This window comes from Chiloscyllium plagiosum, unplaced genomic scaffold (assembly GCF_037043375.1).
Source record: "Chiloscyllium plagiosum isolate Xiang-an unplaced genomic scaffold, Cpla_swu_hap1 HiC_scaffold_39, whole genome shotgun sequence".
In the NCBI taxonomy this organism is placed as follows: domain Eukaryota; kingdom Metazoa; phylum Chordata; class Chondrichthyes; order Orectolobiformes; family Hemiscylliidae; genus Chiloscyllium; species Chiloscyllium plagiosum.
Genome location: NW_028270177.1, coordinates 99,062,891 through 99,134,979, shown reverse-complemented (window position 1 = coordinate 99,134,979; position 72,089 = coordinate 99,062,891). Strand labels below are relative to the sequence as shown.

The 72,089-nt window shown below is 42.9% G+C and overlaps 2 non-coding genes and 1 pseudogene across 2 annotated transcripts; 1 reads left to right on the top strand and 2 right to left on the bottom strand.

Moving 5' to 3' along the window:
• Positions 1–21,230: 21,230 nt before the first annotated feature.
• trnas-gcu (transfer RNA serine (anticodon GCU)) lies at positions 21,231–21,312 on the bottom strand. The gene has a single exon. It is a non-coding gene; the product is annotated as a tRNA-Ser (tRNA).
• A 34,455-nt stretch (positions 21,313–55,767) lies between these two features.
• Positions 55,768–55,839, top strand: trnah-gug (transfer RNA histidin (anticodon GUG)). Its single transcript has one exon. It is a non-coding gene; the product is annotated as a tRNA-His (tRNA).
• A 13,143-nt stretch (positions 55,840–68,982) lies between these two features.
• LOC122552338 (cyclic AMP-responsive element-binding protein 1 pseudogene) lies at positions 68,983–69,633 on the bottom strand (annotated as a pseudogene).
• Positions 69,634–72,089: the final 2,456 nt, after the last annotated feature.

The window sequence follows — 72,089 nt, the reverse complement described above, 5'->3', positions numbered from 1 at the left end:
AAACTTCGTTTCCCAAGATAGTGGAAGCCACATTGCGAGCAGTGATTGTAGTAGAGTGGATTGCGTGAAGTGCAGTTCATGTGTTGATTCAACTGGAAGGTCTGTTTGGACCATTGGAATCAAAGCAGGGAAGACGTCAATGGACAGGTGAGGAGAAAAAAGAAGCAAAAGGTGATATTATTAGAGAAATCATCAGGGACAAGAAAGCTAACAAAAAAGCACTTCACCGGAATGCTCATCGCATTCATAACATGGTTGAAGAGTTAATGGCACACATCAACATAAATGAAAATGTTGTAATAGCTATTAGAGAGACACGGTTACAGGAAGGCCACGACTGTGAGTTAAATATCCAGGTGTACGAGACTATTTGGAAGGTCAGACAGCAGTGTAAAAAGGTGGTGTCTCTTTGTTATTCAAGGCCGATATCAGGGCTGTGTGGAGAGACAATATAATGTTCTATGGAGAATGAGTTTGAATTAATTTGCGTGGAAAGCAGAAATTCTAAGAAGAACAAGTCACTGATAGGTGCAGTCTATAGGCCAGCAAATAATAACATCACACTGGTAAATGCAATAAACAAACAAATAAGCACTGCCTGTAAAAGTGGGTCAGCTTTTATCATTCGGGATTTTAATCTACATGTAGCTTGGTCAAACCAGCTCAGTCACAGTACCTTTGAGGAGGGGTTCGTTGAGAGTACCCGTGATAGTCTTCTTGAACAATATGCAATGGAACCGACGAGGGAGAAAGCAATCCTCGATCTGGTGCTGTGTAAAGGAACAGGAATAATTAATGATCTCATAGTTAGGGATCCTGTTGGAAAGAGTGATCACAGTATGGCAGAACTTAGAATTTAGATGGGGAGTGTGAAGAGAAGATCCAATACCAGGGTCCTGTGCATGTACAGGGGGCACAACAATAGAACGAGACTACTTTAGCACCTGGCTAAAGTAGACTGGAAGCAAAGGTTATATGGTGGGACAGATAACGAGCAATGGAGGACTTCCAAAAACGACGTTTTTGTACATGTGCTCATCAAAAGTATATTCAAGTGAAAAGGAAGGACTGTAAGAAAAGGGGTAATCTGCCCTGGTGTCTTAGGAAATAAGGGAGGCTATCAAAGTGAAAGAGAAGGCATACCAAGTGGCCAAGAACAGCATGAAACTGGAAGAGTGGGAAAACTTTAAAGATAAACATGAGGGGAAAAACAAACTAGCACAGAATACAAAGACGGATAACAAAAGTTTCTATAAAAGTATAAAACGAAAAAAACAGTGGCTTAATTAAACATTGCTCCATTCGAGGATTTAGTTATGCGATGTGATGTAATGACCGAGGCATTGAACAGGTATTTTGTGTCAGTCATCACAGTGGAGGATGCTAATAACATGCCAGAAAGTGGCAAAGAGAGAAATGCAGGTGAGGACCTGGAAACAAACATTATTATGGAAGAGGTAGTGTTCGGTAAGCTAATGGGACAGCAAGTGCTCCAGTGGCAATTTTCAAATACACTAGACTGCGTGGCAGTCTCTGCAGACTGGAAAACAGCTGGTGTGACACGACTGTTTAAAAAGGGAGGTGGATAAAAGATTGGGAATTATTGATTAGTTAGCTTAATTTCTGCAGTTGGGAAGATGTTTCAGTCTATTATCATGGAAGAAGTAGCGGGTCTTCTCGATAGAATTTGGACATATGCAATGTAGGTTCATGAAGGTTCAAGCAGAGATGTTATGTTGCAGCTGTAAAAAGTGCTGGTGAGGCTATTCTTGGTGTATTGCGTGCACTTTTGGTCCCCTTACTTGAGAACGGATATACTGGCACTGTGCGGAGTGGGTGGGTGGGGGGGGGGGGGGGAGGGGGGGGATGTTGGCGGTGGAGAGGAAGTTCACTAGGTTGATTCTGTAGGTGAGGGGGTTGGCCTATAAAGAGAGACTGCGTAGATTAGGATTATTTTCTTTGGAATTTAGAAGAATGAGCGGGGAATCTTACTTTGAACGGAATAGATTAGGTAGAATTGGAAAGGATGCTTCCACTTGTGGGTGAAATTCTGACAGTAGGGCAGAGCCTCAGGATTAGAGGGAGCAGATTTAGGACTGAGTTCAGAAGGACCTTCTTCACCCAGACGGATATTACTATTTGGAAAACCTTGCCCCAGCGAAGAACTTGATGCTGGTACAACAAAGGTTTTTATAGCTAAGAGCGATACTTCTTTTGAACAATAAATGAAATAAGAGATAGAGTGAGAGGGCGAGTAAGCGGATTGAGTCTTTAGAAAGATCAACAATGATGTCATTGAACGGCGTAGCAGGCTTGAAGGGCCGGTTAGCCTGTTCCTGCTCGTGTTTTTAGGTTCTATGCATTTATGTGTCACAAAAGCAGCGATGCAGGGGGAAGACTCCATGGGGCGAGTTGCGGGAGGTGTTGTGAGTGAAGGCAAAGTACAACAAGTTTCCGCTAGGGAATGGTCCCTGTGGATGGTGGACAGGGACGGGAGAAGGATATATGTGTGATGATGACATCTCGCGAGTTGTGGTGGAAAAGGTTTTTTTGAAATTGATGACCACTTGAAGCAACACTGCGAATACATTTGCCAACTTTTATTGGTGCGGCATTGAGAGCATTCTGTCTGGATGTATGACTACCAGATATGGCATCTGTACTATTCAAGATCGGAGACACAGCGAGTGGTGAACTCGGCCCGGACAATCACAAAGGCTAACCTATTATATGTTTACATTTTCTTTATACATCTATGCTACTTAACACTGCGATCTGCTTGGAGTGATCGCAAGACAAAGCTTTCCACTGTTCCTCAGAACACGTGACAATAAATTCAATTCAATTCAATTGTGAAATGTCGACGAGATGGATTTTTGGTGCAGCTTGTGGTGGAGCCAAGTAGGGAACAGGCAATACTAGATTTAGAGTTGTGCAATGAGGCAGACGTGAAAAGGGAGCTGAAGATGAAGGAACCTTTACGAGGCGGTGATGATAACATGATTAAATTTACCCTGCAAATTGAAAGGGAGAATATACAATCAGAGGTAACGGTTATAAAGTTGAATAAAGACCATTACAGAGGCATGAGGGAGGAGCTGGATGAAATTGGTGAGGAGAGGAGCCTAGCAAGAAAGCAGGAAAGTGGAAATGCAATGACAGGAGTGTCTGAGCGCAATTCAGCAGACACATTGGAGACACATCGTGTGGAAAATGAGGCATCGTGCAGGGAGAATGAGACAACCATGGCTGACTGAGGAAGTCATCAATAGCATAAAAGCAAAGGAGAAAATATATAATGTGGCGAAGGGGAGTGAGCAATCAGAGGATTGGAAAGCTCGCAAACACCTATAAAGGGCAACAACAAAACAAATGAGGAGGGAGACGATTAAATATAAGATAACTAAGAATATAAAAGAAGACTGCAGTCGTTTCTTTATTCATATAAACGCAAAAGAGAGGAAGAAGTCGACAATGGGTTGAGGAACTGAAAAAAATATTTTGTGCCTGTCTTCGCAGTGGAAGGCATGAGTTATACCCAAACATACAAGAGAACGGGGGAACAGAGGTGAGTCTCGTGCCATCACTGAGAAGGTGCAAGAAACACTGAATGGCCTGAAGGTGGATAAATCATCTGGATCAGGTGGAGTACCCGCCAGGTAGACAACTGAAGAAATAGTGGATACGTTAGTGGAGAACTTTCAGGAATCGCTAGAACCAGGAAGGGTGCTACAGGACTGAAAAATCACAAACGTGACACCCCATTTTAAAAAGAAACAACACAAAAGCTGGCAAATTACAGACCAATCAGCCGACACTTGGTTGTGCATAAGGTCCTGGAATCCATTGCGATGGAAGAAATTTCTGAATACTTGGAAGTGTATGTAAAAATAAGGCAAAGTCAGCATGGTTTCAACAAGGGGAGGCCATGCATGACAAATTTGTAAGAACTCCGCTTTGAGGAAGTAACGAGGAAGGTAGACCAAGGAGAGCCATTGGATGTTATGTGTCTGGACTTCATGAAGGCCTTTGATATTTGCCGCACAGGAGGCGACAGAATAAGATAAGAGCCCATGGTGTCGGAGGCAAGGTGCGCTCGCAGGACAGAAAGCACAGCAGACTCACTGCCCTGAATGACTTAATTTCTGCATTATTGTCTTATGGACGTATGCATCGAATGACCTCCATCTGCAAGTTCCCCTCCAAGGAACGTGCCAGCATGCCTTGAAGCATTGTCAGCGAAGATCTGATTTAATGCTGATCCAGACTTGATGGGCCAAATGGTCTCTTTCCGCCCTTCATCTTCTATTTTATCATTCTTCCGGAAATAAAAATGATTACTGCAATGACCAGACTTGTGGTCAGTCCTCTGACTCTTCTCTGAACAGGCAGTTGCTAAAGTTCCAGCATCATTTCCCTGCTCTTATTCCACCTGCTGTCAAGAACAGAAAGCATCTCTTACCCCGCGAGACCACATGATCCCTTGCCCAATCACCTTCAAATATTCGTGAATGCCTACTCCAATTTCTCTTTTATTACTGTTAACAGTCACATTTTTACCATTGTTCCTACCCAAATTCATTATCACCCACTTCACTGGATTGAATTCGTTTCAGCACATTTTCTTGCCAATTGTTTCCAATCTCCCTGCAGTCTATGGCTTTCTTCCTCATGGTTAACTACATGACTAATTGTTACATGATTTGCAAACTGCTAAATGATGACCACGACAAATAATTAAAAACCGTTGATCTATATGAGAAAACAATAGAACTCGTAGAAGTCATGGTTCATAAGCTTGCAGAGGACAGCAGAATTGGAGACTGTAAAGAAGATCTAAGAGTCCAGAATGCTCTTAATCTAATACGACTTTGGGTTGAAAAATGTCACATAAAGTTCAATCTGGATAAATGGAAGGTATTGCATTTTGCTACATCAAATAATAGTAGTGCTTATACAATTAATGATCGGGCGTTGCATCGTGTTGTGGAACACGGAGGCCAGGAATGCAAGTGCATAATTCATTTTAGTTTGCTTCATATATTGACAGAATGGTTAAAAAAAGTCATCTTGCCTTCGTTGCTCAGTCCTTTGAGCGTAGGAGTTGGTACGTTATGTAGAAGTTGAATAGGCCATTGGGTGATGCGTCTTCTGGAACACTGTGTCCAGTTCTTGTCGGCCAGTAATAGCAAGGAAATTATTCAGCTGGAGTAGGTTTAGAACAGGTATCCAGCGTATGGCTACTGGGGAAGTTTTGAGTTATAACGAAAGGCTGGATAGGCTGAGAATACTTTCACTCGAACACTGGAGTTTGAAAGGCCACCTGATAGTAATTTATAAATTATTGAGAGTTCGGATACAGTTAACTGTAACTGTCTTTTCTCCAAGGAGGGGTCTGCAAGACGAGAGGGCAAATGTTTAAGTTGAAAAGAGGGATTTAAAATAAGACATGAGAGTCTTGTTTTTAACAGAGGATGGTTTATGTGTGCAATTCACTTCATGAGGCAGTGATGAATGAAAGTACATTTACAATATTTACAGGATATTTGGATCGATAAATGAATTGGAAAGTTTTAGTGGGATTTAAAAAAGCTATTCTTTCATGCCTAGTCCATTATTTATTGCCAAGTGGAAAGTTCAGAATCAACCACGATATTATGGATCTGGAGTCACAAACCAGCCAGACCAGATAGGTATGGCAGTTTCCTTCCCTATCAGGCATTAGTGAATCAGATCTACAACAACTGATTCAACATCATCATTAGATTCTTCAAGTCTAGGTATTTATTGAACTAAAATTCCAGCATCTGCCATGGCAGGATTTGAACCCGAGTCTACAGAGTTATATCTGGACATTCATATAAACAATGCAATAATAATATCACAATAGCATTATTAACCCTCAACAGTTACAGGAGCCGTCAGATGCGACGAGTTTAGTTTGGCATTATGTTCAGCATGAGCTGGTTGGCGTGAAAGGCCTGTTTTCATGCTGTGTGAGTCTATGACTTTGACGCTATGGAACTGGCAGCTGGTTGGGATTAACAGCAGCGTTGACATTTTAATTGATCTCCTTCTGGGATATATAATCTTGCTGGTTACTCTGGAGGATTTTTTGCTCATTGAGCCCTTCCCACACACGGGACTAGTAAACAGTCTGTCCCCAGTTTCACTGAGTAAATGTGTTTCCACTTCAGCAGGTAATTTAATCCGCATTGCCTGGTTTCTCTGCGATATCGGTGTTCTTGTATCTACTCAGGGTGAACGATGGGTTCAAATCGTGTCCACGCAGATGCCAATCCCGTTGTCCATGTTGTGAATGTGTTTTTATTCTTCCTGATATACCCTGTGGGTGTCGCTGGTCAGGACAGCATTAGTTGTTCATCCTGATTCGCTGCTGTCTCGCTGCACGAGAGACATGGATTAGATCCCAGTCTCATCTCAGTTTGCACATTGTCTCTTTGCTTGTGTGAGTTTCCTCCCACGGACTGAAGGTGTGCAGGTTACTGGGATCAGCCATGGGGAAAGAAGGGGAATTGAATAGGTATGGAATGTGGGTCTGATAGGATGCGCTTGGAGGGATGGTGTCGACTGGAAGGGCCGAATGGCCTGCTTCCCGACACGGTCGCCATTCTCGGATTAAGGGTCAGCTATGTTGTTCCTGTCCTGGAGTTAGAAGTAAAGATCCACTGAATAATGGACATGCATGGATTGGAGTTCAGGAGATTTAAGTCATGTTCTCTGTTCCTGAGGTCAGGCTTTCATTCCAGGTTGTATTCGTCAAACTTTAACATTACCAGTTCCGTGTGTGAGTCCCCAAGGATGACTCGTTTATTATATAACCACAACACCACCTTCTCTAGGTTCCAGCATTTACTGGGAACAAGAAACTGATCCTGAGCTGATGCGAGCAATAGCAGTTGCTACTGCCAATGCCAAAAACTCTGATCCAAATTGGAAAATGAAATTTCGAACCTTGCCAGCCCAAAGGTAAAGGCTCAACACGCTTCAGTTGCGCCAATCGGCTGTCTCAGAAACATGTACTGCTTATGGCTATAATATAATAAATGTTGGCAAGTATTCCCTTCCGGCCTTCTTTTGACCAGGAGCAGTCTCCTCCTCGGAAATACACGCACCTCTCTCCTGTCATTCCATCCCAATTTCCAACTGGATCTTCGTGGCTGCTTCACACAGTTTCTCTGATTCCGGGTCTGGAACTGGAATTAAGTGTGATTGCCTGCAGCAGTTGCTACTGCCTTGTGTGGGCAAAGTGATGGAGTAGTCGATGTTAAACTATAATGCTGTTGAAGCATACATTTGAACAATACCCTGCACTATCCCATGAGTTTGGAGAGTTTCATTCATCCCATTCTCCAGTACTCTCATTCATGGAATCTCCACAGTCTCTGGGGACGCTAAAGTTAAAGATTCGGTTCATTCTGCGTTCCCACATGTCTGTCGCTAAGTCCTGATATTGTACATTCTCTTTGACATTTCCTCTGCTGCCATCCTGGCTGCAGTTTGCAAGCGTGCTCTGTGGAGTGCTGTAACCGTTTCGTAGCTCGTATTCTGCATTGTGATTGCAGCGACATCGGCTCGAATCCACATCATGGCAGTCAGTTCTCTCAAAATTTTACTTTTGGTGAAACGCGGTAAGAAATTAATCGTTTTACAAGATGATATTCTCAGAGGTGATGATTTGTTTTCCATCGAATTTTGTTCTCTGATATTTCAGCGTTTCATGTTTCAGGATTTAAACCGAAAAGTTCTCGAAGATGTCTCTCCCTCGCAATCTCCCTAGCTCTCTTTTCCGTCCCTCGTCCCATTTGACTGAGGCATTGCACAATCTAACATACACTTTCACGTTGATACCATCCAGTCTGTGCCGCTGCACTCACTGTTGCTGGGTGACCATGCCCCAATCTCTTCATTGTCACCTTCAAATCATTCGATCCGTTTGGATATCGTGGCTGTGAGATCAATTCTCTTTTAGCAGCTTTTGCTGACATGGACCAGAGATTATTGGAGTGTGAGGCTCAATAAAAGGGCAGTAGGGAATAATTGGGGAAAAGAGACTCTTTGGAAAAGATCCACCATGAGAGCTTTCTGCGATAGCCTAGTGGTATTATCGCTGGATTTTTAACAAGCAAAGCCAGGTAATATTCTGGAGGGACGGCTTCGATTCCCAGCACACCACGACGATGGTAGTATGTGAATGCAACAAATGCCTAGAATTAAGAATACGTTGTCTGAAAGACCCATCTGTTTCACTGACGTCCTTGAGGGAAGGAAACTACCGTCCTTATCTGGTCTGGCGTCCACGTGAATCCAAACCGGAAGGCAATAAATGCCGCAGAGCCACCCCTGATGCTGTTACAGAATGGAAAAATGTTCATTAGGCTCAGTGCTAGAATTGTCCAGGGATGTAATCGCACTGGGAACGTTGCAGGAGACATTCACTCCAATAGTATCTAGGCTGAAGAGTTTCAGTCATGAAGGTAGACAGGACAAATTGGATTCGTTTGTCACCGTGCAGAGGAGTTTGTGAGGGGTATGGATAAGGTAGACTGGAAGAAGTGTTTCCCATCGATGGAAAGAACGATCACAGTGGGCCAGAAATTTAATCAGAGAGACAGAAATGTTTAAGTTGATGTGTGGAAAAGTGGTATAGGCCGGCGGGTGTTCGAATTTGGAACACAGTGTCTGTAAGTTACAGAGAGGCAGTAACCCTTATAACCTGAAGGAATATTCAGAAGTGAATATGTTCTACCAATACCTGTAAGGCTATGGGCTTAACCATTCGGGTCGTTAAGCAATTGCTTTTGACAAATGCAACCATAACGGGCTGAAGTGTCTACTTTGAAACTGTTGCCCTCGTTAGTATAGCGGTTCGTGTCGCTGTATGTTATGCGGGAGTTAGGAGCTCAATTCCTCGCTGGGGCACTGTAAATGTTTTAAAACTGTCGCTCCGTTTCCAGCTGCGGGTTATTAATGCCCGTCCTTCCATTCTCCATGGGGCATGTCACAAGAAGGACACTGCTGTCTGAATCAGCGTGGGGAAGCACTGCAGCTCCCGGCGAGACAGAGTGTCAGTGAAAGTACAAACACGTGACTTCCGCAACCTGCACCTTGTTCTGTATTGGAATCTAAACCATTTAATAGAAAGAAGGAGGAAGCTGAGGAAGAAACAGGGTAAACCAATTCAGATGTGAGTGCAGAAACATTTTCGGCAGCATCATGAGGAAAACTGACAAATGGCTCTGAGAAAGAGTTTGTCTTTCAGAACTGTTAGTTCGCAGGGATGTTTTTGTTCCACTCAAGCCGTTAAGAAATTGAATAACAATTTAACTAAGACTTGAAATGTTAGAACACACCAGGCGATGAGTCACGTCTGGAAACTGTGTTTACAAGCCAGATGTTTGATAACTGATAATGATGCAGTAGGCTGAAGGGCCATTCTCCATGCTTTTAAAAACTCAATAACTGTCATTTTTCAACTGAACAAAATAGACAAAAACAAAGTCACCAAGAAAAGTTCCAAGCATTGCATATGGCTTCCTTGGTGCGAAGGTGCTGAAATTCAGCTGTCTCACTGCTATTTCCCAATGTTGATTTCCAGTCAGGGAAAAATATTTGTTGTTCCTTATGAAAGTCGTAAATTGAACATGAGTTCCTGACATTACAAAACAGCAAAGGTAGCAGTTCTGTCAGAGTCAGTGAGAATTTCATATCGGAGATGAAATCAAATGGGAAGAAATGTTGAAATCAGTTGCCTTTGCCTGCTCAGACTCAGTGCTACAAAATGATCCTTATTGAAACATTTCGGTATTTTTAAGGATTTAATAAGTTGGATGCAGAAACTTTGGTTCTGTGACCAGAGCGCCTCGTATCAAATGACTTGGAGATGCCGGTTTTGGACTGCGGTATGCAAATTTGAAAATCACACAAAACCAGGTTATAGGCCAACAGTACTAGCTTTCGGACCACTGCTCATTCATCAGGTGATTGTGGAGTACACAGCTGTAAGTCACAGAATTTATAGCACAAGTTTACAGTGTGATGTAACTGAAATTGTACATTGAAAAATACCTTGACTGTTCGCAAAGTCTCCGATCTGTTAGAATGACCATGTTAGCTTCACTTCTTTCATATATAAAGTGCAAAACTTTTTTATTTTAAAGTTTCATTCTCAGGAGAAATTTAACAACTGGTGTCTGCCACCCCCCCCCCCCCCCCCACCCCCGTACTACTGTTTAGACTGATTCTAATTTATAAAAATGAGTTGCCAGAGACTTACATGGATTCATGCAGTTTTAGAGCAAAGTACAATGTAATTCTGCAAGTACAAATTCACCCTACAAAAGTATGTGTGTGTGTGTGTGTGTGTGTGTGTGTGTGTGTGTGTGTGTGTGTGTGTACGTGTGTCTGTGTGTGTAGGAGGGACTCTGTAGATAGGGCAATGGGATCACCTGAAATGTGACATGAACCCAATGACCATGCGTACCGAATTTAGCTATCAGCCTCTGCGTGGGTACTTTTAGCTGCTGCCTATTCCGAAGCCCGCCCTGGAGGATTGACATCCGAAGGTCCGAGGTCGAATATCCTGGACCACTGAAGTGCTCTCCAACTGGGAAGGAGCACACCTGTCTGTTGATTGATGTGCAGTGCCCATTCCGTTGTTGTAGCCTCTGCTCGGCTTCACCAATGTACCATGCCTTAATGCATCCTTGCCTGCAGCGTATTGTTTTTTTTTAAATTAGACTCAGTCTAAACATTATGGGATGGACGCAGCACACAGGGATTAAAACCTTCAACATATTAACTGTGCTGACACTAATTGGTAAAGTTCACCTGAGAATGTCACTGTTAAAAGAAAGTTTTTCGATTTACATAAGAAAGAAATGGACCTAACATAGTCATTCTAACAGATGGAAGACTTAACAAGCAATCAAGGTATTTTTCCAATGTATAATTTCAGTGACATTACACTTTAACCTTTCGCTATAAATTCTGAATGTTACCACTGTGTACTCCACAGCCACCTGATGAAGGAGCAGCTCTCCAAACGCTATTGCTTCCATTAAACCTGTTGGACAATGACCTGGTGTTGTGCGATTTTTAACTTTGTATTAGAATGCGAATCTCACAATTAAAATAGAGGCGAAGAAGCATTTATTTTCTCAGACAGTTCTGTATCAGTGGGCTTTCTTGAAGCAGAAGGCTGTTGAGGAAGGGTCATTAGGTGTAATGAGGCTGAGGTCGGCAGAACTTCAAACAGCAAAGACATCAAGCGTTATGGCGAAAGGCAAGAAAGTGCAGTTCAAGGTTATCAGATCAGATATGAAACCATTCAATGGCGGAGCAGACTTGATGGTCCGAATGGTGTCTATCTGTTCATAAAATTGTTGGCCTTAATATGAAGCTGCAAAACCGACCTGAGTAAAATGTGCCAAATTTTAAAAAAGCGTGGTCCCCCTGAGCACTGAACCGAGGTGAAATGTACAAAGAACAATACACACAGGGAAGACAATATTGGGTAATTGATCCGTAGTGATCAGTATACCAAGGTAAACAGGAAAACCGATATTCAGTATCTACATTGAACCTGGCTCCACGAGGCATTTTGTTAATTCTCACAAACCACTATTCCCCTTCCGTTCTTGTTTTAAACTGATTGAACGTCAGGCAATTGCAGATGACATTGCTGATGTGGAACTCTAGCATATAGAACATAGAACATTACAGCGCAGTACAGGCCCTTCGGCCCTCGATATTGCTCCGCCCTGTCATACTAATCTAAAGCCCATCCCATCTACACCATTCCATGTACGTCCATATGCCTCTCCAATGACGACTTAAATGCACTTAATCTAGGCGAATCTACTACCGTTACAGGCAAAGCATTCCATGCCCTAACTAATCTCTGAATAAAGAAACTACCTCTGACATCTGTCTTATACCTATCTCCCCTCACTTTAAATTTGTGACCCCTCGTGTTTGTTGTCCCCATACTTGGAAAAAGACTCTCCCTATCCACCCTATCTAAACCTCTGATTATCTTGTATGTCTCTATTGTCATCTCTCAGTCTTCTCTCCAATGAGAACAGCCTCAGTCTTTCCTCGTAATACATTCCTTCCATACCAGGCAACATGCTAGAAAATACCCTCTGCACCCTTTCCAAAGCGTCAACATCCTTCTTATAATGCGGTGACCAGAACTGTACACAATACTTCAAATGTAGCCATTTGTACTGCTGCAGAATAACTTTCTGATTCCAGAACTCAATCCCTCTATTAATAAAGGTCAAAACACTGTTTTCCTTCTTAACAACCCTGTCAATCTGGGTGGCAACTTTCAGGGATCTGTGTACATGGACGCCGAGAACTCTCTGTTCAACTGCACTCCCAAGAATCTTACTATTAGCCCAGTACTTTGCATTCCGATTACTACATTCAAAGTGTATCGCCTCACACTTGTCCACATTAATCTCCATTTGCCAATTCTCAGCCCAGCTCTGCATCCTATCTATGTCTCTCTGAAATCTACTACATCCTTCATCACTATCCATAACTCCACCGATTGTAGTGTTGTCCGCAAATTTACTAACCCACCTTTCTAAGCCCTCATCCAGGTTATTTATAAAAATGATGAATAGCAGTAGACCCAACATCGACCCTTGCGGAATGCCGCTAGTAACTGGACACCAAGATGAACATGTTGCATCAACTACAACACTCTGTTTTCTTTCAGCGAGACAATTACTGATTCAAACTGCTATGTCTCCCACAATCCATTCCTACGCATTTGGTATAATAGCCTACTGTGGGGAACCTTATCGAACGCCTTGCTGAAATCCATATACAGCACATCAACCTGCCACTCTTATCCACCTGTTTGGTCACTTTGTCAAACAACTCATAAGATTCTTTAGGCACGACCCCCTTTACCAAACCGTGCTGACTGTCCCTTATCAGATTATTATTTTCTAGATGATTATAAATCCTATCTCTTATAACCTTTTCCAACGCTTTACCAACAACTGAATCGAGACGCACTGGTCTGTAATTACCAGGGTTGTCTCTGCTGTTGTTGTGGTTCTGTTCGCCGAGCTGGAAGTTTTTATTGCAAACGTTACGTCCCCTGTCTAGGTGACAGGGGATGAAACGTTTGCAACAAAAACTTCCAGCTCGGCGAACAGAACCACAACATCGAGCACCCGAGCTACAAATCTTCTCACAAACTTTGAGGGTTGTCTCTACTACCGTTCTTGACAAGGGAACCACATTTGCTATCCTCCAGTCCTCAGGCACTATTGCTGTAGACAATGGTGATTTCTAGATCAATGGCACAGGCTCGGCAATCTCTTCCTTTGCATCCCAGAGGATCCTAGGATAGATCCCATCCGGCCCAGAGGGCTTGTCTATTTTCACACTCTGCAGTATTTCTCATACCTCTTCCTTGTGAACCTTAATCTCTTCCAGTCTAGATGCAAGTATCTCAGCATCTTCCTCGCAAACATTTTCATTTTCTATAGTGAACACTGTCGAAAATTATTTATTTAGTGTTTCCCATGTCTCCTCTGACTCCACACACAACTTCCCAATATTATTCTTGATTGGCCCTAATTTAACTCTCGTCATTCTTTTATTCCTGACATACCTATGGAAAGCCTTAGGGTTAATCCTGATCCTATCCGCCAACAACTTCTAATGTCTCCTCCTGGCTCTAATGTCTCCTCCTGGCTCTTCAGAGCTCTCTTATTAGGTCATGCAGGGAAACGATTCTGTCTGCTGCACAGCACCATTCTGCTTCGAAATATCAGGCAATATTTCATAATGATTAATGCAAACGTTAACCTTTAACAAGTCATGACAGTGAAAGCATTGAATCCTCATCACTATACTACCAGGGAAGATTTCTGTTAACATCACCCTGGACACTATGAGATTCGCCATTCTGTGCTCCCATCCTTCTGTGCGTGATCCCCTCGGCCCTATTCCGGTCTTGTTGGTTGGTTTACAATACTGAGGCTATCCAATCATCTTTGCATTTCAGTTTCTAAAGGATGAGACCTTCTCTCTGAGCTGGCAATGTGCTTGCTCAGTGGTGATAACAAAGTCTTTATAATCTAGAAAAGTGCTTGAAATAGGCCATTCCTGTTTTTCATTCCAAAATCTTGAGGCAAACCGTTCGGCAGGACAGGAATTAGCGGGCGTGAGCAGTGATCAAGTTTGGCAGCAAGAACGAGGTGAGGCAGTACAAACTACAGAGTGATGGGGAAACAATGGGCAAGGAACACTGGGACGGTACGGCTGAATGCTTCCTTTCTTTGCTGTAAACAAACACTGGTGTTGAACATTGAAATGGGACAACATCAGACAAGTCTGTGAAATCTTACTTTCTGCTTGTTTTCTCCCGAGGCCTATGTCACACTTGGGGAAATGTGTCTGCGTGCTTCACTCTATGGGTAAAAATGGGGTTCAGTTCCCATCTCAAACTTTAATCCCATTTATTGTGTTTTACAAGATTAAAACGTCCCAGAGAAATTAGCATTCAGGTGAAACGTCAGAGCTTACAATGTTACAGACCAAGTGCTGGGAAATGAGATGAAAAGACCCATTTCTGTGCTGTAAACACTCGATGATTAAACCATTTTGAGGGGAAATATATCTGCAGTGACATAATTCCAAAAACTGTGTTATGAAAAAACGGTGCAACGGCTTCTGCCCTCATCCCTGGTGGTCTCGTGGTTAGTATTCAGCGCTTTAACTGAGTGGCCTGGGTTTCATTACCGTTCAGGAAATCAGGACTTCTTGTTCCTGATGCAGAGAGCGCAGATCTACCAGGAATCTGTTTCATGCCTTAGATCAGTCAATACCCCAGCTCATCAAAGAAGGGAAAAGTGCCTTCCCTCTCTCTGCACAGTCGGACAGTTAATCCTTCATTCTCATTTGATTCCACTTCCCAAAGAGTTTCAAAACATTGTCAAAACCGAGTCTCAGCTATTTATTTTCTGTGCTTTTCATACATAGGAGCTGTAGCGATTGAGTCCATTAGTTTCTGAAAACGAAACGTACCTATGTGCAGGAAATGCAGTCAGATCCTGATCCTCACCGAACGAGTTAGGGAACTGGAACTGGAGTTGGATGAACTGAGGATTATTCGAGAGGCTGAGAGGGTTATTGATAGAAGCTACAGGGACATAGTTACGCCGGAGAACAGAGGTAGCTAGGTAACAGTTAGAGGTGGGAAGGGGAAGAAGCAGGCAGTGCAGGGTTCCCCTGTGGTCGTTCCCCTAAAAAATAAATATACAGCTTTGGAAACTGTTGGGGGGGACAGTGTTGCAGGTGTAAGCTGCAGTGAAGGGGTCTGTGGCTCTGAGACTCAGAAGGGAAAGGGGGAGAGGAGGAGAGCGCTAGTTATAGGGGACTCTCTAGTTAGAGGGACGGACAGGCGGTTCTGTGGACATGGGCGAGACTCACGGATGGTTTGTTGCCTCCCGGGTGCTAGGGTCCGAGACGTCTCAGACCGTGTCTTCAGAATCCTTAAGGGGGAGGGTGTGCAGCCAGAAGTCGTGGTGCACATTGGCACCAACGACATAGGTAGGAAGAGGGGTGGGGAGGTCATTCAAGAGCTCAAGGAGTTAGGCTGGAAGCTAAAAGCTAGGACAGACAGAGTCGTCATCTCTGGGTTGTTGCCGGTGCCACGTGACAGTGAGGCAAAGAATAGGGAGAGAGTGCAGTTGAACACGTGGCTGCAAGGCTGGTGTAGGAGGGAGGGCTTCAGATATTTGGACAATTGGACTGCATTCTGGGGAAGGTGGGACCTGTACAAACAGGACGGGTTGCACCTGAACCAGAAGGGCACCAATATCCTGGGGGGTAGGTTTGCTAGCACTCTTCGGGGGGGTTTAAACTAATTTGGCAGAGGGATGGGATCCGGACTTGTAGTCCAGCAAGTAAGTTAGCTGTTTGTCAGGATGCCCAAGACTGTAGGGAGGCTGTGGAGAAGGTAGCACTGACAGGGACGACTTGCGGACACAGAGATGGGCTCAAATGCGTATACTTCAACGCAAGGAGTATCAGAAATAAGGTGGGTGAACTTAAGGCGTGGATCGGTACCTGGGACTACGATGTTGTGGCCATCACGGAAACGTGGATAGATGTGGGACAGGAATGGCTGTTGGAGGTTCCTGGTTACAGGTGTTTCAGTAAGATTAGGGAGGGTGGGAAAAAAGGAGGGGGGTGGCATTGCTAATTAGAAATGGTATAACGGCTGCAGAAAGGAAGTTTGAGGGGGATCTGCCTCTGGAGGTAGTATGGGCTGAAGTCAGAAATAGGAAAGGTGCAGTCACCTTGTTGGGTGTTTACTATAGGCCCCCCAATAGCAGCAGAGATGTGGAGAAACAGATTGGGAAACAGATTTTGGAAAGGTGCAGAAGCCACAGGGTCGTAGTCATGGGCGACTTCAACTTCCCAAATATTGATTGGAAGCTCTTTAGATCAAGTAGATTGGATGGGGCGGTGTTTGTGCAGTGTGTCCAGAAAGCTTTTCTAACGCAGTATGTAGATTGTCCAACCAGAGGGGAGGCCATATTGGATTTGGTACTCGGTAATGAACCGGGACAAGTGGTGGGCTTGTTAGTGGGTGAACATTTTGGTGATGGTGACCACAATTCTGTGACTTTCACCTTGGTTATGGAGAGAGATAGGTGCGCACAACAAGGTATATTTTATAATTGGGGAAGGGAAATTACGATGCTGTAAGGCAGGATTTGAGGAGCAAAAGTTGGGAGCATAGGCTGTCAGGGAAGGATGTGGTGGAAATGTGGAACTTTTTCAAAGAGCAGATACGACGTGTCCATGATATGTATGTACCTATCAGGCAGGAAAGAAATGGTCGTGTGAGGGAGCCTTGGTTGACGACAGAGGTTGAATGTCTGGTAAAGAGGAAGAAGGAGGCTTACATAAGGTTGAGGAAACAGGATTCAGACAGAGCAGTGGAGGGATACAGGATAGCCAGAAGGGACCTGAAGAAAGGGATTAGGAGAGCTAAGAGAGGGCATGAAAAATCGTTGGCGGATAGGATCAAGGATAACCCCAAGGCATTTTATGCGTATGTGAGAAACCTGAGAATGACGAGAACGAGGGTAGGTCCGATCAAGGACAGTAGTGGGAGACTGTGTATTGAGTCGGAAGAGATAGGAGAGGTTTTGAACAAGTACTTCTCTTCAGTATTTACGAACGAGAGGGACCGTATTGTAGAAGAGGAGAGTGTGAAATGGACTGGTAAGCTAGAAGAGATACCTGTTAGGAAGGAAGATGTGTTGGACATTTTGAACAACTTGAGGATAGACAAGTCCCCCGGGCCTGACGGGATATATCCTAGGATTATGTGGGAAGCAAGAGAGGAAATTGCAGTACCGTTGGCAATGATCTTCTCGTCTTCACTGGCAACGGGGGTGGTACCAGGGGACTGGAGAGTAGCGAATGTTGTGCCCCTGTTCAAAAAAGGGAATAGGGATAACCCCGGGAATTACAGGCCTGTTAGTCTTACTTCTGTGGTAGGCAAAGTAATGGAAAGGGTACTGAGGGATAGGATTTATGAGTATCTGGAAAGACACTGCTTGATTAGGGACAGCCAGCACGGATTTGTGAAGGGTAGGTCTTGCCTTACAAGTCTTATTGAATTCTTCGAGGAGGTGACCAAGCATGTGGATGAGGGAAGAGCAGTGGATGTAGTGTACATGGATTTTAGTAAGGCATTTGATAAGGTTCCCCATGGTAGGCTTATGCGGAAAGTCAGGAGGCATGGGATAGAGTGAAATTTGGCCAATTGGATAGAAAACTGGCTAACCGGTCGAAGGCAGAGAGTGGTGGTAGATGGTAAATATTCAGCCTGGAGCCCAGTTACAAGTGGAGTTCCGCAGGGATCAGTTCTGGGTCCTCTGCTGTTTGTAATTTTTATTAATGACTTAGATGAGGGAGTCGAAGGGTGGGTCAGTAAATGTGCAGATGATACGAAGATAGGTGGAGTTGTGGACAGTGAGGAGGGCTGTTGTCGGCTGCAGAGGGACTTAGATATGATGCAGAGCTGGGCTGAGGAGTGGCAGATGGAGTTCAACCCTGCCAAGTGTGAGGTTGTCCATTTTGGAAGAACAAATAAGAATGCGGAATACAGGGTTAATGGTAGGGTTCTTAGTCAGGTGGAGGAACAGAGGGATCTTGGGGTCTATGTACATAGATCTTTGAAGGTTGCCACTCAGGTGGATAGAGTTTGTGAGAAGGCCTATGGAGTATTATCGTTCATTAGCAGAGGGATTGAATTCAAGAGTCGTGAAGTGATGTTGCAGCTGTACAGGACTTTGGTTAGGCCACAGTTGGAGTACTGTGTGCAGTTCTGGTCGCCTCACTTTAGGAAAGATGTGGAAGCTTTGGAGAGGGTGCAGAGAAGATTTACCAGGATGTTGCCTGGAATGGAGAGAAGTCGTACGAGGATAGGTTGAGAGTTCTCGGCCTTTTCTCGTTGGAACGGCGAAGGATGAGGGGTGACTTGATAGAGGTTTATAAGATGATCAGAGGAATAGATAGAGTAGACAGTCAGAAACTTTTTCCCCGGGTACAACAGAGTGTTACAAGGGGACATAAATTTAAGGTGAAGGGTGGAAGGTATAGGGGAGATGTCAGGGGTGGGTTCTTTACCCAGAGAGTGGTGGGGGCATGGAATGCGCTGCCCGTGGGAGTGGTAGAGTCGGAATCATTGGCGACCTTTAAGCGGCATTTGGATAGGTACATGGATGGGTACTTAATCTAGGTTAGAAGTTCGGCACAACATCGTGGGCCGAAGGGCCTGTTCTGTGCTGTATTGTTCTATGTTCTATGTTCTATGTACCACTGGCCAGATGCACAGCTGAGATTTTACACGCTACAGAGCTGTGGTGTTAACTAGCACATGAGCAATAACAGTAACAGTCACAAGGTGAACAAAGAACAAAGATAATCACCTTCATTGATTCACTTCAAATTGTCCTCAAAAAACGACCATTCACAATCTGATCAATCAATGAGGTCACTGCTGATCAAGGAAATTGCAACTTACTTTGCTGCGTTTTCACCATAATTTGAGGAAAACTCCAGCCTAATCATAACATCGCATATTCCCGTTAATTTTCAGTTTTAGATTACGTTAATGATCTGTCCGTATTTGCTGGAAACTGAACAAAATGAAATGACTGAAAACGTCCTTCCGGTGATGTAAACCAGTGAAGAGTCGGCCAGAAAAGAAAAGACAAAGACATGAAACATCACTCCCATTTCTCTCTGTACCAATGCGTTTTGCTGAGTTGAATATTTGCAGGACTCGTCTTTAATATCTAAAGAATCAATTATTTCCCCGGGAAAGATTCTTCATAAATCAATTAACATCTGAGTCGTTGAATCATATTTTACTTCAGTTTAAAATAGTTGAATATACTTTCCCCCAGCCTAATGTCCCAATCCTCCCTCCTCTTCCATGTAAATATCAGCTGCTCCAAGTGCGGTTGGAGCTCCCAACCTGACGTTTCAATGCTCCTTGCTGCTCCATTCAATAGAAGCTGCTCTACTTGAAGTTGGAGCTCCCAGTTTGATGTCCCAATGCTCCCTGCTCCATGTCAATAGAAGCGGTCCAGTTGAGGTTGGATCTATCACTCTGATGTCCCAATGCTTTCTGCTGCTACATGTCATTAAAAGCTGCTCCTGGTGAGAGTGGAGCTCCCAGACGGATCTTGCAGAGCTCCCTGCTCCATGTCAACTGAAGCTGCTCCAAATGAGGTTAGATCTCGCAATCTGATGTTCCAATGCTCCCTGCTGCTTCATGTCATTAGAGGCTGTTCCAGGTGAGGCTGGATCTCAGTCTAATGTTCCAATACTCCCTGCTGCTCAATGTCAATAAAAGCTGCTCCAGGTATGGTTGGAACTCCCAGTCTGATGTCACAATGCTCCCTGGTTCATGTCAACAGACGCTGCTCCAGATGAAGTGGGAGCTCCCATTCCTGGCAGATAACACACCTCTATACTATCATAGAAATACTGCCCACTGAGCATTTCCACCATTGGAGCCATTGGTGGTATATCCACATCATGAGAACCTGATATTAATTTTCGGCACCACCGAATCATTATTTCCAAAAGTCATTCTTTCTTAAACCTTATTTCGCCTGTGCATATTACAGTCAATCCGAAGTTAGATAATGGTGCTAATTGATGTATTCTCAATAAAAATTATATCCTATTTTTCATGTTGAGTAATTGCAACTTAGCAAGGACAATGTTTGTAATGAAATCACACTTTTATTCCAGGTAAGGGAATGTGGTTTGCATTATTTAAAATAAACTTGTTCACTGTGTAAAATGATCAAATAGATCTTAATTTCAAAACAAAATTGGTTACGTTGTCATCCATCTGAAATGTGGTGCCTTATTCTTTCAACCACTCAGGTATTAGAACGAAACGTCTGTTAATGACATGCGTATAAAGACACTTTAAATCATTTTTCATGTTTATGCTGCATGAATCTGCGGTTATTGATCCACAGTTTAGGTTCAGTCCCTACAGTTAACATGCTGACTTCTCCAGTTTTTCAGAGTTCAATGTGATGCATCCAGTGTGTGTATAACGAGAGGGAGCTCGCTTCCCACATCTTGTATTTGGGCCTTATGTCCAGCAATCATCAATGGCGAGAGAAAGGGGCGAGGGCGAGACCAATGTGTAAGTTTTTCCGTGCCCATGCACAGCACCCACATCGGCAATTCTCTACTGTGCATTTACAGCCAGTTCTCGGGTGCCCCTACACCCACGCCCTGCTCCTTTTGAAATATCTCCATTATTTTGTGCTCTTCTCACCAAGATGAACCACTTCTACTCAACCTGCTCCAGATTTCATTTGACAAAATACTCATTAAGAATCCCACTGCATAAACATGCCCTTCACATCTCTTGTTATTTGGTTTTCCTGGATCTCTTTCATACGATAAAAGGTCACAGCAGCTTGACTTGTAAAAGAAAGTCGCGTTCCTTTTCAATATCCCAATGCAATCTGCATTTCAATGCAGTTTAGGCAACAGGACCAAATTATTCTTTGAGATTTTATAATAGCGTCGATGCAAACAAACTGACATTGCAGTTCCAATTTCAGTAAGACAGCTGTGATCATCCAAAAATAGCAGCATTGAAATGCCACTGATAACACCGACGAGAGTGGGACTCGAACCCACGCGTGCAGGATACAATGGATTAGCAATCCATCGCCTTAACCTCTCGGCCACCGCGTCACATACGCCTCAGTGCCTATAACCTTATGAATAAGTGAATTGCCTAAATTATGCAGAGCAGCAGACATTTCTCCCTTGTTTTGGTGATATCATAAATAGCACAGTACGGTTCCAAGACTATGGTCTGACCTCTGGGTTGTGGGGCAAGCACATTCACACTGTGACACTCTGCTCACAGTGGTCTGAACAAAAATGAAGAAATGACTATGTAACAAGGTCTGTTGAATTCTGTGAAGATTTGACGTCAATGGAATGAAGAACCCGAGACAGCAGGAGGTGTCGATTCAAGAAAGAGTTGGATAGAGCTCTTAAGGATAGTGGAGTCAAGGGTTATGTGGATAAGGCAGAAACAGGATACTGATTGAGGATGATCAGCCATGATCATAATGAATGGTGGTGCTGGTTCGAAAGGCAGAATTGCCTACTCCTGCACCTATTGTCTATTGTCTATTAAATTGCCCGTGAGGAATTGTTTGCCAGACTGGAGTAGAGTGCATAGTGCTCAGTGTCATTATTCGGAACACGTTTCTTCCACTCAGATATGTTTGACACGCACCTGTGTACAGAACAGACAATTCCAAAATCCTAAATAAGGCTAAACTGACAATTGAACTCAACAATGCAAAAACCTTGATTTGCATCAATTTCCTGGGCCGTGCGACACCAAGTCACTGTATGATCACAGCAACACCGTGAGCAAGTGTCAGAAGGAAAATGAGTGCAGTGCCAGAGCGCATGCTGGGACCAGCAGTGGACACACGGGGAAGTGCATTTCCCACAACAGGAAAACTTCCCACACAGCGGACTGCGGTGGAAGAATTCAGAGGGGGTTTACACTTTGAAACTTGATGCCAGAGACACAATGGAAATCTGTTATTGCGTCTGTTCAAGATGAAGATTTTAAGATTTCTACAGATGAAAAACAAAATAAAGTGTTCATCGTGAAGGCAAATGTCGAAATTGTTTATTTCAACAATCTACCCATCTTTGCAATGAGTAGCTCACCACTTTCCTCACTCGGGGTCAGAACCACTGGTGAAGATAATCGTACAATCCCCGTTACTAGCCATGGAATCAGAGAAATTCGGTTTCCCAAACGTTAAGGTAAAACCGGGAATGTGGAGATCAGCATTAATGTGTTGCTTCTGTGCTGTAGAAGACCAGTGCACGGTATCTCTGTTACAGAACAGTGGGCTGTGCTGTGCCGAAGTTTTAAGTTTGAGCCTCACATGGAGCAGCTTCAATTTGTCGTCGTCTTGAGAGGTACGGACAGAAGGTGATATTGAGCAAAGCCAAGTTTATGGGAAAATGCCCGTGTTTGTGGATTGAGAAACGACCTTTTCTGGATAATGACTCCTTGATCAACAAACATACTGCAAGTATTTAAAACGTGTCGAGACATGTGTGGAGAAAGTGCCGAAGGTGATTTTTCAGCAGATGGATAATGTTTCCCATGTGCACTGCGTTAAATTCCGGGAAAATAGATGTTGATCTGGTTTCATGTTACGCAGTTTGTTGCAAACTCACAAAGGTTATTGCAGTAATAAAAAACAAATTACATAGGACCGTTTGAATATTGTATTGAATTGAATTTTGGTCTGAGCATATTTTATCTTCAATGGCGTGCTGCAGAGAAGTACAGGGGGTTAACAATACAAAAGGACAGAGTCTTCTTAGTGGACTTCTTGGGTGGAGTTAAGAATGTACGAAATATACATAACATCATGTGAATGTGGTCAAAGCTTTAAAGTAGGTGTTGCATCTCCAAGTGACGGTTCAGTTCCTATTCATTAGGATATAACTTCTGTTTGCAGTTATTTTAGGACATCGGCTCCATTTAAAGAGTTTCACCTTGAATAATACGTCACACCTTAACAATCCATGGACATTTTATCTTCAATCTCATTCAGTTGTACGTGTTCATGAAATGTCTGTGTCTGAAGTCAACCAAATTCGAAATTGTTACGCAACCACACTGACTTTCTCTCAATGGTAAATTCCCTCCTTGTATGTTTGCTCATGTATCTTTTAAAACACTGTGAAATCAGCTTCTACGCTTTATTTCTGGAAAGTCATTCACGATTTAAATAACTCCATTGAGTGGAAGAAACTCTCATCCAAACTTTTCTTAATCATTCACTAATGGTTTTGAAGCTCTAACTAAAGTTATTGTTACACTCGAAAGAGGGAATTTCCCTGATTTAGTCATTCAAACCTCGCGTTATGTGAAAATCTCATTTGTTTACATAAAAACGTGCGTGTTTCTGCTCCAGCATTTCCAAATCTCGTGAATAAACTCCTTCATTCTTTCTATCATCCCGATTAAACCTTTTGTATCCTTTCTGATATTTTTATGTCTCAGTAAACAACGCCACTTGGCTTTCTAATATCTTGCTATCCAGGAAACAGCGTCTGTGCCCTTTCTAACTTCTTTACATGTTTTTGGTGGAGAATGAGGACAAGGATTACACACAATGCTCCCACTGAGGGTGACCTAAAGATTTTACAGTTACACTATGAACTCTGCTTTTTAAATATGAATTCTCTATATATAAACTCCAATAAGGTAAATCTTATCTATCCAGTTCATGAACATCGTCTCCATGGAGACGAAAACTATCTATCACTCCCTTTATTCTTCCACGGAATGTTCGGAAGGTTTGTAAGGCCAACATCTCTAATCCTTATAGAGGGTGTGCGAACCACTCAGTTTTATGATTGGATTCATCCAATACTACCCTCTGCTGGCCTCCCCACGCCACTGCATCAATGTCACAGTTTTTGGCTCTGAGAAGATAGCAAATCCTTTGCTGTGAATCTCTTAAATTACACGTTCGTTTGATTTTTTCAAATAATATCTTTAGAAACACAGAGCAGTTTTGTCTGATACTAAGCGATATTGTCCCTGCGTCATTATCAACAAAACCAGGCCTTTTTTGGGAATTTTCTATACTTTTCCACGTAATCTTTAAGCATTGCAAGTCACAGAATCAGAAATCAATTCATGTCATCTCCTGACAAAATAGTTCACTCGGAGGTGAGCATTTCCATTCGGACGACCCCAAGTATATTTGCAACTCTCCATCTACCAGCATTTTGTGTGTGTGTGTGTGTGTGTGGTGGGGCGCGGGGTGTAGCGGGCGGGAAGGTGTGTGTGTTGATGGTGCTCTCAGTTTGGATAGTGATGTGAGCTGCTACCTTATCTCCCATTCAAACTGAATCATCGAAGGTTATCACCCTCTGCCACCATCACTGAAGTAGGGTGTGGTGGCCAGATAAGAGAGAGATTATGTCATTTTAAGCACCACAGAGACTGTCAGACCTGCAACCACACGCAGAGAAAAATACAGACACACAAATATAGGGGGTGGGGGGAGGTGGATATCGACCACTCCACTACCCGGATTCGCACTTTCTATTCTATTCTGAGCTGTTTCTTCTGGAATAGGAGACGGGAAGGATTCAGTGAGGGTGGGAGTGGGTTATACTACTGTTCGTGCTGGTGAAGGTGGGGTGGGGGGGGGTTGGGTGGGTGAGATGGTGACTTGTCCAAAGGGAGTTGTTCAAGAGTGTTGTATCCATGCAGTGCTATTAGTGAAGGAGATATAGTAGAGGGGTAAAAGAGAGAAAGGGAAGGTGCTGCATGCATCAGTGAGAGTGGTGGGGCATAAGTTTTGTTCCGGGGTAGGTGTTATAACAGATAGACAGTGACTGTGAGGGAGCAGAGAAAATACGGTGATCTTATCCTGACAAAGTGTGGAGGACATTGATTCTTGTCCTGTATTGCTGGACATTTCTTCAGACCGCAGATACTGCTCTGAGCTCAGACCATGATTGGTGAGTCTGGTGGTGTGCGCCCCCCCCCCCCCCCCCCCACTTTTGGGGAGAGAATTTCCCTCTCTGTACTAGCCAATCCACCAGGATCTGCGGGCCCCAGTCGACAAACTGTGGTATAATTTCCACTTATCTGCCATGTTCAGGATAAACTATGGAGGGCAGCTCCAACTTGAGAAAGCACAACCATGTGTCCATTGGCCTTTTAAAGATGGCACCAATGCCAGGGGTCGTGGAGTATCGGGGGCATCTGGGCGATGGTGAGAACCTCCAGCCATGATGAATGGAGAATCGGGCTGGCATTGAATAAGAGGGACTCCATGGGGTGGGGTGGGTAGTTAATGAGGTGAGTTTGATAAGATAGCATCATTTAGCTCAGCCTCATGCAGACAATCCCTCTGTCCTTCTCAATGAAAATGTCAACGTCGGTTGGGATATATATTCGCAGAGAAATTGGTCAGTTGTGAAGTGAGAAGCCTTCAAAAATGTGATGTCAGGAGTAAAGAGACAGTATGTCCCTCTTAGGTTGAAGGGTAAGGCTGGTAAGTGTAAGGAATGCTGGAGGATTGGAGAAATTGAGGTTCTGGTCACGGATAAGAGGGAGGATATGTCAGTTATAGACAGCAGGAATTGAGGGGTTTTTTTTTCTTAATGCATTCACGGGATGAGGGCGTCCCTGGCTAGGCAAACATCCATTACCCATCCCTAATTGCCTAGAAAGCAGTTAACAGTCAACCACATTGCTCTGGGTCTGGAGTCACATGTAGGCCACACCAGGTAAGCATGGCAGTTTGCTTCCTTAAAGGGTATCAGTGAACCAGATGGATTTTTTCGACAACTGGAATGTTCAGCATTTGCCTCTTAATTCCTGATTTAAAGTGAATCAATAGAAGAGTCTGAAGGCAACAATAGTATACTTAAGGGGGGAATTGCGAGCGTAAAAAAGGGGACATGTGATAGCTTTGGCTTCTTCAAATACGTAAAGGACAAAACAGTAACTTTGGAAAGAATAAGACATCCTTCAACATCAGCAAGGCTGCCCATATGCAGAACCACAGGAAATGGGGGAGGTACTGAACGAATATTTTGTATCAGTATTTACTGTGGAGGAGGCTATGGAAGCTAAATCATTTGGGAAATAAGTAATGACATCTTGGAAAGTGTCTGTATCACAGAGGAGCTGCTGGAGGTCTCAAAACATGCAAAAGAAGGAAAATGTCCTGACTTTTATTAGATATACGCTAGATCGCTGTGAGAAGCTAGGAAAGTGATTGCTGGGCCTCGTGCTATCATCAATAGCCACAGGTAAAGTGCCGGAAGACTGGAGGTTGGCTAACGTGGTACCATAACTTAAGGAATTTAAGAAGGGTAATAAGGAAAAGCAGTGATTATGACGTCAGTGGTGGGTAATTGTTGGAGGGGATTATGAGGCATAGGATTTTCACGCACTTTGAAAGGTAACGACGGATTAGGGATAGTCAACATGGCTTTGTGCAAGCAATGTTGTGTCTCACTGACTTGACTGAGATTTTATTGAAGAAGTGACTAAAAAGATTAATTGAGGTAGAGAGGTGCACATTGGCGATATGGACATCAGTAAGGTTTTGAACAACATTGTGCATGGTCATCTGTTTAGCAAGGTTGGTTCATATGAAATACTTAGAAAACTAGCCATTTGGATACAAAATTGACTCAAAGGTCCAGACAGAGGGTGGTGGTAGAGGTTGCAATATCCTGGCAAAGGTTTGCAATGCTCCCCATGCTGTGCAGATAGTCCGGATTATGGAGTAATCCACTAGCACGGCCTGCACAGCTCTCCATCTTGGCCGTTACCTTACCCCAATTTAAGGTGTCCGGGTTGGTTCTGTGAAGCAGATTTAGAATTTGAGACAATAGACCAATTCAGCTGATCTAGCAATGTATTTATTCAATGTTTGCATCCTTGTGATTGGCCCACCGTTGTCTCACTTATCCAGTTAATACAATCCCTCCATCTCCTTATCCATATTTTCAGTGACCAGTTAATTAATTATTTGTTTCTTTTTCCTGCGTCTTTCCCTGGCATTGGATTTTGACTCCCTCGTGTATCGAGTGATGGCATGGTGAAGCTCAGAAACATTGAAATAGTGTGTGTCAGGCTGTTGTTCACTTCTCAATGTGTCCCACGTGGTGCTCCATGGACAAGGGTGTTCCAGGAGCTTTGATTCACGTGTTTGAATCTTGGTATGCGCCTTCCCATGGAATGCCTCTGTTTGCCCCTCTCAGTTGATGGTGCGGTCTGTAACGCAAGGAAGGTCCTTGAGTATAATTGTAAAGGACAAGGCATCTAACTTGTAGCTGAGGGGACTCTGACTGCCTCCTGTTAGTGGAGGTACTGGGGATTGTTTGCTAGAAGTTGTGCTGTAAGCTGCTTCAGACATTCAAGAAGACCGGAGCATTTGGTGTCCCAGCTCGGGACGTAGCATGGGACTGTATTAACAGCATCTGGTTCTGTAACATGAAAAACAAATGGAGCAGACGCTGCAGAGAGGGGAAGCTCTGAGAACCATGGAGAGAGTGTGCGTGGGGAAAGGGATCAGCCATATCTGTTTGTGTCTTAGCCTGGACAAGCACACTCTCTTACTCTCCCTGTTACATACATTGATGCACATTCTCCCTTTCTGCCCCGCACACACACTCATACTCACCCTCTCTCACATTTCACACACGTACTCCATTGTGTCACACACACAGTCATGCACACACAACCACTCTCTCTCCCTCCCGCACTCACACCCACACTTCACCTCACTGTCTCCGACATACAGACAATGTCTCTCTCTCCCCTTCACACAGACACGCCCTTCTCTCACACATATGCACACGCACACACACGAATGCACATATAAATCTGTGGGTTGAATTTACATTTTCCCATTTGTATTTGCAGATACATTTTATTTTGTTCCAAAACATGCAATTTGTAGACATTCAGTCAATGTGTTATTTTACAAATCGTACTTTGTAAATAAAACCAGTCTAACTCCAGGTGAAGACACAGACAGAGTCCAAACAAGGCGTCAAGCTTAGAATACATTGTCTGACCGCACGTGTTACTTCATTTACATCGATAATACCTGAAGGTATCTCCAGGCAGTGACTTGAAATAAATTCGGCATTTTTTATATTAACCAATCAAACTCGCACCTCCATTCTAACTGATTAAGTATTTAAGAGCCCTCTTAGGTGTGTGTACAATTCATGTGCATGAGTTGTACAACCCTTTGATCTTTTCCTTATATCTTCTGTGTTTAAGGTCTTCCTGTCGCTTATACCTGATGAAGGAGCATCACAATGAAATCTTGTGTTTACAAATAAACCCATTGGACTCTAATGGGTTTCATTTCACTTTTGACGTTGTCCAACCCAGTCCAAATCAAACGGCTCCATATCATGACTTTTACTGGTTAGCTAATCCTCTCCGCTAGCAAGTAAATTGTTCCTAATCCCAAGTGTTTTTGTCTTGCATAATAATCTTTTGCGACACGTTACGCACTGATGTCTGGAAGTCCAGATATAATACATCTATAGAACCCCCATTATCCACCTTGCTTGTTACGTTTTTTTTTCAAGAAAGTTAGTCAAATCATTCAAACATGATTTATCCTTCATAAAACTATGTTGACTGTGCTGGATTGTGGCTTGACTTTGGAAATCTCCTGTTATTAGTTCTGTCATAACGCATCCTAACAATTTGTCTTCAATCCCAATAATTTTCTCACCACTAATCATTCCCGAGTGAAGCTGGTTATTCGAAGTTCTTCCCTTTCTATAACCATTATGTTCCGTTTCACAATTCCTGTGTAACAGGCACAAGGCTGTGAAAGATCTGTTCCAATTGCTGTGGAAGAGGCATGTGTGGCTGATTGGACTCATTCTGTTCCTGCTTTACACACTCGCTGGGTGGAATGTCCTCCCGGTGTTCATACATTATAGTCTCAATGGACTTGCATGTCCTGCTTCTGTTCCTAACCAAGCCGTTCAAGATCTCAATGTTCTCCTCCTGTCGTTCAATTACAGTTTTGGGGACTTATGGAATCTCTCTGCTCAAAAATGCCACTTTTCAAGGGCTGAAATATGCAGGCAAGTTTTGTTATCCACACTGGGTAGCTCAGTGGTTAGAACTGCTGTCTCACTGCACCAGCGATCCTAGTTCAATTTCAGTCTCCAACTTCCTCCCACAGTCCCAAGATATGCAGGTTAGGTGGATTGGCCAAGCTAAATTACCCATAATATTCGGGGATGTGGAAGCTGGGCGCATCAGTCATGGAAAATGCCAGGTTATAAAGATTGGGTGGGGTGGGTGGTGGGGATTGGATGGGATGATCTTCGGAATATCAGTGTGTTGTCGATGGGTCAAATGGTCTGCTTCCATTCTGGAGAGATTCGATGATTAACACCTTTGTTGCAGAAGTCAGTTGAGGGAACAATCTTTCAGTTATGTACAATATCCTTTCCTCAGTGAGGCGATTACATCTGTACACACGACTCCAGATGTGATCTCACGAAGATCCTGCACAGCAGCAGTAGCACTTTACCAGCCTGCTATAAGGTTCCCACCCAGGTTAGAGCAGTCTCAGGTCTCTGGGGAATACACAGCATTGCTGAAAGATCATTGTCCTTCTCTACTACACCACTATAACGGGTGATCTGGAGAAAATCTTACAATGCCGCTTGAGAAGAACAGGTAAGAGGTGGTGAGATAATATCCATGTTGAGATACGCCTCGCCAAACATCTCGCATGAATCTACCATTAACCTCGCCAGAGCCCACGTCACTCAGATTCCACAGAATCTGTTGAGGCGATCTTAGAAACAGCAAGGAGAAGCAAACATTCATGAGAGTTACGTATCAAATTGAAAGCTGCAATACAAATGTTGGCTATGTTATAAAACAGGAAATTAGACATACATGTTTGTGGGTACTGCAGTAATAATGGGCAGCTTCAAGATACATCTACCAATGTTTACCCAAGTGAATGTTAATGTTGAGTGTGTATGAACCGGGTTGCTTTCGTAGCATGTTGAGCACAAATTTTGGAATTGGTGTTGTGTGATCAGAAGAGCAAATCGAATACTTTGCTCTTGAGGATCGTTGGGGAATAGTGATCTTAATATATTGAATTTTACATGACGTCTGAATGCAAGCAGTTCTTTTTCTTATATTACGGGTATATACCTGAGTCGTGCAAGCCATTAAGATACAAGAGTAAAGTTGGCTTTAGTGAATTTGGAAAGTACATTAAAATGACTAAATGAAAGACAGGCAATATCTGTTATTTACAGAAGCACTGTAAGGTCTGTAATATACATTTATCCCTCCAAGGCATAATTCGCAAAAGTCAAAGGTGACTCAACGATGGTGAACAAAAGAAGTTAAAAATTACATTAGATCGAAGAAAGTGCCTTAGAAAAGGGTCATATATTGTGCATTCATTGAACTTTTGGACACAACAAAAGAGGACTGATAAACTGATAAGTAAAGTATAAAGAGAACAGCAATACAAACTAACCAGAAACAAAAAGATTGACGAAACACCTCTATGAATATTTGAAAGGAAAATAAAAACAAGGTCAAATGTGGAACAGTGAATGTGTGGACAGGATAATTTATTGCGAGAACAGAAAAATGATAGGGAAACTAAACAGTTATTTAATATCTATCTTCATGGAGGAGGGTCCAGAATATCTTCCAGAAATACCAAGTGACCATGGGACTTGTGTAACTAAAGACTAAAATCAGTGACGAGGTAGCATTTGAAAACATAACTGTATTGATAAGTCTGACGCACCAAATGTACTTCATACCAGAATTTCAGAGAAAGCAGAAATAGAGATAATAATTGCATTGGGAATCATTCTATTTTTCCGTATTCAATTTGGAAAGTTATAAATGTATTCTAAGGATTTACAAAGTGAAGAAGAGGGAGAATGATGAACTACAGACCAGTTAACTTATTGTTCACAGTGGGGAATCTGTCGGAATTTATTATAAAAAAATGTGATATTGGACACTTGGAAAGTTATAGCATAGTCTAGAGAATGATGCTAGATTTCTGAAAGGGAAGGCAACATTTACCAAATTTTTGCTTGAAGATGTCTCTTGTCGATATAAAAAATGGACAACCAGTAGATGTGGTCTAGTTGGATATCAGGAGGATTGTTAAAGAATTCATATAGTAAGTTATCCCTCAAACAATAAAGAAAATTGTATTGGGACGAACACACGCAAATGGCGCAAGGTAAAAGTTAAGTTTCCCTTTGTTTGAAGGGAATCAGAATATAGACGATGAAAGAATCTGTGCTCTCTCTCCATGGATGATATCTATTTCACTGTGATCTCCAGCATGTGTTGGTTTCACTACAGATTCCAGCTTCTGAAGTAACTTGCACCGACTAGGAGTAAAAATGTTCTGCACCAGTGACACAGAATGTTGGTTAGTCTGTACCTGGAGTATTGAGTACAGCTTTGATTTGCTGATCCAAGTAAATCATACTGATCTCATATACTGAATGGACATTTTCCAGATTAATCCCTCGGATGGCAAATATTGTCCAATGAGGGAACTCCGCCTGTATGCTGTAGAGTTTCAGAGAATGAGAGGTGATCGAAATGAAACTTGCAAAATATCACTCAGAGGGGAGTGACGAACATCGGGACATTGAAAAGTGAGAGCAAGATTAGCGAGGATTTCAAAATATTCCACAAGAACATCAAGCAGAACAGAATAACCAGCGAACAATCAGAGCCCATTAGAAACCAAGAGGGCAATCTTTGTGCGAAGCTGGAAAACATTGATGGATTGTGACATGAGAGCTTCCCATCTGTTTTACTTGGGAGAATGAGGAGGCAGATACTTAGTTCAAGCAGATGGACTGGGAAGTTCTTAAACAGATTGAAATAAGATGCGAGCAGGGATTGATGGTTTTGGCTGGAATAAAATTGGACAAGTCCCCAGGTCTGGATGAGTTGTTTCACAGGCTGCTGTTGGAGACAAGGGAGGAAAGGCACTGACTCAAATGTTTAAGTAGGATCCTGTCACATGGGAGGTGCAAGAGGACTGGAGCCTTTACAGGAGTGCGGGTGGAGGTAGACCAGGGAACTGTACATCAGTGAGTATCAGATCAGTGTCAAGATAACTACTGGGGGAAATAGGAAGGAGAAAATTGATCTTCATTTAGAGAGGCAATGTTTGATCAGGATCACCAGCATGAAGATATCAGAGGGAAGTCGTACCGAAAGAATTTTATTCTCCTGCGCGCTTTTATAGGGAAAAAACCTACCCAGGTAAGCTTACGCTATACCTGCTTCCGGGTCCCGGCTGCCCCTAAGTAAATTTAAAACAAACTGTCTCACCTTAGCTGTAGCCTTTCGGGTTCCTTTAAACTCTGCTGCTGCTCGCACTCTTCCAGCACCACTAATCCAGAATCTGGTTTCCAGCATCTGCAGTCATTGTTTTTACCTCGAGTTCAATTACAGCCAACACATACCCAGGATTGGCCAAGTGTGCTGTAACTTTCTAATCTTTTTTTTCTGACATTTGTAGTTCAAGTCTGATGACGCTATTAACTTTTCAAATTGGACCGGAGTTTAATATTCTGGAGAAATGTCAAATAAATCACATTGATCACATTCTGCAGATCTTAGTCCATTACCCTGCATGTTCCAGCATTTCAGTTACATCCATGTCCTGCCGGTGGGACAGGACATACAGGGATGGTGACGATGGTGTCTAGGACATTGTAAGCTATGATTCTGTGTGTATGACTGTGTCAGCTTGTTTCTTGACTAGTCTGCATTCCAGCTCACGCAAAAAGATGCTAGCAGGGTGAGACACTACAGTTGGAGCTCCTCTGCTCGCCAGTTCCTTTCCTTTCTGCTTTTTTTAGAATTTCATTCTCTTGCACTCTCCCCTTTCCAGACTCTGACACAAGTGTCTCAACCTTGAATCATGACAATTTAAAAAAAAAAACATGTCTCTACAAGAAAACCAATGGAGGAAAATTTATTATTCTTGCATCAACTGCATTTTTAAACAAAAACAATTCTGTTCAATAAACACTGTCTCATTTTTTTCCTTCAATTCTATCAAGCGAGCTATTATATTTTGTCCCTCAGTTTACCGATCTTAATAAATATCCAATCAATTTCAGAGCAACATGCTGACAAAGTATTGAACCAATTTATCTGTTTAGGATTTAGCATTAGTTATCAAGTCATTACCATTGTAATAATTGAATAATAATTGGTCTGGGTAACAAGTATACTGAGGTTCACAATTTAATTTATTGACTGTTTGAAAAATGGTACAATATATCCTTTTTTCAGGATTCTAACAGTAATTGTTAAGGCATTTGCATGACAATAATTATAGTATGCTTTATTTTAGTCTTGCTAACAACTACAGGGAAGTTTTATTTGAATTTAATCCAATCTTCCCTAGTACCTATACAGTAATATAAAATCCATTTTATTTCCAATCAAAACACCTACAAAAGAATACATTATTTCTGATGCAACACACACTGTTAAAAATATGACTTTTGCTCATTTGAATGATCTGTGTAATCCCAGCCTTATAAATTTAGAAAAACCTAATTACTTTTCCCTGCAACAGTTTCTGTTCATTTTTGCAGATAGCATAGTCAAATAGCAAGATGAAATTTCTCATTATTCTTAAGTATGCTAATAGAATTTTGAAAATCTAAACGTTGCTAATATATAATAATTGTTCATTTCAATCCATAGAATATAGAACAGTACAGCACAGTACAGGCCCTTTGGCCACAATGTTTCTCCGACCTTTTATCCTACTCTAAGATCAAACTAACCAACATGCCCTTCATTTACTATCATCCATGTGCCTATCCAAGAGTCGCTTAGATGTCCCTGATGTATCTGAATCTACTACCACCACTGGCAGTGCATTCCACACACTCACCACTATCTATAAAGAAACTATCTCTGACATCTCCCCACAACTTCCCCCATTCATCTTAAAATTATGCACTTTGTGGGGAAAAGTCTTTCATTATTCACTCTATCTATGCCCCTCATCATCTTACACAAAGCTATCAAGTAAAATATCATCCTCTTTCACTGCAATGACCAAAGCCCCAGCTCTGTCAACCTTTATTCATAAGACATGCCTTCCAGTCCAGGCAACATCTTGATAAATCTCATCTGCACCTTCTCTAAAGCTTCTGCATCCTATGTCTAATGAGGTGATCAGAACAGAACACAATATTTCAAGTGTAGTCTCATCAGGGATCCATAGAGCTGCAGCATAACCTCGTGGCTCTTAAACTCAATCTCTCCGCTAATGAAAGCCAACACATTATGCACCGTCTTAATAACCCCATCACCTTGGATGTCAGCTATGAGGGATGGATGGACGTGCACCCCACGATCCCTCTGTTCCTCCACATTGTCAAGAATCTTGCATTTAATCTGAAAATATACATTCAAATTTGAAATTCCAAAATGAAAAACTTCACATTTTCCCAGGTTGAACTCCATCTGCCACTTCTCAGCCCAGCTCTGCATCCTGTCAATGTCCTCTAGAAGGGGATTCCTGAAGAAGGGCTAATGCCCGAAACGTCGATTCTCCTGTTCCCTAGATGTTGCCTGACCTGCTGCGCTTTTCCAGCAACACATTTCCATCAATGTCCTCTAGCAACCTACAAAAGCCCTCCACACTAAACACAACTCCACCAACCCTCGTGTCATTGGCAAACTTCCTAACCCACCCTTCCACTTCCTCATCCAAGTCATTTGTAAAACTCACAAAGAGCAGTGAACCCAGAACTAATCCCTTCAGAACACCATTGGTCACCGTGCTCCAAGCTGAAAACTATCCATTTAATCTCACCCTGTCTTCTATGGGTCAGGCGATTTATTATCTAACCAGGCAGGTTTCCCTGTATCCCATGCCTCATTACTTTCTAAATGAGCCTACCATCGGGAACCTTATCAAATACCTTGCTAAAATCCTTATACACCACATCCACTACTCTGTCCTTATCAATGTGTTTGCCACAACCTCAAATAATTCAATGAGGCTTGTGAGGCATAACCTGCCGCTCACAAAGCCATGCTGACCATTTCTAATCAATCTATGCTTTTCCATATAATCCTAAATCCTGTCTCTCAGAATTCTCTCCAAACATTTGCCTTCAACTGATGTAAGACTGACTCATCGATGATTCCCAGGATTATTTCAATTGCCTTTCTTGAATAAGCGAATAACGTTTGCCAACCTCCCATCATCTGGTATGACTCCAGTAGACAGTGAGGATGAAAAGACCATTGCCAAAACACTGTAGTCACTTGCCTCCCTTCTCATAACAACCTAAGTTATATCCTTTCTGGCCCAGAGGACTTATCTATCCCCATGATTTTTAAATATTTTCAGCACATTCTCTGTCTTAACATCGACCTGTTCGACCATATCAGCCTGTTTCACGTTGTCCTCACAAGGAACAAGGTCCCACTCACTCGTGAATATTGAAGCAAAGTACTCATTAAAGACCTCCGCTACCAGCTCGGACTCCTGGCACAAGTTTGCTTCACTATAAGGGGTATAATTGTGGAATTATGTCTCAGCACTGAATTAATGTAAAGATATTGCAGTGTACAATCACTCGACTACTTTGAATATTGAACGGTATTTTAACTGAGAAAACACAGTTGAATTGATTTGATTATATTTCACTTCATGCTAACATTTATTGTATTTCGAACCACAATAAGAGTTTCCTTTTTACGTATATAAAACTTACTTAAAATTAATCACGTTTATGTAAAGAAAATAGAATTAACCTCTGATTGCTCCTTTATCAATACCTGTACATTTTGAATTTGTGGAAGTTGTACATTGTTGAAAGGAAGAGAAATTGTCTTCATCTGATTATTCACATTGAGTGACCGATGCATTTAAAAAAATCAAAGTACAATGATAACGCAGTTTTGTCAATTTGTCTTTCAAACAATTGTCATGAGATTCCTCTTTATTTAGGTTTATCATTCCTTTATTCTATTGTTTATGTATAATATTGTTTAATTTCCAGTCCATTACACACAGAAACTACCGAATTAATTCCCATTCAAATTACTGCAATAAACAGCTGATTAATTTATCATTTGAGTTACCACATTAAACATAATATTGCAGTCCTGCCATCCTGAGTGGGAACATTATGAAAGGAGCCTGTGGAGCTGTGGCAGTGTCTCTATTATTGGACCCCAGGGAAGGTTTCAAATCACACCTTCACCAGAAATATATCAAGAGCTATCTGAATGGTGATTAGAGAGCACCTAAGCACAGATTGAACTGCTTTTCAATCCAACATTAGATCTGCTTTTATCTATTATATCAATAATCACAAAATCTGATACTTATTTGTGTCATATTACCGAGAAATATATGTTGGAAAATTCGCTTTATCTACTTTGCTTTTACAAAAGACTTACATCTGTCCCTGTTTTGTCTGACTGAAAGAAATCTGAAGATGATTTTCACTTTTACGAAAAAAGGGGAGGTGTTTCCCATATAAATTAATGCTTCTTCGATTTACGCCTTTTCAGTTTATGTAAGGTTTCATAATAACGCTCTATTTTCGGATAGTGGGGATACCTGTATCTAATACTGTTGCTTATAAGTTCCTGGAGAATATTTGAAAATGTTGCAGAATTAAAGATTACGATGTCTAAGTAATGAGATTGATCTTTTTTTTGTTGCAAAGGGGCAAGTCCAAAACATTGAAACACATTAAACATTATTCTCTCATGCTATAAATTTGAAATAAAGTTGATATCTTCTTCAGTAAAATAACAAATGCTACCACCTATTACTTGTCAGTCAGCTGATTACCTACTTTGTAACTAAATGTTGTGATTCATCTAAATATTACTCTGTCCTTTGATCAAAGTGAATTTGTAATTGTTGTTCAGTTTATGAATTGCCAGAAGCTTGTTTTCATTTTTCCATTCACCTGTTCATTTTGACCGTAAGATTGAAATGCTTTGAAAATATTGGAGTTTGTTCATTTAAAAATAAGGTTTGCACATCTCTCACATATCTCACTTCTTGTATTATGATTCAAGAATGTTTTCTGGTGGAATTCTAGTAAATACCAAACATTTGTTGGCTTCAAATAAGGTCTTTCACACCCAGTTATCAATCTGTTGTCAATGTTTTAGCTGGTACATTGACATTGATTAGGTACTCATTCAGAGACATCAACTGACAATTATAAACTGCTTGCAGGATTATTGAATTGAGAAAACGATACAGACGTGGAAACAAGTTTTGGAAGGAATTGCTTTTTCATTGAAATGTGTAGGCTGTTCAAGAATTCTATATCGCCTTCCATTGGTTTTCTTGTCGAGAATGTTAATTTATAATTCATGTGAATTTTATAGTGTTCTGTATTTTGAAATTTGTATTAGATTTAAGAAGAAAAAGAGGAGCAATTAACATGAAAACTTCAGTGAATAGAAAGCGCAGTAAATTAAATTGACAGAGGTAACTTTTAGTATTGTCTCTGAATATTCAGTCAAATATTTCTAATGGCAAGAGCGTTGTGCCGGTAAAGCACAGCAGGTCAGGCAGCATTCAAGAGAAGCAGAATCAACGTTTTGGGCATAAGCCTTCATCAGGAATCTTTTCGATACTCCTGCTCTTTGAATGTGCCTGCACTTTTCCAACACCACAGCTTTCCTCACTTTCTCCAAATATGCTTAATGAACATGAACTGAAAATGTTCGCATCAGCAGTTGAACAAGACCAAATAAACACATTTTTTGCAATATTTATAGTGAAAACTTGTTTGAGAACATGCAACAAATCAGATCGAACATCTCTTGCCGTTAGAACCCTTGCCCCTTCGTAATAAAGAATAACCATGCTTTGAACAACCAGTATGGTGTATAACGACTGAACAGAAATACCAGAGGACAACGATTGCATTTATTGAAGGGAGTGAAAACCAAATCCTTACTGTGATAGTGGTGATTGATCTCAGGAACAATAAGATATTTACTATGATTATTCCACTGAACAGTGATTAGATGGTCATGAAAATCTTTGTGTGGCTTTATGTGCAGTGTTTTGTTTGAACATTGATTTCTGTAGCATTGAGATATTTTACAAGATTGACAATTGACTGTTAAAGATAAGGTTTAAATGGAACATTTAAAAAAATTGTCAGTTTTGTTTAGCGAAACACAATTCTAAGTTTATGGAATCCCTACTGTGTGGAAACAGGCCATTTGGCCCAACAAGTCTACACTGACGTTCCATAGAATAATTCACTCAGCACCATTCTGCTCTCAGATTACTGGACATTTACCCCTGACTAATGCACATAACCTACACATCCCTGAACAGAATATGCAGCTTAGCAAGGCCAATTTACTTAACCTGAATATCTTCGGATTGTGGGAGAAAACCAGAACATGCAAACTCCACACAAACATATGGCCGAGGATGGAATCAAACCCAAGTGCATAACACTGTAGGACACGAGTGCTAACCACTGATACTATGTTCTCAATGCCCAGCCCCCATGTTCAAGAGGTCTATGTAGCTGTTCATTGGTTCTCTTGTCCAGATACTAATTTATAATTCATATCGCTTTTATTGTGCCAGGAATTTTGAGATTTGTCTCAAAGTTAAGAAGAAAACGAGGAGCAATTAGTATGAGAAGTTGAGAGAATAGAAAGCACAGTAAATTTAAATTACAGACTGTGAGAAACAAAGCTCACTCACTTCAATAATTTCAGCCCAAGACAAGATCTCAAGCAATCAGTTTGTTTATTAGACGCTTGCAAGCGTGGTGTCTGGAATAAGGCACACAGAGTTTAGCAAATACATATCTTATATAGGATTCACTACTCCAAACCCCGTGCCCATTACTATTGTTTCTCGCTTGCGTTATCCGGCCTTGTGCATAACAAAGTACAAGCTTTACTTGGCCATTTCACCACATCCTGCTGTGGTCCACTGTTAGGTATATCCTCCATCACTACTATCTAAATCCCCCACTTGTGACATTTCCTCCCTTTCCCTAACCATATTGATCCTTATGACCTTTTATTGGAGTTTGTTTTTGTGTTTTTGCAGAAGTGGGAAACAGATGCTTATAACTACTGCTTGTACAAGCATATCTGGCTTAACCTGCATTCTCACAGCATCTTATCTATTTGTCTCTAACATCTACCATTGTCAGCAGGCACGTTTCATTCTTGTATGCACATTTTAGCTAATACAAAAACAATTATATATTTCCTTCACATAGTTTTCATTCTTGATGAGTAGTGCTGGAAGAGCACAGCAGTTCAGGCAGCATCCAAGTAGCTTCGAAATCGACGTTTCGGGCATTTGCCCGAAACGTCGATTTCGAAGCTACTTGGATGCTGCCTGAAATGCTGTGCTCTTCCAGAACCACTAATCCATAATCTGGTTTCCAGCATCTGCAGTCATTGTTTTTACCTAGTTTTCATTCTTGTTGACTCAGCTCTTGCTTGAAACCATTATACACTGGTGTGAGTGCATAAACCTTGCATAAATAATTATGTTGCAGAAGTGACACAATTTTACCTATATCCCAAAATTTCTCCCTTTTTCTTTAATTACCATTTGTTATCTTCTGCATTTTTCTTTTAAGCATTGTCCCCAAAATTCAGAAGCATCATTCCGGAGATTTCATCCATCTTGGTCTCACTCATCCCCTCATTATTTAATCGACAAAGTTCCTCTGCCTGATTCCATTTTAGGGGTATCTGTTTTATTAAGGCTGTCTGAATCAGTCTTTGGGTGAGTCCTCGTATACAGGGCATGATGCAACAGCCAATGGCTACCAATACCCCGGCTACTACTATCAGGGCAATAAGGATGGAAACCACCACCCCTTCCATTTTCCAAACCATGATTCACGCCATCCCGTGAGAGATGTGTCTACTCCTGAATTCTCAGCCAGTTCCTCTGCTAAGGTAGTTAATCCCCTTAATGCCCGAGTAATTGAACCATCAGGTGCAGTGTTGTTAGGAATAAAGGTGCAACAGCTTCCTCCTAACATCACACATACACACCCTTTTTCTGCTAAAATCATATCAAGGGCCATTCTGTGTACCCATGCCATCCTATTTGTCGCATCAAGCTGTTCTGATATTCCTTTAACCACATCTCTTGTATAATTTATAAGTCGCTGTTGATTATAGAAAATGTAATTTATCCAATCTACATTTTTATTAATTGTTACCCACCAAAAGAGAGCTGACTCAAAGCCTGCTGCAATCTGGTTACGAGCCTTGAACTCATCAGGTACCCTCCTAGGGACTCCTACAGAATCGAGATAAATCCTGTCATCGAAAGAAGTGTCTAACAGTGATCTCTTACTCTTTTCCTTTTTCCCCACTATCTTTTCCTTCTCAAATGCCAGGGTAAATGGAATTACCAATTGTACAATTGCACATATCCCTCTCCAATCTGGTGGTAGGGTGGGTCTCAATATTTTGCCTCCAATGTACCACCACAGGTCCGCTCGGGTAGCCTTTGGTGCTGAGTAGTTCCCTCCCTTGTCTGTTTCGGTGACATTCTTAATCTCTGTACATACTTTCAGCTCCCCCAAATCTCTAGACCGATTTGTACAACGTGTGATTTCCAACTGCGGTTGAAAACATAGGGGGGCTTTTGAATCTTTCTTCTCCCAGGGAGCGAAAATAAGAGATAGGGAGGTACAATTCCTATCATTCCATGCAGTCTTATCCTGATACAGGGCTATCATACATTTCATGCCCTTCCTGTCTCACTTCCACTCAAGCGGAAAGGGAACCACCTGGGCCACTGGCCTACGGGAGGCACATACATAGCAATTGCTCTTGTTCAGACTTTTTACAGTATACTTTACCCATTCGACCCAGGCATTTGCATCCCCGTATCCAGTTTCTATTTCGATTGTCTGTTTCAAGTCCTTCATCTCTATAATTTTTACTACTTTAGGATCATCGGGAGGGGTGAAAGGTTGTACCTTATTATCCAATAGTTCTGCCCGTTTTCCCTGTCCTACGCTAATTTGAAAACAACAGCCCGAGAAATCCTTCCCATTTGCTTACATTTCTTTCCCAAATGTTTCATCTAATTGTATTTTATAGGTATCCCCCACCCCACCTCCCAGAATTGCTTTGAGCCATGTGGTTTTCTTTATCATTAGGTATATTGGGTTACACTTTTTATCGGGACAATCGCGAGCTGGTCGGAAGGGGGCCCAGTGTACTGTGACGAGACCATTATACCAAGTAGCATCCCCAATGGACTTAAGATGTATCTCTGAGCTGCGGTACTGTCTCTGATTATCTACGTCCCCACAATTTACTAAGTTACATGCATCAGGGCTATTACTTGCTGATTATCAGACGCAGGGACCGTTAATAACACATATGAAAATTATATTTGACAAAGTCCCAATACTAAGAGAGCTAGCATCATACTTCTAAGCATCCCCAGCATTCTAAAAATTGTGCTGAAGCACAAAAAACCTTAATACACAATCCTACAGAAATAGTCCCGCGCTCGTATCGCCACTGTATAATCAGTTACTATAAGTCTCTTCAGCCTGAGTTGCAGCGGGTCTTGTGTTGATTCGGCTGTCCAGACTTCTTCCTCAACTGGACATTTTACTAGCCCTTTGATCTGAGTGTAGTGAGTCCAGCCTTTCTCAGCTGTCCTTATTGCCGTTTCGGCCAAAGGATCCTGATATGGCCCTTCCCAGTCCGGCTGCAATTTAGTCTCTGTCCATGATTTTACTAAGCCCCAATCTCCCGGCCGGAGGGGATGGGCGGTGAATTCAAGGGGCGGAGTCTGTGCCAATAAACCCTGTTTCCTGAGGAAAGACAAACAGGCGTATATGCCCAGTATATATTTCTTTAGAACAAGTCTTTAGTTTCGGGAATTGTCAATTCTCCGTTCTTTCCCAGATAAGGTAATCCAAATATGATTTCATAGGGGTTAGTCCCAAATCTTTCCTTGGGGCTGTTCGTACTTGCAAGAGAGCTATAGGTAAACATTTGTTCCAAGGGAGTCTGGTTTCTATTATCAATTTAGAGAGCTGTCGTTTGAGTGATTGGTTCATTCTCTAACACTTTGCTGATGATGGTGGGTGCCATGGAGCATGGAACTCCCAGAAAATTCCCAAACCTTTCAATACCCCTTGTAACACTTTAGAGGTAAAATGAGTTCCTTGGTCGGAATCTATATGGATCACGAGCCCATATCGGGGAATTATGTGCTCTAATATTGTTTTAGACACCACATTCGCAGTGGCAGTAGCTAGAGGGTATGCCTCAACCCAACCAGATAGATGATCTACTATGATCAACATATATTTTAGTTATCCTACTCTGGGTAGTTCAATATAATCTACTTGTATACTCTGGAAGGGTCTCAATCCTGGGTCTCTTTCTCCCGTGGTCTGTTTTCTCAGGACTTTCTTATTTACCTTTGTGCATATTATACAGCCCTCACATATTTGTTTAGCAATTGTATATATTCCTTTACATCCATATTCCCTAAGAACTAAAAGATACGTTGCTTGTACTCCCCAATGGTTGAATTGATGTAGGACAGCCATAATTTCTCACATCAACATTTTGTTTAACATTTCCCTTCCATTGGGCAATATCCATTGCCCGTCTGCTGTTTTCTTCAGCCCCAAAATCTTTCAATTCTTTTTCTTCTCTTTCTGTAAATATAGGAGCTTCCCGGGAATCAGGGACAGTAGGTATTAGGGAATGAATCAGCACTCCTTGTGGGTCCAGGCCTGCTTCCTTAGCCACTTCATCGGCTAATCTATTCCCCCCTAACTTCTGGTTCATTTCCTTTCTGATGACCATTTACATGCACTACCGCTATTTCTCGGGGGAGTAATAGGGACTCCAAGACCCGTTTAATCTACTCCTCATTTGCTAATTCCTTCCCCCGGCTATTGATCAGTCCTCTTTCCTGCCATATCTTTCCAAAAGTGTGCACAACACCAAATGCATATTTGAGTCACTGTATGGTGCTCCCTCTTTATTTTCTAATGCCCTAAGGGCTCTTTCCAATGCATAGAGTTCGCGGGTCTGAGCTGACCACCCATTTGGCAACCTTCCTGTCTCTACCACACTACCTTTCGTCCCGTCTACGACTGCATACTCATTATTTCTTTTCCCTTCAGTCGCCCGGGATGATCCGTCTACAAAAGGTCAGGCTCCTGCATGAAGTGGAACATCTCTCAGGTCCATGCGGACCTTAGTTGGTTATTCTATTATGTGAAGGCAGTTGTGCTCTGGATTCTCAGGAGATTCTCCTTCCCTTTCCAAAGAAAGGCAGCTGGATTTAAACAATTGTCCATGACCAATACGAGATCATCCTTTTGTATTAATATTGCCTCATACTTCAGAATCCGCGGGTCTGTCAACCATCGCCCAGCTTTTTGGTTTAGGATCATTCTCACTTGGTGTGGGGTACTTAATATTAGGGCTCCCCCAAATGTAAGCTTTCTGCTTTCCTCCACCAACAATGCAGTGGCAGCCACGGCCTGCACACATTCAGGCCTTCCCCGGGATAGTGATCCAAGAGCATCGAAAGATATGCTACTGGCTGTTTCATTCCTCTCCACCTCTGGGTTAATACGCCCAAAGCCGCTCACTTATCAAAGGTAGCAAAGAGCTGGTAAGGTTTATCTAGAGAAGGTAAGGCTAACATGGGGGTATGGATCAGATCCCTTTGGAATTCGTAACTAGTTCTTTTTCCTCTTCTTGCCAACTCAGACACTTTGGTTCCTCCTCTATTGGTTTGAGATATAATTTATTCGTCTTTTGAGCATAAGAATCAATCCACAATCTGCAATATCCAGTTAAACCCAAACAATTAAGATATTTCCGTTTATTCCTGGGCAACGGAATCCCCACTATTCCCTTTAAGCGTTCCGGGCTTACCTTTCTCTTTCCCTCACTAACTAAATGTCCCAAGTATTTCACTTCTCGCTCCACATATTGTATTTTGTTTATAGATACTCGCAGTCCCTGCTGACCCAGGAAATTCAACATTTTTTTAGTGGCTTCTACTACACTTTTTCTTCTCTTTCCTGTTACTAAGAGGTCGTCTACATACTGGGACAGGGTAGTTCCCTTGGGGCTGCTAAATTTCTCCAATATTTGTTCTAACATCTGTCCAAATAAATTCGGGGACTGCGTAAATCCCTGGGGGAGCGCGGTCCACCGCTATTGCTGTTTCCGATCTGTCTTGGGATCTTCCCATTCAAAGGCGAACAAATTCCTACTTTCGGCCGCCAAGGGACAAGCCTAAAAGGCATCCTTTAAATCTATCACACTAAACCATTTGTGGTCATGAGGGATCTTACTTAATAACGTATAGGGATTTCTTACCACTGGGTGCCTGATCTGTACTATTCGATTCAATGTTCTCAAATCCTGCACCAATCGATAAGTTCCATCAGATTTCCGCACTGGTAGAATTAGGATATTAAAAGGAGACATACATGGCTCCAATAGTCCATCTCTAGCCCCTCAATTACTGGCTGCAGTCCTCGTTTATCTTCTATGGAAATGGGATAATGTCGCTCATAAACAACGTCCCCTTTCCATTTTAAAGTTATTTCTAGGGGACGGATCTGTATTTTTCCACAATTCCCTTCTCTAGCCCATATAATAGGGTCTATCTCTCTCTCTCCACATCTTCTGTCAACATTGCCATTGGTACAACTAATTCTTTTTCCTGAATTCAAATCTCCAGTCCTAAGAGAATAATTAAATCTATCCCTAGTAAGTTACTTCCTATATCACGGAAATACAACAGTTCCCCTGTGACTGTATCCGTCGGAACATCTATCATCATAGGTTCAAATACTGGAACAGTATATTATTCCCCTTTTACCCCGGAAAGAGTAATTGACCGTGTTGACATTCCTACTTTCTTTGGTTTAAAAATCAGTGATGACCGTGCTACCCCCGTGTCTACTAGGAAGACTACCTCTTCCCCACAGGGTCCCACCTTCAAGTTTATCAAGAGTTCTTGGTGGCTCCCCGGGGGCAGGAACCCCTAACACCCCTAATCTTCATCAAAATTCATAAGCGGAATTGCCCTTTCTTCCCTTTGTAGATCAGTACACTCCCGCTTAAAATACCCGAGTTTCTGCAATAACAGCATCCTGCCTGTGGAGACTTCCATCTCTGTCCCTGTCGCCAGAACCCTCTATCAAATGCTCCCCCTTTTCCTCTCCCTCTCCCTCTTCCTCTCTGTCCTCCATGCTGCCACCCACCGCTCCGGTTGCTCATTATTGGTTCTATTCTTTTCTTAACTACTTCATCAATCGTATCTACCATCATTTTTGCCTTCTGTTTTTGTCTCTCAACCTCTCTCTTTGCAAACACTTTCTTTGCCTCTCTTAACAATTCATCTAATGGTTTTTCACTTCACCCTTCTATCTTCTGTATCTTTCTCTGTATGTCTGGCCATGCCTTCGTCACAAAATATACTTTCAAAAGACCCTGTGCCACTGGGTCCTCAGGGTTCATTCCAGAGTATATCCGCATTGAGTCTCTTAATCTTTGCAAGAAAGCTGAGGGTATCTCATCTTTCTCCTCTTTAACCTCAAAGGCTTTAGTCAAATTCTGCGACTTCGGAACTGCCTCTCTTCTTCCTTTTAGAATCGGGTCTTTCAATTCCATCATTTCTTCACTATGTGTCCGGGTTTTGATTTTCCCGCTGGGTGTCTCTGAGAGGAAACTCCGTCTCTCCCTGTTCGGTATCCCCATCTCTAATGGGAAGTTCCCTGTCCCATATTTCAATGGCTGCTCCTGGTATAAGTCCCCTTTCTTCCCCAGTAAATAGTACATTCAAAATAGACATTAACTCTGTCCACGTATACAGACTGGGCCCCAATAATTGATCAATTTGTTCAGACAGCCCTACCGGATCCTCAACCAGGACCTTCATCTCCTTTTTAAATGTTCTGACCTCCCCACTGGTTAAGGGGGCACTTAAAAATCCAATCTCTTTGTCCCCTATTGGTACCTCCCGAAGGGGATAAGTCTTTATATTCTTCCCCTTTTTTGTTTTTGTTTTTCCCCCTTAGGCTTTCGTTTAGATACTCCAAAGACCTCCTCTACGTCTACTTTATCTTCCCTTCCTTTTGTTGTGGATTGAGGGTCGGGAACAACAACATCCCCGTCCACAGCCCCTTCGTTCTCCTCTTGTAGGTCATCCGTTCCCTGTCCCTGTCTGTCTGTCTCTCCTCCTCCCCCATTTTCACCTTATCTGATTTTATGGTACGGGGTGGGGGGGGGTGGGGGGGGGGGCGGGAGTGCAAACAGGAAAACCGATTCCAGTAACTGGGTGGGGCAGAGGGGGAATCCTTTGGCTTTACTACCATCATTACCAAACTGCCCTTCCAACAGGATGCATAGTCCGCCTCTTCTTGACTAAGAGTTTGTTTTTTTATTCACATACAAATCTAAATACTGACATACCCAATCCTAATCCGAATCATACTTTGGCCAGATGACAGCTGGAAGAAGGATTGGTTCTTTGGTCCATACTAAACAACAATATTCAATCATTTTCTTTTTAACTTTTTCCCTTGTACAAGTGTTACTTGTCAATTCCCTCAACATCCTCCCCAACGGACTTTCAGGAGGAATGTTACCAGGGACTTTTTCTTCCTTTACTCCGTGACAGTTCGACTTTCTTTGCCTACCCCCCCATTTCTCGGGCCCCTCACCAGTCCCTCAGCGATTAAATACCCCTTTCCCCGGCCACCAAGTTAATACTTCAAAGTCAGTTTTCTGACGTTGGTCTGTGCCCAGAGTTGCCTGGCCCCTTTTTTTTCCATATTTTTTATCGACCTTCTTTCACTGTCTGATTCTGATGTCACTCTAGTGGGATTCGTACCAGCCACCCAAGGGAGCGGACAAAACCGGGACAAAAGCCGCTCCTCAATTGTGAATGGGAGGCCTCTTCCCAGTGTCCAGGGCCAACCACTCCCCCCGGCGATGGAAGAATATCGCGGAGGATCCCCCAATTGTGAGAAACTAAACCCACTCACTTCAATAATTTCATGCGAGACAAGGTATGAAGCAATCAGTATGTCTATTATACGCTTGCAAGCGTGGTGCCTGAAATAGACTTGCAGAGTTTAGCAAGTACATAGGATTCACTACTCCAAACCCGCTGCCCATTACTATTGTTTCTCTCTTGCCTTATCCGGCCTTGTGCATAACAAAGTACAGGTTTTACTTGGCCTTTTCACCACATTCTGGCTGTGGTCAACTGTTAGGTATATCCTCCTTCGCTGCGATCTATTTCCCCCACTTGTGACATTTCCTCCCTTACCCCAACCATATTGAACCTTAAGACCTTTTAATTGGGTTTCTTTTTTGTTTGTTTTTTGCAGAAATGGGAAACAAATGCTTATAACTACTGCTTGTACAAGCATATCTTGCTTAACCTACACCCTCATAGCACCTTATCTATTTGTCTGTACCATCTACCATTGTTTGCAGGCACCTTTCATTCTTTATGCACATTTTAGCTAATATGAAAACAATTTTTTATTTCCTTCACATAGGTTTCATTCTTGTGACTCAGCTCTTGCTTGAAACAATTGTGCACTGGTGTGAGTTCATTTACCTTGCATAAGTAATTATGATTGCAGAAGTAACACTACTTCACCTGTTACCCACAGTTGGTAGTGTAGTGAACAAAGAAGAACAAAGAATACAGAAAATGTGCAGCCCAGGAACAGGCCCTTTGGAAGGCCAAGCCTCAGCCGGTCCAAATCAACTAACTAAACATGTCGCCCAATTTCTAAGCATCCGTATCCCTCTGCTCCTCACTTACTCATGCATCTGTCCAGGCGCACCTGAAATGAATCTACCATGCCTGCCTCTACTACCTCTGCTGGCAACGCATTCCAGCACCTGCCAACCTCTGTGTAAAATACTTTCCATGTCTATCTCCCTTAAACGTTTCACCTCTCTCATTGAACGCGTGACCTCTCATTATTGAATTGCTCATCTTGGAAAAAAGCTTATCTTTAGCCACCCTGTCTATACCCTTCATGATATTGTAGACCTCAATCAGGTCCCAGCAATCTCGTTTTTTCTAATGAAAGCAGAAGTAACCTACTCAACCTCTCTTCAGAGCTTGCATCTTCCATACCAGGCAACAACTGCGTAAACCTTCTCCGCATTCTCTACTAAACGTCCACATAATTTTGGTAATTTGGATACCAGAACTGTACAGAGTATTCTAAACGTGGCCGAAACAAACTCCTGTACAATTTTAGCAGGACTTGCCTGCTCTTATACTCAATGCCCTATCCGTTGAAGGCAAGCATGCCATATGCCTTCTTGACCACTCTATCCACCTGTGCAGTCACCTTCAGGGTACAAAGAACCTGAACTCCCAGATCTCTCTTCTCATCAAGTTTACCCAAGGCTGTTCCGTTTACTGGATACTTGGCTCTGGAATTAGACTTCCCAAAATCATCAGCTCACATTTGCTTGAATGGAACACCATTTGCCAATTCTCCGCTCAACCCTTCTGTCTACCAATATTCCCCTTCATTCTTTGACAGTCCCCTATGATTTCTGGCTTCTCCACCAATCTTTATGTCATCTGCAAATGTAGTGGCGAGATACTGGGCTAGCAACCCTTGGAAATTGGAACATGGCAGTAAGGAACCCTGTTTGGAAGATTTTTCCCAGTGAAGTACCACTGTTTCCTGATGTAGATCAATAAATCAAATTTTTTTATGAGGAGTCATGATTTAGAAGTTTACTAACGATACATAGTTGTGTAGTTGACTATGATGAATAATGTCAGGTACCGCAGGAATGTATCCATCAGGTGGAAAGGAAAAATGGTGAATGGAATTGAGTCCAGACCAATGAGTGGTAGTGAATTTGGGGAGTTGTAACAATAACAGTGAGCATTCTGAGTGGTGTATAGGAACAAAGAGATCTTGGAGTGGACATTCACAGATCCCTGAAGATTGTTGGACAGGGAGATCAGTTGTTCGAGAGGTTTTTGGGTATTTTCTATTGTTGACTGTGGATGATATTCGATCTTTAGCAAACGCCAGTTTAGGAAACAACTAAAGGAATGAGCACAAGTCTTGTCCATGCAATAATCTACATTTTTAAAAATTGAAAGATGAAAGATAGAGGGCTGAAGTATAAATCTTTGCCCATCAACCTACTGCACCACTCAATGAATTTACCACTGATTCCCCTCCAGGTCATGCTGGTATATGCCTTAGAGGGTAATTTGCAAATGGTGAAGGTTCAGTGCATCTTCAACCTTGTCCTTATAGTCAGTACAATGTTTGAGCTTTGAAGGTTCTGTCAACAAAGCCTGGATGACTTACTCCAGTGAATCTTCTATGTGGTGCACTCTGCTGCAATTGTGCCTGAGCAGTTAAGGGAATAAATATTCAGGTGTTGAAAAATATACCGTAAAGTGACTGCATTGTCGTGGAGGGTGCCCAGTTCCTTCAGTGGTATTGAAGCTGCACCCACCTAGGCAAATGGAATAGTGTTTTGTGCACTCCTTGCATCGTATTTTGTACACTACATTAATTTTGCACATGTTGGGTATCGAGTCCTTCGTTCTGGTGAGTTGTTGTCTGAGCGTGGCTGTTGGTTTGTGTGCCGTTATGCGTCCTAGGGGTCGCAGTAGTCTGGCTGTAAGTTCTGAGATGCTCCTGATATATGGTAGTGTGGCTAGTCCTTTTGGTTGTGGTATGTCCTCGTCCCGTGGTCTTTCTCTCAGGCATCTGTTGATGAAGTTGCGCGGGTATCCGTTTTTGGCGAATACCTTGTATAGGTGTTCCTCTTCTTCTTTTTGCAGGGTAGTGTACAAAATATCATGCAAGGACTGCACAAAACACTATATAGGACAAACAGGAAGACAGCTAACAATCCGCATACATGAACATCAACTAGCAACGAAACGACACGACCAGCTATCCTTAGTAGCCACACACGCAGACAACAAGCAACATGAATTCGACTGGGACAACACTACTATCATAGGGCAAGCCAGACAGAGAACAGCCAGGGAATTCCTAGAGGCATGGCATTCATCCACAAACTCCATCAACAAACACATCGACCTGGACGCAATATACCAACCAATACAGCGGACAGCTGAAACTGACAACCGGAAGCGGCAGGGACAGACCACTATAAACACCGGAGGAAACATCAAAGAAGCGCTTCGCAGGAGGCTCCCAAGCACTGATGATGTCGCCTAGCCAGGGGACGAAACGTTTGCAACAAAAACTTCCAGCTCGGCGAACAGAACCACAACAACGAGCAACCAAGCGACAAATCTTCGTACAAACTTTGAACCTTTTACTCATCCAAACATTTCATAACCTGAAAAAAACCTATTAAGTCTTCCTTGGTTCAGGGATAACTGTTCTGAATTTTCCAAGAAGACAAGTGAACAAAATCTCATCCTCAGTACACCCCCATCAGCACCTTCTCTAATGGCTTTACATCCCAGTAAACACCGTCATTATCAATTCATAGAATCACAGAATCTTACAGTGCAGAAAGAGCATTTCAGTCAATCGAGCCGTGTCGACTCTCTGAAGAGCATCTCACTCTGAAGAGCTCCCCTCCCTATTTCCTTATATTTCACCTGAAGAAGGGGAATCCCTCCCCCTTATGATTTCAAATAAACCTGTTGGAGTATAACCTGACGTCCTGTGACTTCTGACCTGATCCCCGCGTTGCCCATGGCTAATTCACCGAACTCACTTTATTAACTCCCTGGACACGAGAGAGCAATTTAACTTTGCCAATCAACCTAACCCTCCCTCTGAACAGCAGTGCGAATCACTGATTCAATGTTCCATCATACTGAGCAAATGCTGTATCATTTTTTAATGATTTTATACCCTGGTATAACAAATGAACCCAAATTCAATGTAAACGCTACTCTGTACTTTACAATTTCACTCGTGCTGCGGGAAATGTTTCTGCACTCATATTTGAATGCGTTTATGTTGTTTCTTCTTCAGATTCTTGCTTCTAGTAAACACATCAATCCAGATCAAGTCTGTCAAATGCTTTTCATTCCAACGCAGTCACAAGGTGAAGTTTGCAGAAGTCACGTGTTTGGCCGTTCACTGACACTCTGCCTCCCTGAGAGCTGCAGTCCTTCCCCACCTTTATTCAGGCAGCACTGTTCTTCCTGTGATATGCCCCATCAAGAATGGAAGGACAGGTATCAAGACCCTTCACTTGGGAATGGAGCGACAGTTTTAAAACGTTTACACTGTCCCCAGCGGAGAATTGAGCCCTGTGACAGGCGGGTACACTAACCATTATACTACCGAGGTTAAAAGTGTCAAAGGGGGCTCTTCAACCAACTGTGGCCACACTTGTCAAAAACAACTGCCTAATGAACTGAATCCCATTTCAGAATGGTTACCCCACAGCCTTATATGTCTTGGCATCAAAAGTTCACATCTGAATATTTATTCAGATTATAAGGGTTTCTGCCGCTCTGAAAAATGCAGACAATGTATTCCAAATTCCAACCAACCACTGGCTGATAAAGCTTTTTCGCACATCTCCTCAAACCTTTCTGTCTTTCTCCTTAAGTCTCTGGCCCCTGCTGATCGATCCCTCCATCAATGGGAAACTCATTCAGCCAACCCTGTCCATACTCAATCATGTCTTGTATACATCTCCTTTGCACTGCGACAAACACTCCACTCTGTCCTGTGTTTCTTCACAACTGAAATTCTTCAGCCCAAACAATATCCCGGTAAATATCTCCTGCAATTTTCTCAGTGTGATCACATCCCTGCTATAATTTGACTTGCAAAACTGCACACAACATTCTTGCTAAAGCATAATCGGCATTTGTTTTCAAATTTCTGGATTAGTATGAGGGCGATTCTGGCTAAGTAGAATTTATTATCCATTCCGAATTGCCCAGATGGCAGTTGAGACTCAACCATATTTCTATGAGTCTGAAGTCACATGCAGCCCAGACCAAGCAAGGTTAGCAAATTCCATCCCGAAATGACATCAGTGGAACAAATTTTTTTTTCAATAATTGTCAATGGATCTATAGTAGTCATTAGATTCTTCCTTGCAGATATTTTTTGAATCCAAAATTGACAATCATGGCATGATTGGATTCAAGCCCGAGTACGCAGACTTTTACTTCGGTCTCTGGATTATCAGTCCTATGAAATTATCACAAGACCAACGTAGAAAGCCATAAAAGCTGATCTTTTCCAATATAATGTCTTTTCACCAAAACTGCCCTGGGTCTTTTCCATGAGCCTGACGCTCCAATCATCTCTGGCCTATGTCAGTAAAAGCTGCTACATGGGGATTGATTTCACAACCGCGGTATCCAAATGGATCGATTTGCTTGAAGGTCGACGAATAAAACCTGAAATAAAAGCCTGACTTCAGAAACAGAGATCATGACTTTAATTTCCTGCAATCTCATTCATTCATGTCCCTTATGCAACGGATTCTACCATCTTCACCCAGTCCTGCCTACGAGAGACTCCAGGACCAGAAACAAACATGAGATGACCCTTAGTTCAAGAATCCCCACCGTTTGGGGAGGGAGGCTTGTCGGCCCTTCCAGTCCATAGGGTACATCGGAAGCGCATCCCACCAGACCCCAGGGTATTCCCTGTCCCATAAGCCTGCATTTTCCATTGTTGATCCCTGTAACTGGCACATCTTTGGTCAGAGGGAGAAATAAAAACGCAAACACACAGAGAATGTGCAGACTACCCACAGACAGACACCCGAGGCTGGGACCACACCCGAGTTTGTGGTGTAGCCAGACAGCAATGTACGAGGGGCGAAAAATAAATGTTGTCCTGACCAGTCATACTCACACCCTGTGGGTGAATGAGAAAGAATGGAAACACATTAACAACATGGAAAACGGGATTTGTATCTGTGTGGACACAATTTGAAAGGATCGTTTACACTGGGTAGAAAAAAGGACACTGATACCACAGAGAAAGCAGGGCAATGTGGGAACTGCTGGATGGGATTCAATTAACCACAGAAATTGAAACTCATTTCATCAGTAACACTGGGGAGAGACCGATCACCAGTCCCGTGTGTGGGAAAGATGACTGAGCAAAACAACCTCCGGAGACTTCAGCAGGATTACATATTCCATCAGGTATTCGATTATGCTGTCAATGCTGCTGTTAATCCCAACCAGCTATTTGTTCCATAGCGTCAATCATAGAGTCATACAGCATGAAAACAGGCCTGTCAGTCCAACCAATCCATGCTGAACATACTGCCAAACTAATCTCGTCCCATCTGCCTCCTGCTGTACCCGTTGAGTGGTTATAATGCCCTTGTAGTTTTATTACTGTGTTGTTAATCCAAAAAAACAGGTAATATTTTGGGGACAAAGAGTTCAGGTCCTGGCATGACAGATAGTGGAGTTTGAATTCAATAAGCACCTGGAATTGAAGAGTCTCGTGATGACCTGAATCAGTTGTGTGGAAAATCCCATCTGGTTCACTCATGGCACTTCGGGAAGCAAACTATCATATTCATCTGCTCTGTCCCACAGGAGACTCAAGATGGATAATACCGTGGTTGACTCTGAAATGTCCTCTGGGAAATAACTGATGTACTAGGCATGAAGAAATTTATTTTAAAAATCCCACTTTCCCATTCATGTTTGGAATCAATTGTCCATTAAATGTTGCAAACGTACACTCATCCATCACTTCCTGAGCAAGTTAATTGCACACGTAAAACACCTTCCTTAAAAAAAAGCCTCACGTGATTTTTAAAAAAAATCTCTCTCTTTTCATCTTAAACAGATGCCCTCTCGCCTTGAAATTCCCCTCCTGGGAAAAGGCCGGTATCGTTAACTCTAACTTGCCTCTCAATAATTGATAAACTTCTATCAGGTCGCCGTTCAAACCCCTATCCTAGAGTGAAAACAGTCTCAACTAGGAGAAAGTGAGAACTGCAGATGAGAGATCAGAGTCCAGAGTGTTGTGCTGGGAAAGCACAGCAGGTCAGGCAGCATTTGAGGAGCAGGAGAATCGACGTTTCGGGGAAGAGCCTGATGAAGGACACTTGCGCAAAAAAAAATTCTCCTGCTCCTGGGATGCTGCCTTACCTGTTGTGGTTTTCCAGCACCCCGATCTCGAATCTGAAAATAGTCTCAGCCTATCCAGCTTTTCATTATAACTCAAACCTTCCACACACGGCAACATGCGTGCATACTTTTCTGAACCTGCTCCAACTGAATAATATTATTCCAACAACTGGGCGACCAGAACTGGACATAATATTCCAGAAGTGGCCTCATCAATGTCCTGCAAAGCTTCAACATAACGTCCCAACTCCTATACACGAAGGACTGAACAATGAAGGGAAGTATGTTAAATACCTTTGAACCATCTTGTCTGTAGGTGATGCATACTACAAGGAATTATGCACCTGCACCCCTAGCTTCCGTGTTCTCCAACACTACGCAACTTGTTGTTGTACCAAAATGCAATACCTTCCATTTATCCAGATTGCACTCCATGTTACATTTTTCAGTCCAACGACTCATTGGATTAAGATCCTTTTGAAATTTAGATAATCTTCCTCATTGTCTCCAATTCTGGCGTCGCCTGCAAACCGACAAAGCATGCCTGCAGTGAGTTCCACTGTTTTCTCATACAGATCAATGATTCATATTCCCTTGTCGTGGCCGTGATTTAGCAGTGTGCAGATCATACAACAGTTAGTCATGCAATTAACCATGAGGAAGAAAGCCGCAGACTGCAGGGAGATATTAAACAATTGGAAAGAAAGATAGTGAAAGCAATTCATTCCAGGTAAGTTGGTGACAGTGAAGCAAGTTCAAACTTCAAACGAGCCGCCCACGCTCCAGTTGTGGCACTCAGCTGTCTCAGCAAGATGCACTGCAGATTGCTGTTATTAGAAACGGGAACACATTTTCCCATCTGCCCCGCCTTTGCTCATGAGCACTCCGAACCTCGGAATTGCTTGCGCCTCTAAACTGTCATAGAAATGCTGTGCATTCACCGGTTCTGTCACTGGAGTCGTCGAGTATCTGTGCGACCTCATTCCCATCCCGACTTCCAGTTGGATCTTCGCGACTGCGCCACTCCATTCCTCTGATTCTAGGGCGGGGAATTGGGAATATGTGGCAGCAATGGTTACTGCCTTGTGTGGGGAAACTGGTGAAGTAGCCGATGTTAAACTGCATTACTATTGAAGCATACATTTCAACAATACCTGCACTGTCCCCGGAGTTTTTGATGTTTTCGAGAAATCTATTTATCTCAGCCTACAGTATATAAATAATGGAATCACCACAGCCACTGGGGATCCGATATTAAACGGTCAGCCCATTCTGAGTTCCCACGTATCTGCCACTGTTCGCTCATCACTGATATTGTGCATTTGTTGCGCTGCCTAACATTTCCTATGATACAGTAGTTAGTGCATGCTGCTCGTGTGCGCGTCTGTGGGACGCCGTGATCGTATAGTGGTTAGTACTCTGCGTTGTGGCCGCAGCAACCTCGGTTCAAATCCGAGTCACGGCACTAATCGCTCTAAGTGTCCCAGTTTTTGTGAAACACAAAGGAATCAGTTGCTTTAACATGGTAATTTTCTCCAAGGTGATGATCTTTTCCCTTCAAATTCTGCTTGCTCACATCCCTGTGTTTCATATGTCAGAATTCAAATCCACCCGTTCTCAGAAATTTCTCTACCTCCTTCGATCACTAACTGAACGTTCCGTCCCACACCCCCATTTCATTAATTTAGCGATGCCGGTGTTGGACTATGGTGTACAAAGTTAAAAATCACACAACACTGCCTTGTATGTTAAGTATGTTAAGTATGGAAGTATGTTAAATGCCTTTGAACCATCTTGGCTGTCGCTGATGCAAACTACAAGGAATTATGCACCTGCACCCCTAGCTTCTGTGTTCTCCAACACTATGCAAAGCCCTACTCTTGTTGTTGTACCAAAATGCAATACCTTCCATTTATCCAGATTGAACTCCATGTTACATTTTTCAGTCCAACGACTCATTGGATTAAGATCCTTTTGAAACTTAGATAATCTTCCTCACTGTCTACAATTCTGGCGTCGCCTGCAAACCGACAAAGCATGCCTGCAGTGAGTTCCACTGTTTTCTCATATAGATCAATGATTCATATTTACTTGTAGTGGCCGTGATTTAGCAGTGTGCAGATCATACAACAGTTAGTCATGCAATTAACCATGAGGAAGAAAGCCGCAGACTGCAGGGAGATATTAAACAATTGGAAATGAAAATGGTGAGAGCAATTCATTCCAGGCAAGTTGGTGATAGTGAAGCAAGTTCAAACTTCAAACCAGCCGCCCTCGCTCCAGTTGTGGCACTCAGCTGTCTCAGCAAGATGCACTGTAGATTGCTATAAACGGGAAAAAATTACCCTTCTGCCCCGCCTTTGACCAGAAGCACTCCCAACCTCGGAATTGCTTGCGCCTCTAAACCGTTATAGAAATGCCCTGCATTCACCGGTTTCACTGGAGTTTTCGAGTATCTGTGCGACCTCATTCTCATCCCGACTTCCAGTTGGATCTTCGCGACTGCGCTACTCCATTCCTCAGATTCTGGGGCTGGGAATTGGGACTATGTGGCAGCAGTGGTTACTGCCTTGTGTGGGGAAACTGGTGAAGTAGCCGATGTAAAACTGCATTACTATTGAAGCATACATTTCAACAATACCTGCACTGTCCCCGGAGTTTTTGATGTTTTCGAGAAATCTATTTATCTCAGCCTACAGTATATAAATAATGGAATCACCACAGCCACTGGGGGAACCGATATTAAACGGTCAGCCCATTCTGAGTTCCCACGTATCTGCCACTGTTCGCTTAGCACTGATATTGTTCATTTGTTGCGCTGCCTAACATTTCCTATGATACAGTACTTATTGCGCACTGTTAGCGTGCGCGTCTGTGGAGTGCCGTGATCGTATAGTGATTAGTACTCTGCGTTGTGGCCGCAGCAACTTCGGTTCAAATCCGAGTCATCGCTCTATCTGCCCCAGTTTTTGCGAAACACAAAGGAATCAGTGGTTTTCACTTGGTAATTTTCTCCAAAGGTGATTATCTTTTCCCTTCAAATTCTGCTCGCTCACATCTGTGTTTCATATGTCCGAATTCAAATCCACCCGTTCTCAGAGATTTCTCTCCCTCCTTCGATCACTAACCGAACTTTCCGTCCCACACCCCCATTTCATTAATTTAGAGATGCCAGTGTTCGACTATGGTGTACAAAGTTAAAAATCACACAACACCAGGTTAGAGTCTAACAGCTTTAACTGGGCACTAGTTTTGGGAGCGCTGCTCTTTCATCATGTGGTTGTGGAGTCATTTCCTATTTCATTAAGGCACTGCAGAATTTTACACTGACTCTCACATTGATACTCTTCACTCTGTGCTGCTGCGGTCACTGTTGCTTGGTGAACGTGCCCCAACCCCACCATAGGGACCTGCAGACCAGTTGCTTCATTTGCTTATCGCTGTTGTGAGGCCAATCCTCAGGTAGCAGCTTTTACTGATATGGACTTGCGATTATTAGGAGTCAAGCTCAGGAAATTGACACAGGACAATATCGAGGAAAAGTGACTTCATTGAGAAAGATTAGTTTCACGGGTTTTCTGCAATGGCTGAGCACTATTACCACTGGACTGTTAATTCAGACAATAAGCTAACGAACCAGGTTTTGACTCCAACCATGCCAGGTGTTAGAATTGAGATTCAATAAATATCTGGAATTACGAATCTAATAACACCAATAAATCCATGGTCAACTGTTGAAGAAACAAAACCATCTGGTTCACTGACGTCCTTTGAGGAAGGAACCTGCCATTCTTACCTGGTCGGGCCTCAATGTGATTCCAGACTCACTGCAATACGGTTGAGTGTCAACTGCCCGCTGTGCAATTAGGGATCACAATGAATACTGCCGAGCCAGCGACGCCCTCATACTGTAACAGAATAGAAAAAAAAAGTTAATTCGGCTCTAGCTAGATTACTGTGTGCAGTTCTGCAATTCACAGTATAGCAATGATGTGATCGCACTGGGAACGTTGCAGGAGAGATTCAATGGGGTATTGTCTGGGCTGAAGAGTTTCAGTTATGAGGAGAGATTGGACAGACTGGGGTTGTTTGTCGCTGAGCAGAGGAGATTGGAGAAGATATGACTGAGATGTACAAAATAATGAGGGATATGGATAAGATAGACTGAAAAAAGCGTTTGTTATTGATGGATGGATCGAACACTGGGGCCAAGAGATTTCTGGAAAAGGCAGAAAGTTTTGAGTAGATGTGCGGAAAGGGTCAGAGAGGTGGAAACCCTTCCAACCTGAAAAAAATTGAGATGTTAATTTGTGATGCCAACACATATAAGACTATAGGCTAAACAATGAAAAACTTGATTCAGGTTGTGTTGGACAAGTGCAGCGACAACAGGCTGAAGGGCTTCCTTCGATGTTTTTGTCCTCCACAGTATCGTGGTTAGTGTCCCCTCCTGTCACAGGGCTCAATTCTCCGCTGGGGGCATCGTGAAAGTTTTAAACCTGTAGCTCTGTTCCCCAGTGAAGGTTATTAATGCCTGGCCTCCCATTCTCGATTGGATATGTCACAGGAAGGACAGTGCTGTCTGAATCAGCTGGGGAAGGACTGCAGCTCCTGGGGCAGAGAGCGTCAGTGAAAGTGCAAGCACGTAATTTCTGCAAACTGCACATTATGTTTGTGTTGCAATGAAAACCATTATATAGAGTTGTTCCTGACTGATGTGTTTACTTAAAGCAGGAATCTGAGTAAGAAAAAAGAGTAAACTCACTCAGATCCGAGTGCAGAAACATTTCCGGCAGCACTAATGTTGATGTACAGCGTAGAACCGCGTTTGAATGCATTGGATTCGGGTTGACGGGGGCAGCTTGCTTTCACTAGGCGGAATTACCAGTGTGTAAAGCCATTACACATGATACAGATAGTGTTCAATGTGATGGTACATTTGCTCAGTGGGTCGCACTGCTGTTAAGTCTATAGGTTAGGTGGATTGGCAATGCTAAATTGCGCTGATGTGTCCAGGGAGTGAATTCAGTCAGTTAAGTGAATTAGCCATGGGTAACGCAGTGATAAGGTCAGCAGTCACACGATGCCAGGTTTTATTGCAGCAGGTTTATTTAAAATCACAGGCCAGAGGCCTGCAGTGATAGAGAGGGGAGCTAGGTCTGGTTGAGATGCTGTTCAGAGTATCCCTACAGACTCGATTGGCTGAATTGTACTTTCTGCCTTGTCGAGAATCTGTGATTCTATCAGAGAGGACACTGCCAGCTTTTAATGGGGAGCTAAGGCATTAGAGATTATGCTGACGGCGTTTAGTGGGGATGGCATTTTAGTTATTTGTGTTTTGGAAAACTTGAAACTGAACCAAGGAAAACCGAATGCAAGTTTTTCAGGGTATGTGAGGTTTGGAGAGAGTAAATAGGTGGTAAATTCACTATTTCAAGTTCGTATATTTCTGAACGTCAGGCTGTCAAAACCATCGACGTAGGACAAAGAAATGATGGGAGCAGAATTTCTGTCACTCAGATAATCCGTTTCCAAAATATTTGGAAAGGCACATTTAGAGACACACAAGCAGTGAGTTTTTCCAGGAGAGAGACAACCAAATTATCCAGGGATGTGGGGAGTGGAATGTGCGAGGAAACAATGTCTAATTTGGACGACTTCAGATATAAAGAAATATCGCAAACGTATGCAGCTGAGTAAGATTCAGCAAAAAAAAACCTCAGAGTTTTGAAAGATTTCTATTAATATTTCACATGAAGCATTACAAATGGAACTGAGCAGATTTTGTATATTGTCAAGGAAAGAAATTCCATAATGAATAGGAAGTGACCCGTCACTTAGAGATCGATTTCGTGCTTTAATCCCATGGTTTAAAGGTGGGAAGACAATCGCCATGATGTTGGGTTCATTTGATACCCACTGAATTCTGCCAACGTAACTGAGCATCAAAACTGGCATCTTGTTTTGTAATTTAACCTTCTGTTTTCTCATCAGTATTTTCTTTAAGCTGGAATGAATTCGGAGCAAAATTCAATACAACATTAAACATTTCAATCATGTAAATGCAATTCACTTCCGATCATTGCAGTGAACAAAGTGAAGTTGCAGCAAAATTAATAATATGAAACGAACAACACCGCATTTCCGGGAATTTTATCCACTTCAGGTTCATCCATTTGAGAAAGTCCATCGATCTAAAACATCACCTTCACTTCTCTCTCTGTATATACTTCCTCACGTGAGAGAGAAACTGTCTGAAGAAATTATGCGTCAAGACTAAATGTATGAATGTGACGGGAATTACATGTTTGCTGGTTCATTCTGAGACAGTACCGACTCGGAATAAATCAAGGTCAGGGTATTCCTTCCAAGGATGAGGTCAATTCCTTGGATTTTACTGATATTATTATTCCGCTGAAAGAAGAAACATAATGGTGTGAATTCGATTCTGCTCAGGAAATTTCTTCTCCCCGAGGTGCACCATATGTAATCTTGATGTGGTTATATGTGAGCCCCTTTTCCATGAACTTAAGTGGCCCAGAGTTTAACGCGTCAGGTTGCTCTTTCATTGTGCATGTGTGGATTTGAATCCTACTCTGGCTGTTACTTCTACCAACGCAGCTGTGGTTTCCCTTTGCACCTCGCTTCTTCAGGATACACTGGATGGAGAATCTTGCTCTTATCCTTCATTGCATTAGAGATTTGTGATAAATTGATACCTCATCAAAGTCGAAATAAAGCAATTTGATTCTGTTGTAAGTTAAATTGGGATAATGAAAAGGAGTGCAAACGTTTCTTTCCTCCTTTCATTCCATCTTGACTTTCTATGAATTTACTTCGAATGAAAGTGAAACAAATAAGGAGAGATTGGGTGCAATAGTTTATCCAGTGGGATTGTGAATTTTGATGTAACATTCCACACAAATTTCTGATCAGTATTTCAAACAGTCAATTGGAATTGGAACCACAGAAAACTTTTCCAATGAAACGAACCTTTCATTCTTTCACAACCTTTTGCTGTGTGAATCATACCGAGATCCATCATCCAGCATGACGCCAAGTTGGCAACGATATTAGATCCACCAATTTTCTTTAGCAAACACAACTTCTGCACATATCCATCTGCGGTGTGCCCAGTGCCATTTGTTGTCTCCAAGCCACAGCACATTTCTTGTTCATGAGCTTATGAGCCTAGTTCCTAAGCTGTCTGATCAGTTTGGAAACATTTTCTATCACTTCATCCCATCCCCTTAGAATTCTAAATTTATCAATAAAGTAAGGAGTTAGACCAAATGATGTAAGATTGGAAGTAGGCCATTCAGCCCATCGAGTCAACTCCACCATTCAATGAACTCATGGCTGATCTGATAATCCTCAACTCCATTCTCCTGCATTACCTCGACAAAGCTTCATCGTCTTTCTCGTTAAATATCTGTCTGGCACAGTTTGAAAATACACAGCAACTCAGCCTCAACAACAGTTTTGGTAAGGAGTTCCACGGATTCACTGGTCCCTGAGCAAAGAAATTACTCCCCATTTCTGAATTAAATTGGCAATACCTAATTCTGAGTTTATGTCCTCTGGTGCTCCCCTCATACCAGAGTAAACCACCCCACCTGCCAGTAACTACCCTGTCAAGTTCCCATGAATATTGAACGTGTATAAATGTTATTACGTGATTATAGAGCTGCACTCAGCGTCCTTTGTTTCAAGGAGAATAATCCCAGCCTAAGCAATCATCCCACAAAGCTCCATTTTCTCCTGTGTTGACAACATGTTCATTAATCTCTGCTGTCCCCTGCAGCGTCCTTACATGTTATTACGGCACGTGGAGACATTTATGCAAAGAAACCATTGAAATTTCAAGCATAGACGGGAATTGAAACTTGAAATTAGACAGCGACTGGAATCAGATTGGTCCACACAAGGACGAAATAGAATAATGATAACTCTGACAAATGAGGATCTAATTATATCCCACTGACGTTCAATGGCTTTACTGTAACCAAATTATCCAGTGTAATAGTCCACAGAGTTAGTATTTAGAAAAATAAACAGATAGAAACTGGCTATATAAACAATTGGACAACAGAAACATGTCCTTTGGTCGACATTTTTTGATTATAAACTCAGCTTGTGTCTCCGTGAATCTTAAATCGTTTGCAAGGCACAAATGAGACGTGGAACATAACTCTCTCCATTTGCCTCGATTGGTGTAACTTCAGTAACACTTAAGGAACTGGACACGGTCAACGACAATGCAGTCACTTGATTGTACCCTCGTCAATACCTGCAATATTCATTCTCTTCACCGCTTAGGCACACTTGCAACAGGGTGCACCAACTACAGGATGCACTGGAGTAAGTCATGTGGGCATATTTGACAGAACCTTCAAAGCTCAATAGCTGTACTGACCAAAAGGACAAGATTAGAGGTTGCAACGAAACACCACCATTTTCAAGTTCCCCTCCAAGGCCCATAGCACTCTGATCTGGAAAGGAATCAATGATAAACTCATTGGTGAAACAGTATTGATGGGCAAATTTGCATACTTCTGCTTTCCATGTTTTATCTTACAATTAAAAAAAAATGTTTATGTGGTGACTTGACTTGTGCTCAGTCCTTTAGCTGTTCCCTAAACTGATAGCTGCTAAAGTGGTCAACAATAGAAAATATCCGAAAACGCTCCCAATCAACTGATTCCCCTCAAGATTAGAGTGGTGTTGGAGAAGCACAGCATGTCCGGCAGCATCTGATGAGCATGAAAAATGAACATTACAGGCAAAAGCCCTTCATCAGGAATGGGACTGGGAGCATTTGGTTGGAGAGATAAATGGGAGTGGGGCGGGGCTGGGGAGAAGGTAGCTGCGAGTGCAGTAAGTGGATAGAGGTGGAGGGTGAACATGATATTTCAGGGAAGAGGTGTAGTGAAAAGGTGGGAATGAAGATGCACAGGTGTGACAGGTCAGGAGGACGGTGATGAGCTGGAAGTTGGGAATTGGGGTAAGGTAGGGGGAGGGGAAATGAGGAAACTGGTGAAGTCCCAATTGATGCCCTGGGTTTGAAGGGTCCCGAGGCGGAAGATGAGGAGGCCCAATGGAGGAGGCCCAAGATCTGCATGTGCTCGGGAGAGTGGGAGGGGTAGTTGAAATGTTTGGCCATGAGGGCACTGGGATTGATTCTTGTGGGTGTCCTGGCGATATTCTCTGAAGTGCTCTATGAGAAGACTTCCGGTCTCCCCAATTTAGAGTAGACCGCATCGGGAGCAACGGACACAAGAAATGACATGTGTGGAAGTGCAGGTGAAACTTTGATGGATGTGTAAGCCTCCATTGGAGCCTTGGACAGAGATAAAGAGTAGATGTGGGTGCAGGTTTTGCAATTCCTGCGGTGGCAGAGGAAGGTGCCGGGAGGGAAGGGTTGGACATTGCAGGGCGTGGACTTGACTAGGTTGTCAAAGAGCGAATGGTCTTGGTGGAAAGTGGATAGGGCTGGGGAGGAGAACCTATCCCTGGTGATGGGATCCGTTTTGAGTTGGCGAAACTGTCAGCGGATGATGTGATTTATGCAGAAGTTGGTGGGATAGAAGATGAGGACCTGGGGGTTCTGTCTTGTTGTGGTTGGAGGTTTGGGGTTCATGGGTGGAGTACGGAACATGGATGAGGTGCGTTGGAGGGCATCTTCAACCACATAGATTGGGAAGTTCCGGTCTTTAAAGAAGGAGGCCATCTGGTATGTTCTGTGGTGGAACTTGTCCTTTGGGAGCAGAGGGTAAAAACAATGATTGCAGATGCTGGAAAGAAGAGTTGAGATTAGAGCGGTGCTGGAAAAGCACAACAGTTCAGGCAGAATCCGAGGAGCCGAAAAATCGAAGTTTCGGGCAAACGCCCTTCATCAGGAATACAGGCAGAGAACCTGAAGGGTGGAGAGATAAATGAGAGTAGGGTGGGGGTGAAGAGAAAGTAGCATAGAGTACAGAACACACCAGATGGTCTCCTTGTTTAGAGACCGCAATTTCCCTTCGCATGTGGTTAAAGATGCCCTCCAATGCATCTTGTCCACATCCTGAACCTCCGCCCTCAGACCCAACTCCTCCAACAATAACAAGGACAGAACCGACATGGTACTCACCTTCCACCATACCAACCTTCGCAGAAACCAAATCATCCACCAACATTTCCACCACCTCCAAACGGACCCCACCACCAGGGATATATTTCCCTCCCTATCCCATTTCACCTTCCACAAAGACCGTTCCCTCCGTGACTATCTGGTCAGGTCCACGCCCCCCAACAACCCATCCTCCCGTCCTGGCACATTCCCCTGCCACCGCAATAATTGCAAAATCTGCGTCCACACCTTCTCCCTGGCCTCCATCCATGGCCCCAAAGGAGCCTTCCACAGGCATCAAAGTTTTACCTGCACAGCCACCAATATAATTTATTGTATCCGTTGCTCCCGATGCGGTCTACTCTACAGTAGGGAGACAGGACGCCTCCGAGCAGAGCACTTTATGGAACATCTCTGGGCCACACGCACCAAGCAACCACACTGCCCAGTGGCCCAATATTTCAACTCCCCTTCTAACTGAGCTGAGGGCATGGAGCTCCTCGGCTTCCTACACCGCCACTCCCTCACAACCGATGCCTGGAGGAAGAACACCTCATCTTCTGCCTCAGAACACTGCAACCCCAGGGCATCAATGTAGACTTGACCAGTTTACTCATTTACCGTTCCCCCACCTCACCCCAATTCCAGACTTCCAGCTCAGCAATGTCCCCATGACTTGTCTTACCTGCCTATCTTCCTTTCCACCGATCCACTCCACCTTCCTCCCTGACCCATCACCTTCATCACCTCTCCCACTCACCTATTGTACTCTATGCTACTTTCTCCCCACCCCAAACCTCCTCTCATTTATCTCTCCAGCCTTCAGGCACTCTGACTGTATTCCTGACGAAGGGCTTTAGCCCAAAACGTCGATTTTACTGCTCCTCGGATGCTTCCTGAAACGCTGTGCTTCTCCTTTGGGAGCAGATGCGATGGAGGTGGAGGAATTGGGAATATAGGATCACATTTGTGCAAGAGACGGGGTGGGAAGAGGTATAATCCAGACAGCTGTGGGAGTCAGTGAGTTTGTAAAAAGTGTCAGTAACACTGAACTTGAAAGATATATTTCCCTCGCCACCCCTATCCACTTTTCACTAAGACTGTTTCCTGCACGACTACCTAGTCAAGTCCACGCCCTCCAATGACCCACCCTCCCCTCCCGGCACCTTCCCTTGCCACCACAGGAATTGCAAAACCTGCACCCACATCTTCCCAATCACATCCTTCCAAGGCTCCAATAGATCCTTCCACATCCATCAAATGTGAATCTGCACTGCCACACATGTCATTTATTGCATCGGTTGGTCTCCTCTACATTGGGGTCAACAGACACCTTCTCGCAGAGCACTTCAGCGAACATTTCCAACACACCTGCAACATTCAACCTCAACTCCCCATGACCAAACACGTCAACTCCCTCCCTCCCCCCCACCCCCCCCCCCACCCACTTTCCCATGGACATGCAGTTCCTGCGCCTCCTCCACCGCCATTCCGTCAACACCTGACGCCTCATCTTCCACCTTGGGATGTTCAACCCCAGGGCATCAATGTGGTCTTCACCAGCTTCCTTATCTCTCCACGCCCACCTTATCCGAGTTCCAACCTTCTAGATTGGCACCATCCTATTGACCTGTCCCATCTATCTATCTTACTTCCCACCTATCCGCTCCACCCTCTCCTCCGACCTATCACCTTTAACCCCATCTCTATCCACCTATTGCACTCTCAGCTAAATTCTTCCCAGACCCAGTCCTCCCGTTTATCTCTGCACCCTCGAGGCTCGCAGCTTTATTCCTGATGTAGGGCTTTTGACCGAAACGTCATTTTTTTTCTGCAACCCGGATGCTGCCTGACCTGCTGTGCTTCTTCAGCACCACTCTAATATTGATTCTGGTTCCCAAAATCTGCAGAACGTACTTCCGTCCAAATGATTCCCCTGTCCATTGAACTTTAGCGATCGTGAATTCCCACTCCATGATCTCTTCGTCCGTCTCACCACAGCCTATGACACTCCATGGAAAATGACCCCAGCCTATTATGCCTCTCCCTGCAACTCAAATCCTCCAACCCTGGTCACATCCTTGAAAATCAATTCTCAAACCTTTCAAGTGTCAGTGCCTCCTTCTGATAGGAGGGAGACCAGAACTGCACACAATATTCCAAAAGTGACCCAACCAATGTCCTGTCCAGCTCCTTTATTCAATGTTCTGACCAATAAAGGGAAGCATACCAAATGCCTTCTTCACTGTCGTATCTACCTGCGACTCTATTTTCAAGGAAATATGAACCTACATTCCAAGGTCTCTTTGTTCAGCAAGATTTTCCAAGATCTTACAATTCAGTGTGTGAGTCCTGCTCTGATTTGCTTTTCTAAAATGCAGCACCTCACATTTATCTAAGTTAAACCCTATCTGCCACTCCCCAGCCCATTGTTCCATCCGATCAATATCCCATTGTACTCTGAGACAACCTTTGTCACTGTCCACAATACCTCCAATTTTGGTGTCAACTGCAAACTTACTAACTGTACTGCCTCTATTCACATCCAAATCATTTAAATGAATGACAAAACAAATCCAGGAAAAAAATCCTTTTCTCTTGGTGTGAATATGCTCTGTGTAAATCCTGCCCTATGACTCTCGACCAGAGAGGGCTGCACATGCGTTTTGCCCCCTACAAAGCTGGCGCCTGCAAGTGTCCACTGAATTGTTGCCCCGAATAAAGATGGCGGCGCTTACTCGAGTCAATCGCTGGATGAGGCATTTTCCCATTTATTGCAAAAAAGTTTCAAATTTGTATTTTCCAATGTGCACTAAATGTCTATAAACCTTCTCAACCCAGACCAACACCATTTCCCTCATGCTTCCTGCTGCTTATTTCTATCTTTACCAACAGCTCTCCGTCCACACATCCCGAAACGACCGCGAGGATGATCACGTGGTATAGTCTAGTCCCGCCCCTACATCACCCTGATTGGTCGGAGGACCAACTGCCCCACCAGGTCCTCCAGCTCTGTCCCTGCCTTTCCATTGGTCCGCCGCTGACATCAATCACCTGGAGCCCATTGTTGGCTGGAGCATGCGGATTGCTTCGTGGCTTTTGTTGCTGTTCATGAGTTACAAGAGTTAAAAATGACAACACCATCTCAAAACCACCTGATGAAGAAGCAGCAAACCTAGTGCTTCCAAATAATCCTGTTGACCAATAGCCTAGTGTTGTGTGAATTTTAATTTTATCCATCCCAATCCAACATCAACACCTCCAAGTCCCGAATGAGGGGGGGATGTATAACAGAAGAAGAACTAGGAACAGTAGAAGGCCGTCCTGCCCTTCTAGCCTGCTCTGCCATTCAATAAGATCATGGCTGACCATTCCGTGGACACAGAACCATTTACCCACGTTCTCACCATGTCTATTAATTAATTACTTTTTTAAAAAAATCTAAACTAGCTTTAAAACAGGCATCAACTACTTCCCTGGGCAATGAATTCCATAGAGGTCAAGAAGTTCCTTCTCAATTCAGTCTTAAATTTGCTGCCTCTAGTATTGTGGTGATGCCCTCTTGTCCTAGCTTCACCTGCTAATGGAAACATCTCTCTACTTCTATTTTATCCATTCCATTCATTATTTTATATGTTTCCATTCTTCTGAATTCCAATGATTATAATCCCAATCTAATCAGTCTCTCTTAAGCCAACCCCCTCAACTCCGAAGTCAACCTAGTTAACATCCTCGGCACCCCCCTTTCGTGCCAGTACATCCTTTCTCAACGAAGGAGTTAAACACTACATGGAGTACTCCAGGTGTGGCCTCACCAGCACCCAAATACAGCTGGAAAATAACCTCTGCTTTTAAACACAATCCCTTCAGGAATGAAGGACAAAATTCCATTTGTTTTCTGAATTGATTGTTGTACCTGGTGACCAACCTTCATGCAGAAGGATGCTCAGGTCCCTCTGAAGAGCAAATGATGCAACTTTATAACATTCAAGTATTTTTTTTAAATGTTACTACAACCAAAGAGTATAAACTTTATATTTACAAACATTCTATTTCATTTGACAGACCATTACCCACTCACTCAATGTATCTATGTTCCACTGGAAAGTTTCACAGTCCTCCACTCACTTTGTTCCGCTAATTATCTTAGTGTCACATGCAAACTTTGACACCCTACATTTGGTTCCAACTCCAAATCATCTGTATCAATTGTAAATAATTGCAGTCCCAACACCGATCCCTGAGGCACACTACTTATCAATGATTGCCAGCCAGAATAATACTTATTTATCCCCACACTTTGCTTTCTATTAGTCAACCAATCTTCTACCCCTTACACCATGCACCCTTATATTATGCAACAGCCTCTTGCACAGCACCTTGATGATGTTTTTTTTTTGAAATCCAGCTACACCACATCCACTGGCTCCTCGTTGTTCACCTTGCTTGAAATGTCTTCATAGAATTTCAAAAGATTGGTCAAGCATGACCTGCCCTTCATGAACCCATGTTGTGTCTGTACAATGGGACAATTTCTATCAAACTTCTGCCCGGCACAAAGATTTGCTGTCCATCAGGGCTCTGTGCATACTGTATAATGGCTGCTCCAACCTTGGCTATAGCTGCGTTGGTCATTGTTAGTGTCTGGAGTCCTTGCACTCCATCTGTACCATTGTTGGCCAGCTGAATTGCTCCCCCCTGTGTAATAGCAATGTATTGTCCGCTGCTCGTCTGAAAGATGGGTGTCTGCATTGTCATTGTAGTAATGGTTGAGACAGACTCTTCTTCTGATTTCTCCTCATCGATTTCTTGGCACACTGGGGGATCAGAAGAAAGTTCATTCAGGATTTTCCTGTATGAAGGCCGTCTCGGTAGAATTTCTCTACATTTCTGAGAGTCAGTCATGCTATCCACAGATTCCTAGGAGTCCTCATTTTCAAGTATATTAGAAATCTGAACTGTCTGAAATTGAGGGGACTGTATGACTGAGGACTGAGCTGCTTGGATAACTCCTTGGAGTTAAACAGTCTGCCCATTCAGCAATTGCACTAAAGTTACTGCTGGACTTGTTATTGATTGGATCCCAGGCATGGTTACCTGCATAGTCACATTATATATTAATGATCTTGATGAAGGGACTGGGGGCATTCTAACGAAGTTTGCTGATGATACGAAGTTAGGTAAACAGGCAGGTCGTACTGAGGAAGTGGGAAGGCTGCAGAAGGATCTAGACAGTTTGGGAGAGGGGTCCAGGAAATGGCTGATGGAATTCAATGTGTGCAAACGCGAGGTCTTGCACTTTGGAAAAATGAATACAAGCATGGACTACTTTCTAAACGGTGAGAAAATTAATAAAGCCAAAATACAAAGGGATCTGGGAATGCTAGTCGAGGATTCTCTAAAGGTAAACATGCAGGTTGAAACCGTGATTAAGAAAGCGAATGCGATGTTGTCACTTATCTCAAGAAGGTTGGAATATAAAAACAGCGATGTGCTGCTGAGACTTTAAAATGCTCTGATTAGGCCCATTTGGAATACTGTGTCCAGTTTTGGTCCCCACACCTCAGGAAGGACATGCTGGCACTGGAGCGTGTCCAGCGGATATTCCCACGGATGATCCCTGGAATAGTAGGTCTAACATACGAGGAATGGCTGAGGATCCTGGGATTATATTCATTGGCGTTTAGAAGGTTAAGAGGAGATCTAATAGAAACTTACAAGAGAATACATGGCTTGGAAAGGGTGGACTCTAGGAAATTGTTTCCGTTAGGCGAGGAGACTAGGACCGGTGGGCACAGCCTTTGAATTAGAATGGATCAATTCAGAACAGAAATGCAGAAACATTTCTTCAGCCAGAGAGTGGTGGGCCTGTGGAATTCATTGCCACGGAGTGCAGTGGCGGTTGGGACGCCAAATGTCTTCAAGGCAGAGATTGATAAATTCTTGATGTCACAAGGAATTAAGGACGACGGGGAGAATGCGGGTAAGTGAAGTTGAAATGCCCATCATCCATGATTAAATGACGGAGTGGACTCGATGGGCCGAATAGCCTTACTTCCACTCCTATGTCTTATGGTCTTATAGTTTAATTTGATCACTTTCCTCAGATACCCATTGCCGAGTATGCCTTTTCATACAGTTCTTCCTTTTCACTGGAATAGACTTTTGTAAAATGTCTTTGAAAATCTTCCACTGCTCATCAACTTCCCACCATAAAATTTTTGTTTCCAGTCTACTTTATCCAGATTCTCTCTCATTCTATTGTAGTTCCCAGTGTTCAAGCACAGGACCCAGTTATTAGATTTTATCTTCACACTCTCCATATGTATTCTAATTCAACCATACGGTGATCGCTTCTTCCCAGGGGATCCCTAATTCTGAAGTCATTGATTATTCCTGCCTCATTGTTCAGGGCCAGGTCTTGGATAGCTTGCTCCCTTGTCAGTTCCATTTCATACTGTTCAAGAAAACTATCATGAATACACTTAATGAACTCCTCAAGGCTACCTTGACTGAGTTGGTTTGAGCTGAAAGTATGTTGCTAGAAAAGCGCAGCAGGTCAGGTTTGACCTGATTTGACCAATCTACAGTAGTTTAAAATCACCCACGATAATAGCTGTACCATTTGTACAGGCATTAGTTATGAATTTGTTTATTACCTATGCCTATTTGGTGGCCTATACACTACGCCTATCAGTGACTTTCTTGTTAGAATTTTGACTGCATCATTCCTGTATGGCAATAACAACAACTACTTGCATTGTATGGAACTTTCACAATGGCAAATCTCCTAAGGTGCTTCATGGATGATCAAAACGTTGATAAAAGAGAATGATTTTAAAATACATCTTAAAAGGAGGATAGAGAAGTTTAGGGAGGCTATTCCACAGACTTCTGCTCTTGACAGCTCCAACTGTGGAGTGATGCAGGTGGGGTGGGTTGGAAAGGGAACGGGCAAAGGGGAAATGGAAGAGTGCAAGCAGTGCATAAAGTCTTAAGGACAGAGGAGGTTCCAAACTCAGTTTGTCTATCATAAAGAGTATGGCTGTCTCATGGTCTCTGAAGCACTGCAACAGGTCCATGCATGTCATGACTATAGTGCTAAAAGAGATTTCTGCTGTCTTAAACAGAGTGACGGATCTTGTATTGTGGGCTTATGAAATGTCACTGATCTCTACCAAACATCTACGAGGTAGAGTCAGGACAATAATAAGATGCTGCAACAGAAGGGGAACAGGTAACTCCATACAAAACCCTACTCCTTCTCACCTATTTTCACCTCCAAAACTGAGGGAGTTCCAGAAAACTACCTTTATATCCCACCACAACACTTTATCCCACAATCATGGTATATGGCTGTGCACAAGGAAGAGTGGAACAGACTGTATTGGGACGCTGAAACACTTGGTAAAGACTAAAATCATATGAGTATTGAGAGCCCCACCACATTGTATGCGTTTTCTATTGTTTTTACTCGGTTCCTGACTTCCCTTGTTTTCCCTCATGAACCTGTTCAAAGTTGCTTTTACACACACCTGCACCATCTGTGAATTGAACCCAGACCTCTCGGTCCAATATTGGGGATATTTTCACCGCATCACAAG